The following is a 72,089-nucleotide window of genomic DNA, read 5'->3' on the forward strand; positions in this document are numbered from 1 at the left end:
ATATTATTGAATTAAATATAATTGAAAAATATCATCTTAATTAATTACAAGGGTAATTTAGTTAATTAATATAGATTTAATAAAGAAAAATTGCATTTTAAGGGATTATAGATTTTATTAATTTTAAAAATCCGATTTTACGAATTATAATTCTTTTAATTCGGACATTCTGACAGAATATTTTTTGAGTATATTTTAGACAAAATTATAAAAATGGTCCCTATGGTTTACCAAAAGTCACAAAGTTAGTCCCTCCTAATTTATTTTGATATAAATGGTCCTTGTGGTTTGCAAAAATTACACTGATGGCCCTTTTTACTAACACCGTTAGTATTCAGCCGTTAGGGACTGAATCTGTTAGGGCATTTTCGTCTTTTCAAGTATAAAGGGACTGAATCCGTGACGTTTAGTAAACCACAGGGACCATTTTTGAAATTTTTTAAAAGGACAATTATATGTTTAGATAAAATTACAAAAATGGACCCTGTGGTTTACCAAAAGTCATAAAGTTAGTCCCTCCTAATTTTTTTTGATATAAATGGTCCTTAAGGTTTGCAAAAATTACACTGATGGCCCTTTTTACTAACACCGTTAGTATTCAGCCATTAGGGACTGAATCTGTAAGGGCATTTTCGTCTTTTCAAGTATAAAGGAACTGAATTCGTAACGTTTAGTAAACCACAAGGACCATTTTTGAAATTTGTTTAAAAAAGACAATTATATGGCTGGGGAGAGTTCGAACTCATGACCTCCACCTCTTAAAACCAAAGTCTTAACCAGTTGAACTACATGTGTTCTTGGTTTATTCTTTCCCAAAACTAATTATATAATAATAGAATCGTTAAAAATAAACAATAAATAAACTACAAAAAATATTTTTTTAAATGATTTTTTTAAATAAAACAAACGTATTTTAGTTATATTATAGAAAAAATACTTTTTTTACAAACAATTTGTATGTATTTTTATGTATTTGTTTTACGTAAAATATATTTTTTTTGTTTTTAAAAAATATTGTAACATCCCGAGTTCAGGAGTGCAAGTTCAGGGTTCAAAGACAAAAAAAATATATTTTAGGTAAAATAAATACATACAAATACATACAAATTGTTTGTAAAAAAAGTATTTTTTTTATAATATAACTAAAATACGTTTGTTTTATTTAAAAAAAAATTATTTAAAAAAATGTTTTTTGTAGTTTATTTATTGTTTATTTTTAACGATTCTATTATTATATAAATTAGTTTTGGGAAACAATAAACCAAGAATGCATGCAACTCAATTGGTTAAGGCTTTGGGTTTAAGAGGTGGAGGTCATGAGTTCGAACCCTCCCCCGCCATATAATTGTCTTTTTTAAAACAAATTTCAAAAATGGTCCCTGTGGTTTACTAAACGTCACAGATTCATTCCCTTTATACTTGAAAAGACGAAAATGCCCTTACAGATTCAGTCCCTAACGGTTGAATACTAACGGTGTTAGTAAAAAGGGCCATCAATGCAACTTTTTCAAACCATTTATATAAAAAAAATTAGGAGGGACTAACTTTGTGACTTTTGGCAAACCATAGGGACCATTTTTGTAATTTTGTCTTCAAAAAATAAAAACATTCTTAAACCATAAATAATAAAAATATTTTTGAACCTATTTCTTAATCATGAATTTAAAAACTTCTTTGTAGAATAACAAATTATTGAACAATCAATTGAAGAATAAAAACAAAAAAATACATTATTTCTTATAGAATGCAGGTAACAATCGTTAAGAATTATATTTATTGTTAAATAATTAAACTAAAAAAACTTTCAAAACGGGAAAGAAAACATCAAAATCTAACAACGACTAATACTTTCTAAAAGAATAATGTGGTCCGTTTCAATTTTGTGGTCCGTTCTTCAAGCATCAAATTCTGTGATTCCAACAGAATTGGGCTCCCGTTTTGCATTCCAACAGAATTGGAATTCGTGATTCCATTCTAGTAGAATTTGAATCTCATCAATATCAACCATTGAATCATCTACAAAAAACAAACTTGATACCTTTTCAGAATTCAACCTTGTCAAGATCATGCACTGTCCACATAAATGAAGTGTTAAATCAGAAAGAATGAATACCTTTTAATCTGCTTTGGATTGACCAACACGAGAAGAAAGAATGATGCCAACAATGAGACCACATAGGGCAAGAGCTTCAACAAAAATAAGGATGAGGATCATCCCAACAAATAGTTTTGGTTGTTGTGCATTGGCTCTGAAGAAACAAATTCAAGTTACCAAGATTTCAAGAAACTAGAGATGAATGAAGGGTTGTAGTCTTGTTGCAGTTGCAATGTATGAAAACAAGAACTTGAGATAATCAAAATCTTGGAACTTCAACTGTATGTATGGTAAAGCTTTCAACTTATGAGAAATTGAATTAATCTTAATGGATTCATGATAAAACGTTCATGTTATCTTACAGATTATAATGTGGATATTGATCTGAGATGTGGAAAATATAAGTTTGAAGTATTTAAAATAAAACAGTACCAAAGACGTATAAAATGAGATATTGAAGGAAATTACCTAACACCAGCATCACCGATGATTCCGATAGCCATACCAGCAGAAAAAGACCAGCAAGGCCACAAGCAATACCGGAGGAAAGATTAGCATATCCATCGAAAAGGTAATAGGATTTAGCCTTAGTGTTAATTACAGTACTGATAATCATAACGATAATCAAACCATAAATACCCAACACTCCATCCATAACAATAGCCTACCTAGAAGACACAGGGTGAGAGAAATTGCGTCATTTGCCCATTGCTGCCACATTGCAGGAGTTAGCGGGAAAAGCCCACTTATAGCCTCCCTTGCTAGTTGCAGTATGTAAATAAACAAAATCAGATTCGCTGATTTGTAACCTAATTCTACATCGTGTAGGGGTTCTTAGGTGGGGTTGTTTGTGGTCGGAATGGGTGTAGTCGCGCGATATCGACATGGTGTAGGGGCTTCTTAGGGTTGCTTTTTCGTCAAGATAGGAGGGCCGGTGAGGCTTGATCGGAGGCAGCAGCAGGTCGGCAGTCGGCAGACGGAGACGAGGAAGACGATCAGAGACAGTGAAGACGACCAAAGACGGTGATTCGGTGAAGACGGACAAGCAATCGAGTTTCGACGGACGATGAATGTCACGAAGCTGATGAGTGATGTGTTGATGTCGAGAAATCGGGATTTTGATCTTGGCTATGGGTAGAAGTCAATTGGAAAATTGAAACCCTAAAATTGTCATCTATAAATATATGTGATTAATATCAAATTACCATAATTATAAGATATTATTTGTGGAAACTAATTATCAAATTATCTATTTACCCTTATTTATTAATTTAATTATTTATTTTTATTTTAAATTTTGATTGACCAACATTTATACATACAATAATACAATAATTATTTTAAATATCTAAACATATATATATATATATATATATATATATATATATATATATATATATATATATATATATATATATATATATGGAAACCTTACATAAAAACAAAACAATACATCGATAATATTTCATTGCACAAAAATATAAATATAAATTAGATAAAAACAGAACAATAGAAATATAATATTTTACTAAATAAAAATAAAAATAAAACACAAATGATAAGTCAAGCAGCCCATAAAATTTTGCTTCTCCGTTGCCTTGATTGCCATTGATGCATACCTGAATCCTGAATTCCTAATAGTGATAGCAGGAAAATTGATGATCGCACATATACTTCAACTACGGTGTTTTAGAATATTAGGTTCTCGTTTGTTTGTTTGTGTTCGGACTGTTCGTAAATCAATCAATGGTTTCCCGAAAAGAAAAGGCAACCGTATATTTTCTATAATCATCTAAACGCATTTAGACTGAGTATTCGATGATTTTGCTATCTTCGTTGGAAATTCAGAAACTTGATGCCGTAGGCAAAGACGACACAAAAGAGGACGGCCCAACAAACATGAACCAAAGCAACGTATCCGAGAAAATCGTACTCAAACCCTAGAAATTCTTTAATGAATTCCTTCACTGTGACGGAATTCTGGTCTAGAACCTCTACAAGGCTTTCGTTTTGACCAAGCTGAGATGTGATCAGGCCGTATAAAGTCCACGCTACCGGTGATCCCCAGTAATACCACCTCCACCAGATCGGTATTTGCTGTAATGTTCAGGTTAGTTTAAATCTGTTAGATTTTATTAACGTAATTCATTCTAATCAGTGACTTTTAGATTAGTGATTTAGGTTGTCATACCGTTCTAGGGATCAGGAAACCGGAGAACAAGTTCCAGAAATTGAGGAAGAAGGTCATAGAAATGGCTGCAATCTGATAATTGGGTGTGAGGGCCACAAGCATCATTCCGTATAATGTGAAATAGACAAAGGACATGAACATGTAGAAGTAGAACCATAAGAACCTGTCTGCGGACCACTGGAATCCAATCATGGAGTAAATCAGAAGACTGTATATGATCGTTTGGATGCCTACATAAACCACCTCAATGGCCACCTGCAGATAAAAATAATCATCTCCTTTGAGTTTTCTAGAAATGCCATTAGAAACAGAAAAGCTAACAGCTTTCTCATACCTGAGCAAATGCATAAGGGATTGGTGAATACATCCCTGCTGCTTTCTCACGATAGAAAACTGTTCGTTCTATAGACACCACAGACTGCACAGTTGAAGTGTTGGTTCCACCAAGAAACAATACAGCAGCATACATAGCTCCCATCAGATTCATTACATCTTGTTGTTTTTCACTGTCAAAGCGACACAAATTCATTTAGAATTACATTCTGAATGTGAAAACGATATGATGCTTTTGATTTCTTACGTCTTTTGGCCTTTGTCCCAGAAAATCACTCCAAATAGAATGCCAATTATTGTTGTCATGAAGAACCGAACAACATTATACTGTGGATGCCTCCAGTATGACCAGTGTTGTTTCCAAAAACAAGCCATGCATTGTGTCCAAAAGGATTGAGAGTACTTTGTAGGGAAGTAAAGGTCCTTGGACCCTGGTACTGGTGTACTTACTACCTCAATGAGCTCCTGGCTCTGCCTGTTAGAAAGAACCCATTAGCAAGAAGCTTAGTAGAATCTAAAAGACAGGTTCAAAGATTCATACTTGTAAAGATCAGAATTGGCATAAATCTCTGCAAAATCAACACCAAGTTGAGTTTCGACTGCTGAAGAAGTAACTTCAAGCATCCATGTGGCGGGATTTTGACCTTGTTTGATTTTGTTAACTCCTGGAATAGACTGAAAAGTTTGATCGAGTTATTAGATTTTTTTTTGTTGTATGTATGGGAGCATGAAAAGTAAGTATGCACTCACTTCAAAATATTCTATTAGCTTGTTAGAATGGTGCCCGAGAGGTCCGGTGTAAGTGACCTGCCCACCTCTTTTCATCAACAATAACTGCAAGAAAATGAGAAGTAAGGTTTAAAGAACATTGAATCCAAGAAATGGAAACCGAGCACTTCAACTTTAGATGACTTACCTCGTCAAAAGCCTCAAAAATATCGATACTCGGTTGGTGGATCGTGCAGACGACTGTACGACCGGTGTCGACCGTGTTTCTAACAGTACGCATGACAATGGCAGCAGCTCTTGCATCAAGGCCTGATGTGGGCTCATCCATGAAGATGATTGATGGATTTGCAACCAATTCTACTGCTATTGTCAGCCTCTTTCTTTGTTCTGTTGAAAGACCATCTACTCCTGGAAGCCCAACTATTGCATTCCTTAATGGGTTCAGTTCCACCAAATCCATGATTTCTTCCACAAACATCTAAACCATAAGAAATAAATGTAGTTGTTGGTATCTGGAGCAGTAATCAAAGTTTCTTCAAAATGGTTATATATGCTTTCAGTTCCAACAACCCTTGAGTTGCCCCACACAGACCATTCCACATTGGAATTGAAACTCTCACACTGCTGCTGATGAGACTTGAACTTTCGTGTGTATTTGCAAAGATAAACCCCGTACCAGGGGCAAAATTGTCAAAGTAGTGAAAACTAGAAAAAAAAAAAAAATTACCTGACGTGTTTCTGTGGTTATGTCTGGAGAAAGACGTAACCAAGCAGAGTAGACAAGGGACTCATAAATGGTGACATGGGGAGAGTGGATGTCGTTTTGTTCACAGTATCCACTAACACGAGTAAATGTTTCTTGGTTTTTAGGGTAACCAGAGATGCTGATACTTCCTCCAACATACCCACTGGTCTTTCTTCCAGCTAACACGTCCATCAGGGTCGTTTTTCCGGCCCCGCTTATGCCAACTAATGCTGTCAGGATGCCCGGCCGGAATGTCCCACTGACATCTTGTAGTAGTTGTAGACGATTCTCTTCTATTCCTTGTGTTTTTTTCATTTCCTGATAAAATTCTCAAATTTCTATGTCATCCTTTCACTGAAAAATCCAGATTATTGAATCTTATTGTAACTTGGACTTACAGCAGGCATGTCTACATAGTAGTTGACATGATCAAATGCCAGTGACAGTGGCTGAAACGGGAGCACCATTCCTTTCATTCTTGCTGCCATTTCTGTGTCTGTTTTTTGGTGCTTCTTATTCTGCTCATCTTCTGTCGGAACAACAGTTTTTGAATCTCTGAGAGCTGAATTTTGGATGAAAATGGTATATAAGAAACAATAACGTGTGCAGATAATGAATTACAAAAATAACTGAAAAAATCTTACGATTCAAGTATGTGAGAGCTAACACAAAGAGGAGGTTGAAGAGAAGAGAAAAACCAAAGAGTGCAATGACACAAACCCAATACATATAATCAGTTGTGAACATCCCCTTCGACTTCAGAAGAACCTTCCCTACAGTCGTTTCATTGATTCTTGGATCAGGATTTGGCTGTAAGGCAACGGAAAGCTATTTAGTTCATAGACAAGCAAAAAATATGTAAATTTTGAGTAACAAAGCTTACGGTGCTCCATCTATCATCTAAAAACTCATTGATCGCAATGGCATTTTGTCCATACATCATGGGGGAAATATAATAACCCCATATCATCCAAGGTTCAATGTCATCTGCAAGATACAAATACTATGTATAAAAAAAAGGGTAAACCATATGTGTGAGGGCAAAATTGACCATGTATAGTTTAACAGAAGAGTTGAATGAGGTGGAATGCCTAGTTTGACATTCAATGGATTAAACTCAATAGTGGGATGTCACTTTGGAGTTCAGTGGCCATTGGACTCTTCAATGGGAAAAAGAAAAACTTTTAATCCTTAAATAGATATCATAAACTAGGTTTTGTAATAAATGATCTTTTTAATATGTTCCATTGAATTATGTAGGATCTAATGCATTATAGAAAAAGGATGATAGAGTTGTATGTAAAGTAGAATGATGATGTGACAATCCATTAAACTTCATAAAGTGCAATGCATTGTGGATACCCTGACCGTAAATAGAGTGTGCCCGGGTTTTGAACCCATGACCTCAATTATAGAATTTCACTCCAGGTAGTTTTTAGTAAACATACCTTTTGCAATGATGAATCCACCAAGTATAAAAACCACTAGCAACATAAAGGTACCAAGAGCATTTGCTATGACCTGCGTTCTTCCAATGGCAGCCATTAAACGGTAAAGAGCCGAAGCCATTTGATGTAGGACTATATAAGCCAAAAGCTGCTTGAAAAACCTGATAAATATTCAAACATGTTAGATTCGTTCAAGTTTCTACCTAATTTAGTTTCACAGAAGTGTTGATACTTGCCTACTAGCCGAAGGAGCAAAACCGATAGTGTAATATGTCAGAACAACCCAAATTAGTGACTCCGTGAACGATATGGGAATCCTCATGATCCATATGGGTATTGCAAAAGCCCATGAAGGGTAAAACAGTGAATCCCTCTGTTTAAAGAACACAGGCAGCCTCTTAACCGTTAATGCCAGCTCAACAGCCCCATTAAACATCACATTCAAAAGACTGAAGAACAAAGCACCAAAAAACTTGCCACCATCTTCAAGTCGACCACTCTTCATTTCAGTTCTAAAGAACACCGTGAAAGTAATAATCGACATGATAGTAATCTGAAACGTCTTGAATATGTACAAGAAAGCATTCCGTTTCATCAATAACCATTCTCTTGCTAAGTTTGCTTTAAGGAGATCCATGTTTGAAATACCATACTTTTTGGTCCCCAAAGCAGCAGGTTGCATTTGGGTTTTGTCGTAAGGAAGGGAAAGATCGTCATAAAGACACTCACTGGTTTCAAATTGGCTAAAAAGCTGACTGAATTCAGATACAGAGATGTAAAGGTATGGTTCGTTTGTTCTGAACCAGTATTGTTGTTGGTCTTTTCTTGAAGTAACTTCTTGCAAAAAGTCTGCAACTCCTTTCCTTTCTGGGCATTTGAACCCTACACTCTCAAAGAAAGCAAGAATATCTTCACGTGGGCCTTGGTAGACTATTTGACCTTCGGAGAGGAGTATAATGTCGTCAAATAGTTCAAACGTTTCTGGTGCGGGTTGAAGAAGGGAAATGATCATTGTTACATCCATTATATGAACCAATTGTGTCATGTATTTGACAATTTGAAAAGTGGTCGAACTGTCTAAACCGGTCGAGATTCCATCCATGAAGAACATTTTTGCAGGCCCAACCAACATTTCTCCTGAAATTTGGAAAAATATTATACAATTGTCTCATGTTATCAACTTGATTGAAACATGCGAAAAACATGAACGCACTACTCCTCATCACGAAAATAACCTAAAAGCTTATGTCTGGTCCAGCTCTTTATAAAAAAGTACAATGGAACCTTTTTTTTAAAGACATCTTGATTGGTTATGTGTTATTGTCAATCCTCCAATTCTTGTTAGTATTAGCCATATATTTTATATTAGTCGTATATTTTGTATAATGCTGAAATTATTTTGTAAATATTTTCCTAACTTAGATTAGGTCAACTATTCTTGTATTATAAATACCATTGAGATCGGGGAATAAGGCACGGAAGATTTTATCAACTATCATGGTATCAGAGCAGACCTACATCCAACCCTAGTCGCAGCCCTCTTTTTTTCTATCTTCTTCAAACCTGCGATTTATATTTCTTTTCTGTCTTTCTCCTCTATATTCTCCTTCAACCAGTGACTTACATGGCGGGAAAACTTCACCCTGCTCTCTTGATCACCAACATTCGGAACTTTATTTCGATCACTCTCGAGATGGAGAATGGCTAATACACCCCCAACCATGTAGTCCGGTGGTCAAGCCAGCGACCATCAGAACCGTGCTTACCATTGCTCTCTCTCAATCTTGGCGAATTCACCAATTAGATGTCAAAAACGCGTTTCTTCACGGGCATTTGGATGAAACAGTTTATATGCATCAACCAATGGGATTTCGCGACACACAATTTCCCAACCATGTATGTCTCTTAAAGAAGTCCCTATAAGGCCTAAAACAAGCCCCGAGAGCATGTTATCTAAGGTTCGCTGAATACGCCTTCCAAATTGGGTTCCAACATAGTCGCTTTGATCATTCACTATTCATCTACCGACATGGAGGTGATACCGCCTACCTATTGTTATACGTGGATGATATTCTTCTTGTGACATCCTTCGATTCTCTACGAAATAAATTAATGGGTCTCCTTGCCAAGGAGTTTGCAACGAAAGACCTTGGGCCCTTAAGTTTTTTTCTGGGTATTGCAATCACACGCTAATCTGCAGGTTCGATGTTCCTTTCACAACAAAAATATGTTGCGGAAATTCTAAAAAGAGCAGGCTTCGAAAATTGCAAACCTCTTCCAACACCGGTCGACTCATCAGGAAAAGTTAGCGCCAAAACCGGTGAACTTTTGGAGAATCCGACAGAATTTCGGCAGCTAGCAGGGGCCCTTCAATATCTCACTTTTACACGCCCGGACGTTAGCTATGCAGTTCAACAAATTTGCATGCACATGCATGCCCCTCGAGTTCCCCATTTCACGGCTCTAAAAAGAATACTTCAATACATTTGTGGCACAATAGATCATGGCTTAACTCTTACCGGCTCCAACACTACATCATTTTTATCCTACACCGATGCTGATTGGGCGGGCTGTCCCGACACCCGGCGTTCGACATCTGGATAATGCATCTTTATGGGAAACAATCTCCTTTCTTGGTCCTCCAAACAGCATACCACTATTTCTAGATCGAGCGCCGAAGCCGAATACCGAGGGGTTGCAAACGTTGTCTCAGAATCTTGTTGGCTACGAAATCTTTTATGTGAGTTACATCATCCCCCTCGCAAAGCAACCAATGTCTGCTGTGATAACGTGAGTGCTGTTTATTTGTCAACCAATCCGGTTCAACATCAACGCACTAAACTCATAGAAATCGAAATCCATTTCGTTCGGGAAAAAGTAGCTAGGGGTGAAGTTCAAGTCTTTCATGTGCCATCACGGTTTCAAACTGCAGACATCTTCACAAAGGGACTCCCACACATTCTGTTCGATGACTTCAAATCCAGTCTTAACATCCGGCCACCTACCGTTTCGACTGTGGGGGTGTATTAGTCATATATTTTATATTAGTCGTATATTTTGTATAATGCTGAAATTATTTTGTAAATATTTTCCTAACTTAGATTAGGTCAACTATTCTTGTATTATAAATACCATTGAGATTGGAGAATAAGACACGGAAGATTTTATCAACTATCAGTTGGCACCAAGGATCGATCACTAGTCTCCCCATCCTCGCAAACTAAGAGACCATGCCTTTATCAATTGGGTTATTCCCAATTGGCGGAACCTATTTTATTTTACTTTATTTATTTATTTTAAAAAGATCATAAATTTGTTAACGTCAACCTGGCATCCATTATAGTTTAGTTTAATCTACTGAATGTCAACAAGTCATTTCATTCAATAATTTCACTAAATTGTGCATTGGGGATGCAGTCCACTCACTAAGATTTTACTGATATTAAAAAAATATTTACGGTATTTGATTCCTTTTTTCTTGTTTTTTTAGAGTGCAGAAAGAAATGAGTTAAGGTGAAAAGTGTGGTTTCTTGGGGATTACAATAGATATTAGTCTGTATGAATGTATAAAAAAGTTGTCATGTAGTGAATTTCTCTCAACAAAATCTTGGTTTTTCTTTGGTTTTAGAGTTTTTCAATTATACTTTTTTTGTTTTGTGATTTTTGTCTAATTGACATCAATTTTAGTCTCAATATGAGTATAATACATGTGGACTTGAAATAATACCAGTAGTGACACGTTTTTTCTCTCCGCCAGATATTCCCCTTCTCATCGCATCACCGACCATGATATCTGCACAGATATCTAATCCAAGAATCTGTACGTTTACATTTAGTTTAAATCAGCTCAATTAAAATAGAGAAATTAAATATCCTCTACTTTTGTTCCTACAAATCATCCTACCCAATTAAATGATTACATGTGTCATTTTATTATACTTAAATATCATTAAATGAGCATTAAATGTGACACTTGTCATCATTTAATTAGGTAGGAGGATTTTTAGGAACAAAAAGTAGGAGTATATTTAATTTCTCATTAAAATAACTAGAAGATTTGAACAAAAAAAAAGAGAATTTGAGATAAACCTTTAAAACATAGTCTGTAGCCAAGCTAGATTCTTGACCAGACACTGCAGTCGCTTTCATGAAAGCATCGATTTCCTGGTCTGGCTTAATCCCTTCTTCTTTCTCACGTCGTGAAAGTTCTTGGAGGAGGTCGTATCTGGTTCCTACACCTAGACATCGCCCAGCAAAGTCAAATGTCTCCCTAACTGTCATCTCACCATAATGAACATCATGTTGGCTAATATATGAACAAGTCCTCTGAGGAATAAACTCCGACATCTGATGACCACAGTAAGTAACATCTCCGGTGACTCTTAGATCTGAATTCAGTACTCCGGCGAGTGCCCTCAGCAATGTGGTCTTCCCAGAAGCAGGAGGTCCAAGAAGCAATGTCATGCTGAAAAGGTCAAACTCGGTCAACTAAAATAAAAAAAATTATCCGTTAATTTCGCGCGATGTTTGAAAATGGCGCGAAACATACCGTGATGGCCTCACAATCCCACACACATCATGCAAGATTTTAACAACTCTTTTCTTCGATGGAACAAGCTTAAAGAATCGAAGAAGCCCCTATTTTGGTTAAAAATGTTAAACAGTGTTGAATTTGATGAATTTTTAGAACTAAAAATCAACAAACAAACCTCCATGGTGTTGAGTGAGGCGTTTAGTAAAGTAGGAAGAGCTCTGGACCCAACATGAACGTCTCCTTCGATCGACAAGTTCTTGTAGCATACTTGAATCTTTGGAATATCAATCCCGACCCTGTTTAACACGTATAATATTATGATTTACAAATAAATAACTTGAAAATTAGTAGAGTTCATTCACCTATCGGTTCTAGATCGAATTCTATTTAGAAACTTTTCGTTATCTTCTTCTACTACTTTGAGTATGCTCTCTATAAGCAGTTTCTTATCTTGAGGTCCAAGAGTTGTGATATCGATTTCTTGGTGAACAATTTGTCCGTTATCAAGAACTTGCTTCAAGATTCCTTTTTTTAATCTATCGTATGTAGGGAGTCTCTCCAATGCAGCCCATTTCAGCTCTTCTTCATCATCCTGCCGCTCAGTTGTGGAAAAAGCAACATCATCTCCAGGTGCTGCGGCCATCTACTCAAACTGCAGAAAATCCCAACTGAAATCTAGATTTGAAGCTGCTTAAATTGAATTTTATTATGAAAATAAGTGATTTTGATGCTTTTGGAAAATACCCATGGCCATAATCATAAGATGACAAGTTTTTTGGTGGTGTGCGTGGAAGTAAAATGTGATTCGCTATTAATGGAACCAATAACATATCATGTCTCCATCTTAGTATGTGGAACAGCTTCCGACCTTTTCAGTTTTTCTGCAATCTGACTATTATGCGTTTGTCATCACTTAAGAGGGTGGCTTTTAGACAAGACTACAGATTCCTTTATATGTCGTGGATATCAATCTCTATCATGCTACTTAGAATATATATAATATGAAATAAGGTAGTGTTCGTCGTTTCTGAATTAATGAGATTTATTGTTATGATCATTTATTGTAATAACTAAAATAATAATATTATTTTAATGGAGAAACTGAAAAAAGGCACTTTTGGTACCAAAATGTTGCGCTTGTATACCCATTTAAAAGGTATTGGCTTCTTCCCTAAATTCATCTTCAAACGACTACTGGCCCAGTTCTTCTCTCTGTATGCAATTACTTGACTACTTCACGAGCCCTTTGAAGATGAATTTAGGGAATTTCATGGTAAACTAGAAACAAATTAGGGATTCTCAGAGACCACTAGGTATTTTCTTGAAAAAATCCAGAAACAAGTCGTTCTTAAAATGTGCAGAACCAGTTGATGAAATAAAAAAAGGGGATTAAGAATCGAAGGCGTAGAAGTTTCTCTTTAGAAACAAGAATATATAATGGGTAAAATAGACATACGTTGGTGATCAGTCACTTCAATGCTTTAAAAGATCTATGAAGCAATTGTTTCCAAACTATTAGAGGGATATTAGTTCAGAAAATCATTGAATGATTTTGATTGGTTGTCTACAACTTCTGAGAAGTCCAAACTAAAAAGATCAAGAAAACTAGTTCAGACTGGAGTTTCATAACTGTTCAGAGAGCAAAAGCACTGACGTTGTCTTTGTTGTTTAGAAATTTCAGTTCCTACACACCCATAAATCATTTAAGCTTCAACATTCTAAGTGATCACACTATTCCTTACAGAGATGCAGCTACACCCTTTTTCTGTAAAAATTATAAAAAGGAGACCTTTAGATGAACTTGAGAGTAACATCTATTTTAGGGGAGTTTGATGATTAAAAGAAAATTGAAGTACTGCTCAGTTACAAACATTTAGGGGGAGATTTTTATATTTAACTGATGAGGTACATTGATCATGAGAGGCGTTGTCAAATAATCGGTTGCTTTGTCAAGATCATATTTGTAGCGTTGTTATCTTGGGAAAATGACTTACGACCCCAACGAAGTTTTCAAACCGTTCAAAAAACCCCAATCATGTTTTGTCTGTTCAAAAAAACCCAACAAACTTAACATTTTGTCTAAAAAGCTCAACTAAGTTACACTTTCCTGAAAGTCAAATAAGAAAAACAGATGACATGGCTTATTACCGTATCGATAAAATGACTTGTTAGACCAACGAAGTTTCCAAAACGTTTAAAAAACTTCAATCATGTTTTGACTGTTCAAAAAAAACCTAACGAACTTAAATAAAACAAAATTAGGATTTTTTGAAACGGTTTGTAACTTTGTTGGACTTTTTAGACAAAATGTTAAGTTCGTTGGGTTTTTTTGAACAGAGAAAACATGATTGGGTTTTTTTGAATGGTTTGGAAACTTCGTTAGGCTTTTAAGTCATTTTCCCTTGTTATCTTCACTCTAATAATGAGAGTCTAGAAAGAGAAAATAGATTCTAGAGAGGAAGAGTGAAAGTTTCAAAGTTAATGAGATTACAATGGTTGCTTGTTCAAGATCATAGTCTCTCAATATATTAAAATCATGACTAGTTGGAACTTAATAGTTTATATATATATATATATATATATATATATATATATATATATATATATATATATATATATATATATATATATATATATATATATATATAGTGTGATAAGTTTCATCTTTTTTGTTAGCATATGTCAAGGTTATATTTTGTATTTATCAATAGTTAGAGATAGTTTCTGTAATTGATCCTAAGTAGCTAGGTTAATACCAACTGTATTGTATTTCCTTTGTATGTTTTTCTCTTTAATCGAACAAAGAGGCATCGGTTGCAGTTTCTCTACATCCCCAAACTTCATCTTCTTGATCTATTGACCCATATACATGTTTACTAACATGGTATCAAAACTTTAGGTATGTTTCAAGTAAACATTGTTCTATCAATTTTGTTCTTCTAGTGAATCGGTATTTATAGATGCATTTTATCAATCCCTAAACATATCTTGAATGAAGACGGTGTCCTTATTTTACTTACTTGAATCACTTTGTTATATTAGCCATAACCCCACCCTCAAACTTACATAACACCCAATTAAATTAGCTATAATTCCATCTCAACCTATTCCATTACAAACCTTTTATGCTCAAACTGTAACGCCCGGTTCCCAGGTAAACTTCTTAAGTTTTTTTTTTAAATAGTTGATTATTGCATGAAAGGTCATTACGTTGGGCGTAATTAATAGTTATGCCAGGCGTAACTCATTAAAACGTGGTCGCGATTTCCCTAGAGTATGTTGGGCATACCTGGAGTACGTTGGGTGTACCTAAAGTACGTTGGGCGTACTCGTGGCAGAGGCAAACCCTAAATTTTAGGGTTTGGACCCTATAAAACCTCATTATCTCTCTTGTGGCCGGTCTTATCTTCGGCCTCCATCCTCTAAAGAAGTCGCCTCGAAACCCTAGCCCTATTTGTGAGTTTCTTGAGCCATTTGAGTGATTTGGTGTGCTTTTGGTGCATACTGAAGAAGAAGGAGCTCATTGGAGAAGTGTTGGTTTGCTTTGAGCTTGTAGATCCAGACCTTGTTCATCTTGATCATCCTTCTAGAGGTATAGAATCTCAACCTTTATGGTTCATTGCTTAGATCTAGTTTAACTTAAGGTTTTGGCATATTTTGGTCCCATGGGTTGATTATTATGAGTAAAAGTTACTTCAGAAGCTTAGGTTAGCATTTCTTGATGTTTCTAAGCTCCCTAATGCATAAAAATCGTATCTTGGTGGCTTTGGTTCGATCATGCTTGAGTTGTTGTTCATGATATAAAGTTAGGCGGTTAGAGTTCGGTTTTGGGCTTCTTTGAGTCATGCAAAGGCATCAAGTTGTCGACTTTATAAGTTAAGATGTTCCTTAGGATGAGTTCTCTGAGTTGGACGAAAAGAATTAAGAGCATAATAACCATTTTTGGGCAGCTAACTAGTACGATGGGCCTACCCTCTAGGTACACACAACATAACGGTTTAGCCCGTGTCCCCATTCGGTGAAGGTCCAGTATGACGAGCGTACTCACCTGAAGCCCTTTTGGGCCATTTTAGGCCTTGGGCCAGGTACGTACGACATAAGGCCTTGTTTTTATTTCATCGTCTCCATATAACTCACCATCGTTAATTTCTCCTCAGTCTCCCCCTTTCTCTGAGAATCACTAGAGAGACGACCTGAATCAACCTCACGAAAATGAAACAGTCACAAAAGAGATTGTGCTCTGATGGATTTCAAATCTATAGCAAACACCTCGTCGGAAAACAGGATTAGATGATCAGAGATGGGAGTGACATGGTGGTGGTCGTCGGAATCACTGCCCAGCTTTCAGTGTCTTATCAACGGAATCCATGACGGGAAGTTTGAAAATTGTTGAGCACCGATAAAACTTCAAGATATAAGCTTGATTACAACCTTTAAAGAGGCGGGGAAGGTTTGGGTTTGTGGGGTTGTGATTGGGAGGTTATTAGCGGCGAGGAGCAAAGAGACCATAGGTTTGTAATGGAGAATTTGGGGTTGACTTTTGTGGAAATGAAGTCCAAGACTTTGTGGTTTTCTGATGACACAAGATCGAACTCTCAATTCCAAAAACGGACGTGTAGTCTATGTAATCAAGTAAACAGCTGAAAGCCAAAACTTTGATCCCAGAAGGAGTCGTGTGAAATCGATAAGCATCTAAAATGACATATGTGCTGCCAAGAAACTTGCCAAGATCAACTTCACTGCTGAACCTACAAGCTTTTTCCATTCAAAAAGCATCAAATAAACAAAACCCATTTTCAAGATTCAATATTTTGATGATGAAGGAGGTTAAGATCTATGTACTTGCAGCTTACATCTTTTGGTTCATCTTCTTACCGGGTGTTTTTGTTTTAGATGTTAAAGACGATGGAACGATGCTTTCAAAAATATGCTTTGGTAGTTTGATTTTTTTTTTCAATGGTGGTGTGTGTTTATGTGTATGTTTGAGTCCCTGAGAGATAAAGTGAGAGTGGGAAAGAGTCAAAGTCAAGATGCCAACTAGATAGTCAAAATTCATGTGGACCCATTTTAATGAGAAAGCAGTTACCCTTCAGGTTTTTGAAAATGACCATTTAACCCAAAAAGATTTGAGTTTATACCCTTACAAAGCCAAAAAAAAAAAAAAAAAAAAGGAACGATTCTTTAAAACAAATGGGAAAAGTTTGTAGGGCTAGATTGAAATTAACCCATATATAATTCCAACAACATTTCTTGGCATTCTTAATTTCAACCTAGGTCATGTGGTTAGTTTAGTCGAATACTCCATTCTCATTCTGAAAGTCTAGTTTATGAAATTGTGTACCGCTTTCTTCATATTTGCATAATTAATGATCAATATAAAACATAATTTAAATGTTCTATCCTTTCTTACTTTCAAATTAAGTCATCATTATAACATATTACAATATCAAGCATATGAGGCGGTGCAATGAGGTTTGGACGGTAGTTTTCTAATGAAAAAAAAAAACCGCAAGCATAATGTGGTTTACCAAAATTACAATCAACACCACTATTGTTGTAAATTGCATTATACATACGGCGCGATTTATGAGGTTTGATAAAAGTATTTATATTTTCTATGATTAATTAAACACATTTACATCTTCGTTGATTTCCTTATCTTCGTTGGAAGTTCAGAAACTTGATGCCGTAGGCAAAGACAACGCAAAAGAGAACGACCCAACCCACATGAGCCAAAGCAACGTATCCGAGAAAATCATACTCAAACCCTAGAAATTCTTTAATGAATTCCTTAACTGTAATAGAATTCTGGTCTAGAACCTCTAGGAGGCTTTCGTTTTGACCAAGTTGAGATGTGATCAGACCGTATAAAGTCCACGACACCGGTGAACCCCAGTAATACCACCTCCACCAGATCGGTATTTCCTTCAAAGTTCAGGTTAGTTTTGTTAGATTTTGTAATGTAATTCATTCTAATTAAGTATCACTCTAGATTAGTTGTCATACCGTTCTGGGGATCATGAAACCAGAAAACAAGTTCCAGAAACTAAGGAAGAACGACATCGTAATGGCTGCAATCTGATAATTTGGAGTGAGGGCTACAAGCATCATCCCGTATAATGTAAAATAGACAAAGCACATGAATATGTAAAAGTAGAACCATAGAAACTTGTCTGCTGACCACTGGAACCCAATCATGGAGTAAATCAGAAGACTGTATATGATCGTCTGTATGCCTACATAAACCACCTCAATAGCAACCTTCAGCCAAAATAATGATCTAGTTTCAGTTTTCCATAAAAACTAAAAAGAAACAGAAAAAGTGAAAACAATTTTATTGTACTTGAGCAAATGCGTAAGGGATTGCTGAATACATTCCTGCCGCTTTCTCACGGTAGAAAACCGTTCTTTCTATAGACACCACAGACTGTACAGCTGAAGTGTTTGTCCCACCAAGAAAAAGTACAGCAGCATACATAGCTCCCATCAGATTCATTACATCTTGTTGTTTGTCACTGTCAAAACGACACAAAATCTTCTAGAATTATATTCTTAATTTGAAAATGATGTGTTTGATTTCAAATATCTTACGTTTTTTGGCCTTTGTCCCAGAAAATCAATCCAAAGAGAATGCCAATCACTGTCGTCATGAAGAACCGAACAACATTATATTGTGGATGCCTCCAGTAAGACCAGTGTTGTTTCCATAAACAAGCCATGCATTGTGTCCAAAAGGATTGAGAGTACTTTGTAGGGAAGTAAAGGTCATGGGACCCTGTTACTGGTGTACTGAGCACCTTAATGAGCTCTTGGTTCCTCCTATTCAACATAACCTATTAGTAAGACACTTGGTAGAATGTGAAAAGTTGATGCTTAGGGATTCTAGATTCATACTTATAAAGATCAGAGTTGACATAAATATTTGCAAAATCAACACCAAGTTGAGCTTCAACTGTTGAAGAACTAACTTCGAGCATCCATGTGGCCGGATTTTGACCTTCTTTGATTTTGTTAACTCCTGGAATAGACTGACAAGTTTGTTCGAGTTATTATATTTTTTTTTTGTTGTATGAAGGGGAGCATGAAAAGTAAGGATGCACTCACTTCAAAATATTCTATTAGCTTGTTAGAATGGTGCCCAAGAGGTCCGGTGTAAGTGACCTGCCCACCTCTTTTCATCAACAATAGCTGTAATAACATGTGAAGTAAGTTTTAAAGAACATTGAATCCAAGAAATGGAAACCAAGCACTTCAAATTTAGATGACTAACCTCGTCAAAAGCCTCGAAAATGTCGATACTCGGTTGGTGAATCGTGCAGACGACTGTACGACCGGTGTCGACCGTGTTTCTAACAGTACGCATGACAATGGCAGCAGCTCTTGCATCAAGGCCTGATGTCGGCTCATCCATGAAGATGATTGATGGATTTGCAACCAATTCTACTGCTATTGTCAGCCTCTTTCTTTGTTCTGTTGAAAGACCATCTACTCCTGGAAGCCCAACTATTGCATTCCTTAACGGGTTCAGTTCCACCAAATCCATGATTTCTTCCACAAACAACTAAAAGACATGTAGTTGTTGGTATGTTTAGAGTAATGATCAAAGGTTTCAGGGTTATTCTTCGAGCAACCTCTGAACTGCAGGGACGGTTTTAAGGGGTTCCCAGTGTGGCACCGGCAACCCCTAATTTTTCTGGCTGCAGTGTAAAAAATTTCAATTTTTCGATTTTTTAAAACTATTTTTCATGTATCCGCAACACCTATTCATCCCGGCAACACCTACTATGTATTCCTGCGTCCGTCCCTGCTGAACTGCCCTATACTGCTAGTTCCACTAGAATCCAAATCCACATTGGAATTGAACTCCCATAGTGTATTTGTTTCTATGAAGATATAAACGTGCCCGGGGGTAAAATGGTAAAAGTTGTGAAAAGTAGAAAATTTATTACCTGGCTTGTTTCCGTGGTTATGTCTGGAGCAAGGCGTAACCAGGCAGAGTACACAAGGGACTCATAAACAGTGACATGGGGAGAATGGATATCGTTTTGTTCACAGTATCCACTGACACGAGCAAATGTTTCTTGTTTTTTAGGGTAACCAGAGATGCTGATACTTCCTTCAATATACCCACTAGTCTTTCTCCCAGCTAACACATCCATCAATGTCGTCTTTCCTGCCCCACTGATTCCAACCAAAGCTGTCAGAATGCCTGGGCGGAATGTGCCACTGACATCTTGTAGCAGTTGCAGACGATCCTCTTCGATTCCTTGTGTTTTCATTTCCTGATAAATTTGTCAAATATTTATGTCATTCTTCCACAGATTATCCGAGGAAATCAAGTTTTTGAATCTTGTTATAACCGGCACTTACAGCAGGCATGGCTACATAATAATTGACATGATTAAATGCTAGTGAGAGTGGCTGAAATGGGAGCACCATTCCCTTCTTAACGATGTTTTTTCCTGCCATTTCTATTTGTGGGTGCTTCTGATTCTGCTGATCTTCTGTCAGAACAACAGTTTTTGAATCCCCAAGAGCTGGATATAGGATCGAAATTGTTTATAAGATGCAACAAGAACTCTTGCAGATAACAAAAGATTAAACAAATAAACAGAAAGGACAGTCTTACGGTTCAAATATGTCAGAGCTAACACAAAGAAGAGGTTAAATAGAAGTGAAAATCCGAAGAGTGCAATTACACAAACCCAAAACATATAATCGGTTGTGAACATTCCCCTTGACTTGAGAAGAACCTTCCCAACAGTTGGTTGACTAATTCGTGGATCAGGGTTCGGCTGTCATACAAGTGAAAGCTATTTATTTCAGAAACATGCATGGACAAAAAATATATACTTTTGAAATGAAGCTTACAGTGCTCCATCTATCATCTAAAAACTCATTGATCACAATAGCATTTTGTCCATACATCATTGGGGAAATGTAATATCCCCATATCATCCATGGGTCAATGTCATCTACAAGAAACAAGATAAATTACAAACATTCTCAATTGAGTACAGAAAAGTAAAAACAATAGCTGGGATATATATATATATATATATATATATATATATATATATATATATATATATATATATATATATACCTTTTGCAACAATGAATCCACCGAGTACAAAAACCAATAGCAATGAAAAGGTGGCAAGAGCATTTGTAACTACTTGTGTTCTTCCAAGTACAGCAATGAAACGGAAAAGAGACAAAGCCATTTGATGTAGGCCAATATAAGCCAAAAGCTGCCGGAAAAACCTGATAAATATTCAAATAGGGAAACATCAATCATGTTATATTCATTCAAGTTTCAATCTCATTTAGTTTCAGAAAATATTTAATTGCTTACCTTTTAGCAGCAGGAGCAAACCCTATAGTGTAATATGTTAGAACAATCCATATTACTGACTCCATGATTGATATAGGAATCTTCATGATCCATATGGGTATTGCAAATGCCCATGCAGGGTAAAACAATGAATCCCTCTGTTTGAAGAACACAGGCAGCCTCATAACCGTAGTCGCCAGCTCAGCAGCCCCATTAAACATTACATTCAGAAGACTGAAGAACAGAGCACCAAAAAACTTCCTACCATCTTCAAGGCTACCACTCTTCATTTCGGTTCTAAAGAACACCGTGAAAGTAATAACCGACATAATAGTAATCTGAGTCGTCTTGAATATGTACAAGAAAGCATTACGTTTCATCAGTAACCATTCTCTTGCTAAGTTTGCTTTAAGGAGCTCCATGTTTGAAATACCATACTTTTCGGTCACCAATGCAGCAGGATGCATTTGGGTTTTGTCATAAGGAAGGGCAAGATCGTCATAAAGGCGCTCACCGGTTTCAAACTGGCTGAAAAGCCGACTGAATTCAAGTACAGAGATGTAATGGTATGGTTCGTTTCTTTTGAACCAGTATTGTTCTTGGTCTTTTCTTGAAGTGACTTCTTGCAAAAAGTCTGCAACTCCTTTCCTTTCTGGGCATTTGAATCCTACACTCTCAAAGAAAGCAAGAATGTCTTCACGTGGGCCTTGGTAGACTATTTGACCTTCAGAGAGGAGTATGATGTCGTCAAATAGTTCAAATGTTTCTGGTGCGGATTGAAGAAGGGAAATGATCATGGTTACATCCATTATGTGAACCAGTTGTTTCATGTATTTGACGATTTGAAAAGTTGTTGAACTGTCTAAACCAGTTGAAATTTCGTCCATGAAGAACACCTTTGCAGGCCCAACCAACATCTCTCCTGAAATTAGAAAAAGAAAAAAAAATATTGTTTCAAGTTATCAACTCGTTTGAAAGCTTAGAGTGTAGAAATAGTTTTCTTTTTTCTTTTTTTTTTTTTCTTTTTTTTTTTTGAACTGCAAATCTAACTAATTGTAATTTCAGCTACTCCTGAACGAACTTTGAACCCTGGACACAATTGGTTTTGGTTGTAGAAAATAGCTGGACTTGAACCCTGGACACAGGTTTTGGTTGTAGAAAATAGGCGAGTTAGATTTTGGAAATTGTGTATATATGAATTATGAGTGTCCAAAGTTGTCTTATAGTTGGTCTCTTGGTGCCTAAACAATGGCCCAAGCATATAGAGACACGCGAACATGAAATAATACCGGTTGTGACACGTTTTTTCTGTCCACCGGAGATTCCTCTTCTCATCTCATCACCTACCATGGTATCAGCACAAATATCTAATCCAAGAATCTGTATGCATTTTGTTCAAATTAACTAATGTTGCCATTAAACTAAATAGAATTTTGAACAAAAAAACAAAGAGTTTGAGATAAACCTTTAAAACATAATCTGTGGCCAAACTAGATTCTTGACCAGATATTGCAGTCGCTTTCATGAAAGCGTCGATTTCCGGGTCTGGTTTAATCCCTTCATCTTTCTCACGTCGTGAAAGTTCTTCCAGGAGGTCGTACCTGGTTCCTACACCAAGACACCGCCCAGCAAAATCAAACGTCTCCCTAACTGTCATCTCACCATGATGGACGTCATGTTGGCTAATATACGCACAAGTCCTCTGAGGAATAAACTCAGACATCCGGTGGCCACAGTAAGTAACTTCTCCGGCGACTCTGAGATCTGAATCCAGTACTCCGGCAAGTGCCCTCAGCAATGTCGTCTTTCCAGAACCAGGAGGTCCAAGAAGTAACGTCATCCTAAAATGAAAATTCAGTAAAATTAAAATAAAAAATTAATCGCTTCCCGATTTTTAAAATTGGCGCCAAATCGTACCTTGATGGCCTCACAATCCCACTCACATCACATAAGATTTTGATCACTTTTTTCTTGGATGGAACAAGCTTAAAGAATCGAAGAAGTCCCTATCCGTAACAAATAAAAGTTTAGAAAGTATCGATTTTTATGAAGTACTAAAAATCAGCATACTAACCTCCATGGTATTGATGGTGGCGTTTAGTAAAGTAGGAAGAGCTCTGGACCCGACATGAATGTCTCCTTCTATCGACAAGTTCTTGTAGCGTACTTGGATCTTTGGAATATCAATCCCGACCCTGTTTAAAACATAGTAATATTACTATTTATTAATTAAATTTAAAATTTAATACAACTCACTTATACAGGTTTTAATTTCACCTATCGGTTCTAGCTCGAACTCTATTTAGAAACTTTTCATTATCTTCTTCTACTACTTTGAGTATGCTCTCCATAAGTAGTTTCTTATCTTGAGGTCCAAGAGTTGTGATATCGATTTCTTGATGAACAATTTGTCCATTATCAAGAACTTGCTTCAAGATTCCTTTCTTTAATCTGTCGTATGTAGGGAGCCTCTCGATTGCAGCCCATTTGAGGAGTTCTTCATCGTCGTGTTCGTGGCGTCCACTTGTGGCAAAAGCATGATCAACGCCTCCTGGTGCCGCCGAGAAAGCCTCCCTGATACTAGCGGTAGCCCAGCTCCTCCTACCGGAAGATGAAAAACTCATTGACCTCGCCAGATCATCTCCGGCGAGCGCTGCCGCCTGCATCTTCACCAATCAAACTGCAGAAATTGAGTTTTATTATTATGAGATTAAGTGATTTACATGGTTTTGGAAATATCTATAATCTAGTGGTGGGTGTGGAAGAGAGATCTGATTTACTATTCATGGAATGCAATGACGAAAAGGGTCAGAATTTAATGTTTATAAAAGCTGGGTTTGACTTCGGCGACAATCATGGATATCTGGATAATAGCTTGCGTCTTTTTGTGATTTTCTCAATTTGCTTTTCATGACTACGGATACCTTTCTTTACATCATAGGCGTCGTCATAAATATTTAAGTGTATCATGCTAAAATATGAATAAATTGAAATATAGTACATATCCTACGTAGTACATAGTGAGGTTTATTATTATGATTATTACAATGCAATAACTAAAAAAAGACATGTTCCATATGTGGTACCATTTTACAGTGTGATACTACACGGTTCCCACGTCCCACCCCCACCCCATTAAATCACCAACGACTTCCTCTCATCTGTCAACCTCCATGGGGTCCGCAATCCAACGTAACACCAATAATCATCCTTTCAACCCATCTCAAAACCAAATATTGCAAGGAAAAAACCCATCTCAAAACCAAATATTGTACGGAAAATACTGTCAATAGACAAAAAAAAATGGTGCCAATTTAAAAATTTAGCCATAAAAAATGACTTTTCCGGCTATAGACACGCATTCTGCGGAGGACCCTCTGCGGATCGATTTTTCCTTCGCGGATTCAGAAAAGGTGACATTTTTTATTGTTTAAAAAATTGTTCCGTGGGGTCCCCTGCGGAGACATTAACCCTTCCGCATAGTGAGTTGTTGGCAAGACTTTTAATCCCTCCGTAGAGGGGATGACGAGGAGCTCCGCGGAGAGATTAATGTCTCCACAGAATGAGTGGTTGACACGTTTTTGGATGGATTTTTTGATACAAATGTTGTTTTCTCATTTTTTTTATCTCGATTTGTATTCAAATTTTTTTAGTGTTAAAAAGAAATATGAGTTTTGTTATTTTATATACTAGGGGTTTTTGGCAAATAAGTAATGGGGTTAACACCTACGTTAGACCTAAGTTTAACAACTTAGGTATACTGCTTCCACCAAATTTTGATCGTCGAATATTGTTTGATTTGGTCAAAAGTAAGGCTAATTTGTTCAATAGTAATATATCATTGTCATTTCAACACCCGGTTCATGGGTATGTTATGAATATTATAGACGAAGCAGATGTTCATCATCTCAGAAATGTAATTTCTGAAACGAAGGAGATTGTGCATTTGTATTTGGAGGTGTTTGAGGGATGGGTCTAACCGACAGAAGCCGTTGAGAAGATTGTACCATACAATGTTGAAAACATTGTATCTGATAATGTTGAAAACATTGTATCTGATAATGTTGAAGAGTGTCCAAAACAAGAAACTGTTGCAGTGGATACAGTGGAAGAAGAGAATTTATATGAGTTTGGAAGACTGGCTGACAAAACTTTGTTAGATGGTGAAGAATCAAATGAAGGCTGGTCAGAAGATGAGTTCATACACGAGAAAAAAAGCTTTAAACATATTTTACGGTATGCCTCCCATACCTGATTGTCCTGATCCTATTGTTGATCCCAGACCATTTCACAGTTTAGGTCCAAATGATGAAATGTTTGTTCGTCAAATGTATGATAACAAACAACAACTAATATTTGCTTTGAGTCTTAAAGCTACCAGAGAAAAGTTTCAGTTTAAGACCAAACATTCTAACAAAGATCGTTATGAGGTATATTGTGAAATTGAGAACTGTAGTTGGCGTTTATATGCAAAACGCATTGTTCCCACTGATCAATTTGAAATCAGGACTTTCAACAACGTGCACACATGTTTTTCATTACAGATACACCCTAATCATAAGCATGCTAATAAAAAAGTCATGGGTACTATATTGCATGAGATTATGGGAAAAAGTCGTTCCAAGGTTTGGAGGCCTAATGAAGTATCAAGGGATTTGAATGCTTTGCTGGAAATCAATGTAAATTACAAACAAGCTTGGCTTGCAAAACAATATGCTATGGAATTGCTGTTGGGATCCTCTGAAGAATTTTTTTCCAAACTTCCTATTTATTTTCACAATTTGAAGAGGCATAATCCTGGTACAGTGGCCTATATACAAACAGATTCTGAAGATTGTTTCGATTGTTGTTTTTATGCCATTGGGAGCACGGTAAATACAAAAACTTATTGTTATTTAATATATAATTATTTGTAAAAAATTGTAAAGTGTTTATATGTTCCATTTTAATATATTGCAGATACGAGCGTTCAAACATTTTTGTCGTAAAGTTATAATTATGGATGGTGCGCATTTGAAGGGTGATTTTAAGGGAACCATATTGTATGTAGTAGCTATGGATGGGAACAACCAGATAGTGCCCCTTGCACACGGAATATGCAAAAAAAAAAAAAAAGAATGGTCTTACTTGGACATGGTTTCTTGAAAAATTGTATGAATGTGTTGGTGACTGTCAAGAATTGACTTTTGTAACTGATCTGACCGATGCAATTCGGGTTACTATTGAAAATGTTTTCCCTCAAGCTCATCATGGAGTGTGTGCTTTTCATCTACTAGGAAACATAGTACACAGGTTTGGGAAAAATGATAAAACAAAAGTGTTGTTTTGGAGGCTTGTGAAAGCTTACAAAAGAAATGTTTTTGAAGAATCGTGGTCTAGATTTAGTTCTACTAGGCCGCAAGTAGCAGCGTATCTAAGTGAAATTCCACGTGCTAAATGGACATATTCCCTGTCGAAACGGTACGATTACATGGCCTCGAAAAGTGCATAGTCCATGTACGCTTTATCTGTAGATGCAAGGAAAATGCCTATACTACCCCTTCTTGAGTTCTTCCGTCGTCTTTCTCAGGAATGGTGTAACAAGCGTCGCATCGATGGAGATATGAATCTAATTTAGATTTTAATTATTTCGAATATTAAGTTAATTATATATATATATATATATATATATATATATATATATATATATATTCTTTAAAGGGAAACGTTCAACGGTGCTAACGGAGTGGGTTGAAAAAGTAGTTAGTAAAAATGAAGAGCATATGACAGGATGGTCTGTTTTCTGGTGTTTCAGATGAAATATATCAAGTGCATGAATTCAAACATGGTGGTATAGCTGATCTGAGGCAAGAGACTTGTATATGCAAATATTGGGAAGGAACTGGGTTGCCTTGTGGTCATGTCATAATGGTGTTAAAAAACTTAAAAAAACTAACTTCAGACATCCGACTATATATGCTTACAAAATGGAAACGTACCGGAGTACGTATGAGGAGCCGGTTTACCCCCTTCCAGAACCGTGTGATTGGGAGATTCCTTATGAGATGATGGTTGTTAAACCTCCCATAATGGATACACGTCAAGCTGGTAGACCAAGAAACAGAAATCGTATCCCGTCACAAGGTGAGGAACCTATAGTAAGAAGGTGTAGTAGATGTGATAGTACAACACATAATGCAGCGACTTGTCCGGCATTGGTCCCAATGCCACCAAAAAAGGCTAAAAAAATAGTGTGCCATCAGGTAGTAACACAAAAGGGAAAGGGAAAGGGACACAAGGGACTCAGGAGACGGTAGAGATGCACGGGACACAAGAGACGCGTTGGACGAGTGGGACGCAGAGAGAAGACTATTGTTCAACGTTTGATTTGAATGATTGATGTTGTATTTATTATTAATTATGTTTTGTTTTAGAGGACATTAATTTGTTTATTTTAAAGATGATTGGTAATATTATGATTATATTATTGCATCATTACTAGTAGAATACTAACTAAAAATCAAAGATAATACATTCAACAAACCAGAAACATATAACAAACGTACAACAATAGTAATTAACTTAAGGTAACTGCATACATACAACAACAGTAATTAACTTAAGGGAATTGCAAAGGATACTTTTCTTTCTCCATTGTTATGTAGTCGTCCCTAATTCTTATTTTATCTTCCATACGGTCCTTTTGGATACCAAGTTCTATCATTTATGCATCCTTGTCATCAAGCCATTTTTTAGACAGTTTGATATTCTTCTTAGCTTTTTTATCCATTCCTCATGATCTTTGATTTTTTTTAGTAATCGTCATCCTTTCCTCATCCTCTTTACACTCCGCCGCAATGAGGTCACGACGTTCAGTGAGAGCTCGAGATGAGTCTTTATCTTTTTTTTGTTGTTCTTCGGCCCATTGTAGTTGTTGCAAAGTATCCTCCGACATATACGACTCTCTTAAATTTGGTGATAGGGCAAGAAAAGGGTCGATCGGATCACAATAGAAACAATCAAGTTCGTTGCACGAGCAAATATACAAAGTTAAAGATGAACTCATTTTAAATTTAAAAATAAATTTATAACTCTATACCAAAAATCCAACGGCCATCCATGACTATATATAGTCCCTTCCACTCCGTAGAGAGTTGTTGTCAGTCCGCATAGGTTTTTGTCAGTCCGCAATAATGTTTGTCAGTCCGCAGATCTGTTTGTCTAGTCGTTGTCATCCATACATTACAATTATGGGAATACAATTATTTATTTAAAGGTAAACATTTTTTATTAAAAAGTAAAGAACACCAATAGACCATTACAACTACGGTTAATATAGAACTGAATACAAACTAACATTCATTGTGATCCATACAATACAGTTCAATTGAATTGTCGTGGAGGTAAGACCACAACACTTTCAACTGGTATTTCTCAACGCCTAAGGGTTGGAATAGGATTGACCGTCTCATTTTGATAAGCATTTCGATACACCGTTGTACTTAACTTTAAATTTACCATTTGATGGATTTCTGCAATTTCGAGTATTTGTAGTGAAGCTAGAGCATGCTCACAAGGTATACCACATTTTTACCATTTACCGCAACTACAAATACCACGGTCTAATTGGACAGATTCGGTTGTTGAATACTTAGTCACTTCATATCTGTCGCCAACAATATGCGTAATCCTATAACCATCCGAGTGGATAAATCTTTAATGAATCACCTTAAGTGCATAAGGGGTTAGAAGACCATGAAAATCGCCTGTGAAATGAACTGAATCAAAAAACATAAATTATGATGTCATAACGTATAATAACATATCAATTCATCATTTGAGTGATGTTATAACTTATAATTACCTCCAAACGCAGCACGTTGAAGATACACTGCTTGCATCGAGTCATGGACCATTTCAATGACTATTGTTATTGGAAACTCATGCTTGTTTGTTGTAAACCAATTGACAACAACGGGAATGTCAATGAATTTAACATTGAAACGTAATCTTGGAAACAAGCCTATACCCATTTTGCAATGGGAATATTGTCAAGCCAATGAAGATCATTCCCATTAACCTCATTTTTTATGTTGTTCAAACATGCATAAAAATGAGATACATTATACGCTTTACAAGTCTTCCAGAACAACTGTTGTACGACTGTATTGCTTCCGATGGAAGCGCGTATTTTCTCGGCTATATTTTTACAACAATAGCCATGATATGAATCAGGGTAGACTCTTTGAACTGCAAAGTCTATGGAATCAGACATATGGCTTATGAAACCAACTTATGTATTGTCACCTAAACATTCCTTAAGCCTCCTCATGAACCATAACCATGACTCGTCACAGTTTATGGTTCCTAAAGCAAACGTTATAAGAAGGGGTTCATGATTTCCATCTAAAGCAACCACAATGTACATGGATGTTACGTACGTCCCAATTAGAGGTACATGATCAACAAATATGATTGGTATTATAGACATGAGAAACGTACGAACCTGCAAGTGAAGATAACAATATTAGGTATATAACAACTTAAGGTAATTAAATAATTTACTATAAGGGATTACATACCACACATCATGCCACAAAACAAATTTTGAAACGATTGTACTGATCTTTCGTAATGTACGTGAAGGTGTTTGGATTGGTTCTTTGCAGATTATGGAAAAAACTTGGTAGGTTGGAGAAACTATTTCTTAATACGTGATTGACTGAACTGATTTTGACAACTTTTGACACCTTGTAAAAACACCACGTTCCATATTTGTTTATATACACTAAACGTTGTCAATCCGTGTTAGTGACTAGTAAGTCCGCGTTACTTACTTGTCAGTCCGTGTTACTGACTTGTCAGTCCGCGTTACGTATATTCTTAAATATAGTAAACGTTCTCAGTCCGCGTTACTGACTTGTCAGTCCGTGTTACTGACTTGTCAGTCCGTGTTACTAACTTGTCAGTTCGCGTTATGTATCTTCTAAATATATTAAACGTTGTCAGTCCGCGTTAATGACTTGTCAGTCCGTGTTACTGACTTGTCAGTCCGCGTTACTATAACGACCCAAAAAAATCACGACTAAAAATTTATTTTAAACATTACTAAAACCATATTTATAAAACCGTATCATAAGTCATAACATAATTTTCGAGTATTAATTCAAAACATAATCTCATTATCAGAGTAAAACATTCCCAAGCTAATTGACTATGGTGTGTGCACTGCAACCTCTCCGAGCTCCTCTTTTGGAAACTGAGTACCTAAAACCAAAACTGAAAACCGTAAGCACGAAGCTTAGTAAGCTCCCCCAAACTACCACATACCATATAATAACATATAAAGCATATACCGGGCCTTGCCCACTGCATCAGACCAAGTACAGACTAACTGGGGCCTTGCCCCCTGCATCGGACCGAAGTCTGGAAACTGACTGGGACCTTGTCCCCTGCATCGGACCGAAGTCCGGACTATCTGGGGCCTTGCCCCCTGCATCGGACCGAAGTCCGGAAACTGACTGGGACCTTGTCTCCTGCATCGGACCGAAGTCCGGACTATCTGGGGCCTTGCCCCCTACATCGGACCGAAGTCCGGACTAACTGCATTGGACTGAAATCCGGATCTAACTGAACATAGCATAACATAAACATATCAACTAGCATGAACACATATACTGCATACTGCATCGGGCCGTAGCCCGGAACACATAACACATAAATCTTGTCTGGGCTACGAAGGCATCAAACATACTAACTACTGCATCGGACCGAAGTACAGAAACTACTACTAGCTAAACGGGCTGGCATTATGGCCTTAGACCCGTTCCTACTGGAAGGAAACTCACCTGGCACTGCTGAACTTGTTGATAACCCTTTGGCTGCTAACCGACAACCTTTTGAGCCGCTGCTCCTCTAGCTCTCTGAGCTACCAATATCAAAATGATACTTAGTCTGACAGTCCTTCAAAAGTCAACTAAGTCAACTCTAGTCAAAGTCAAAGTCCTGGTCACAGTCAACCTTCCAGGTTGACCCTACTCGCTGAGTCAGCCTATTGACTCGCTGAGTTCATAAGCTCTGAAATCCCTTTCATTCGCGACTCGACTCGCCGAGTCAGACCATGACTCGCCGAGTCTACTAATTTCCGAGTCCTGCCCTGCCCACTCACTGGGTCCCCACTCAACTCACTAATCCGAGTCTACTATTTCACAACCCACTTACTGCTTACCACTAGCTATGCACTGGACACTTTTCGATACTTAGCATTGAGTACCCATCAATCAACTAGTCGAATTCTACCATAGTCTGCTTTCCATTACTGCAACTGACTGAAAATTTATATTGTCCCTTATCCGCCTACCGGATGAACCAAGACCACCCTGGTCCTTACTGATGTCTCCATATCTGGGTTACCGGACTCCTACCGGTTACTACACCCCATCGCAATCTCCTAGTCGCTTTCAGCGACTTCTGAAGATACCTCGACTATCTATAACTGTTCTATCCACTCTGCTACTCATACTAAATCGATGTTGTTGGAACCAGCCTGCTTATCTCTCATCTGACTACTCAACTTCCAATAACTCGAGCCTTCCATCCAGAAAGAAAGGCTACCTGCCTAATTATCCTTGCAGATCACTTATACTTGGCAGAAAACTCAATTGATCCTGCTGAGAGGGACTTGCCATTTCACATCGACCAACTATACCGTCAGCACTTGCATTCCAACACAAATACTAATACTGGCCATTACATTGAAACTATCTGAAACACTGAACTGCCTGCAATACTGAACTGCTTGAAACACTGAACTACCTGAAACACTGAACTGGTTGAAGCACTGAACTGGCTGAAACACTAAACTGACTGAAACACTGAACTGGCTGAAGCACTGAACTGGCTGAAACACTGAACTGACTGAAACACTGAACTGATTGAAACACTGAACTGAATGAAACACTGAACTGGCTGAAGCACTGAACTGGCTATATGGCTGCTTCCCACAACATCTCAAGACCTTCCTGGTCTCCAATCATTCATCGGTTATCTACAACACTGAGTTCCAACTCAACTGTGAAGCCCAAGGACCCCTTACTTAGTCGCTCCCACAACTTCTGAATGAAATCTTTCTCTGGAACTAGTTTCCACTAGTCATCCTGACACTGTGACTCTAACAACCTCCCGATCCAACCGACCGGGTCCATACGTCGAATCCTGACATCATCAAATCCAAGGCTAAAAATGGTGGCTCCCAGACTAACAGTAGCCCTTAACATACATGAACCCAAGCGGTCCACTGCTTCCCTGATCTCATAACTGAGGTGACGATCTACTAACAAATTGCCGACTTAACCATAACTGAACCATTTGGGAAATATGAAATCTAACCTGTGGATTCCCATATCCTCACTGCTGCACCCGAACTGGTGGGTACTACTGCTTCCCCCGCGTCCAACAATGCACTCATGCTGCCTACCAACTTGATAAAGGCCACGGCTACACCCGCAGACTTACAACTCTCTAATACTATCTGGTTGCTAGTGAATGCTACGGCTACCCCCGCAGACTTACAACGGTCTACTACTATCTGACTGCTAGTGAATGCTACGGCTACCCCCGCAAACTTACAACACTCTACTACTAACTGACTGCTAGTGAATGCTATGGCTACCCCGCAGACTTACAACAGTCTACTACTATTCCGAGGACATCCTGAATATCCCTAGTCCTGCTAGTGATTCCTCATCCTGATTTCTCAAAACCAGCCCTCAGACATCGAATGTTGCATCAACCTCGACATCTTATATCCTTGATACACTCCGCGGTCCGTCGAGGAATTCTTCGGCTTGGTTCCCAAACCAACCGTCTACTAATCCGGATACATGAAACTATCGTTCAGAAGTTTCTAAAAACCCCCAACTCCTGAATCCACACAACCCTGCATGTCGTCTCTGCCACTGACTACTAACATGAAAGCATCTCTTGCTAACCGTTCTCAAGATCCTCATTCCGACTCATTAGATTCCTACAGGCGGTCCTCCAACCCTGAATTCCCAACCAACTACTAACTATCTCGATCACATGAACTCATTTTTGGGAAGTTCCTCAAACTCCCAACTTTGAACTCCTCAATCCATCAATCGCTGCACTACTATCTTTTCTTCTTATAGGTCATGTACTCATTCTGGAACTGCGTGCTCTTTCCCTTGTATACTCGGAGGGTTCTCCCCCCACTTGGATCCGGCTAACTCCTTACTGCTAACTGGCCGAAAGGATTCCCCAACCTTCCTTCCATTAAAAGGGCGATGTGCTGTCCGCCAACGTTTACCTCTGTCGGCGCTCCAAACAACTTTTACCAGATCTGAACCATTCTTGCTATCTAACTGAGCACCCTTCAATCCTTAACTATATTTGCTTTAGGGACTGCATCCTGAGAACCTGCGTTTAGGGTGCACATCCCCAACCCACTTCCTTACTGTCCGTTGGCTACCTCACTAGAAGCTCTAAATTGTCACTACTAAGGATTTAACTGATCAATCCCGAATGATACCTTTCGAAAGTAATGAGGCATTACTGACTCTTACATATACATGCTACAGTCACTGCATCTGAAGTAACCTGATCTAGAGGGGACAAGCAGGTAATATAATACCCCAACACTTATGTTTATTGATAACAATGTAGCAACATAACAATAATATCATGAATAATAATTGACAGGAAGGTAAAAGATACGTACCCCCATCATTTAGTGCTGCTCAAATACTTGTTGAAATCAACCGGAAAACTCGGCTCCGAGCCGTGGGCGCCCTTGCCCGACCCTGATGTCTGCTGGTGGTTCTCGAAGTCCCAGGGGTAGGAGCTGGCACCTACCCTGCTGTATACAAACTCGGACAATGGGCCTTCTTGTGGCCCCTCTGACTACAACGGAAACATATCAGATCAAACCCCTGAGCGATGGTAACAATACAATATCTGCTAAAATGGCCAATCCAGCCGTACTTGAAACATCCAGCATCACCACCACTTCTACGCCTGCACGCACCCTCGTGCGTCCTACAACACTTCCCGCATCGACTGCGGCTCTGATAGTCCCTCGATCTCGAATTTGACCCCTTAGGCCTCTTGCCCGAACCTGTGGCTAACTGAGTCTCATCTGTTTTCCTCTTCCTTTCCGACTCTCTGCCCGACTCACGCTCATGCGTTACCTCGTCAACCCCATCCATCATCTGAACAACTGCTGTCTGATCCTGGAGCTTCGCGGTCAACCTACCAGTGACCCGTCCAACGATGTTGGGCAGCTCCTCACGAATGGCTCGCGCAACCTCCTTGACTATCCAATCATGCAGAGGTCTCTCCTGGAGACAGGGTGCCCCGCTCACTCCCGTCCCATGATGGAAAGAGCTAAAAATGGGATCTCCCTCCCTGATGGATCCCTGAACTCCATAAGAATCGGGCTCTAGACGAGCCCCAAACTTCCCTGAAACTATCCCGGCCCTAAAGGCCTCAAGACGACTGTCCAAAAGCTCCATAATGGCCTCCCTAATTGAACCAAATATCACGGGAGTCTGATCAATGATGTTGCGCATAATGTCTGCAGAAATAACATCTCTCATCTGATCATCAAACTGTCCGGCTCTAGAGCCTGAGCCAGATCCTTTCCCGGCACCTGAACTGCCAACTGATATCTCACGCAACGTCACCATGCTGGAAACACATCACAAATCTGATCAATATACATACCGCTGCTGAGGGATCTTTCGCACACTTTACTAGTGCCCTGGTTTTGCCTCGGCCCCTCTTAAATCGAGTATGGATCCTCTGCTTTCAGTAGTACGGGCCCATACTACCTTCCACATCTATCCGTACTTTCCTCAAGAGTTACCTCAACTCCACCAAGTCCCTTTTCTCTACTGCTAATCTTTGCTACTCTCATCCTAGGCTTGCCCTAGGGAACCTCTGACTCCACCCAAACCAGTCCTCAACTGCTGAAGGCCTCCTTGCAACGCCAATTAGCCACCACCCTGAATACCATCACATGCAATGAGGCTCGGATAATCCTTCGAGTACAAGACTCATCCTTACAACGGTTAGACTTAACGAGAGCTGCGCAATAGGGTCAAATCCGGCACTCTGAGTTTATCCAATCCTGACCACATGTGATGTGATGTATTTCCCTAATGGCTAACTCCCATCACTCAGAGTCCCACTAAGCACAAAGCAAACAACATTCGGATAAAGGAAACATACTCATGCAAACTATTCTCAAGAAACTGTACTAGCATACAATGTTTAACTCATACTATCAGGAATAACCTAAACAAGCTATCCTACTACTGTCTACTCAATACTAGCATGCAATTCTCATAAGGCTGAAACACATAAGCAGGCACATAAGGCATCCTCCTAGATCCTTAGTCCTATACTAGCATGCTGTTCTACTGAAACTAAAACTGAGACTGAAACTAGAACTAAAACTGATAATCATAAACTTGTATGGGTAATTTGGGAGTACTTACTTGAGCTCGGCTGATTGCATGCACCGCACCCTTTTTCTCTTTTCAAGTTATTTTCTTTCTAAATATTCTTTTCGCTTTTTCTAAAACTCTTTTCTTTTCTCAAACTCCTTTGTACCAAAAATTCCTTTCGAAAATGTTTTTCTTTTGAAAACCTTTTACCATTTCCTTAGTTTGAGTCCAGACACACTCTCAAGTATGTCCGAATCCCTCAAACCAAGGCTCTGATACCAACTTGTAACGACCAAAAACAAATCACGACTAAAAATTTATTTTAAACTTTACTAAAACCATATTTATAAAACCGTATCATAAGTCATAACATAATTTTCGAGTATTAATTCAAAACATAATCTCATTATCAAAGTAAAACATTCCCATGCTAACTGACTATGGTGTGTGCACTGCAACCTCTCCGAGCTCCTCTTTTGGAAACTGAGTACCTGAAAACAAAACTAAAAACCGTAAGCATGAAGCTTAGCGAGCTCCCCCAAACTACCACATACCATACAATAACATATAAAGCACATACTGGGCCTTGCCCACTGCATCGGACCAAGTCCGGACTAACTGGGGCCTTGCCCCCTACATCGGACCGAAGTTCGGAAACTAACTGGGACCTTGTCCTCTGCATCGGACCGAAGTCCGGACTATTTGGGGCCTTGCCCCCTGCATCAGACCGAAGTCCAAAAACTGACTGGGACCTTGTCCCCTGCATCGGACCGAAGTCCGGACTAACTGCATCGGACCGAAATCCGGATCTAACTGAACATAGCATAGCATAAACATATCAACTAGCATGAACACATATACTGCATATTGCATCGGGCCGTAGCCCGGAACACATAACACATAAATCCTGTCTGGGCCACGAAGGCATCAAACATACTAACTACTGCATCGGACCGAAGTCCGGAAACTACTACTAGCTAAACAGGCCGGCATTGTGGCCTTAGACTCATTCCTACTAGAAGGAAACTCATCTGGCACTGCTGAACTTGTTGATAACCCTCTGGCTGCTAACCGACAACCTTCTGAGCTGCTGCTCCTCTAGCTCTAGGGCTAGGGTTTGCAACAAAGGGGCTTCATCAACAACTTATTGGCCTAAACTTTATGACTTTCTGGGTTATTACCAACCTAGATCTGAGGTAGCAACCTCAGATCTACTCTAAACTCGAAATAGATCTCATCCATACTCAAAATGCCCAAAACTCAAACAGAAGATAGATCTAGATGCACATAAGCCCAAACAACAGACTATTACCTAAAATGAAGCTCCAACTGATGTAAATTTCGGATCTACACCACTCCTTTGCAGCAAAGCCCTTGATCTTCAAGCCCCTTTCCAAAATTCTCTCCTCCAAGGCTCTATTCTCTCAAATAATGAAGGCTCACTCAATTCTAGCGTTTCTGGAACTCAAAAGGGGAGCAAAGAGGCTGAGGGTGGGTTATAATGTGCTTTATATAGGGCACAACCTCTGGGATTAGGGTTTTTCTCGCCCAGACCAGACTCGCCGAGTCCACTCGCTGACTCGCCGAGTCGGTCACTTACTCAATGATCCGGATCCCGCTCTGACTCGTCGAGTTCCTCCCTGTACTCGACGAGTTGACTCTTGATTTAGAGCTTAACCTTTCTTTCCTTGGTCTTCCTGATTCTGGGTGTTTCAATTACGTATTTTTTATATATAGTAAACATAGTCAGTCCGTGTTACTAACTTGTCAGTCCGTGTTACTGACTTGTCAGTCCGCATTACCTATCTTTTTATATATATTAAACATAGTATCTATTCGAAATTGAAATCGTTAATTGGTAGTAGAGATCAATTTACAAAATGGCGTCCAATGTACCAAGTTCTTCGAATGCAGCAAATCCATCTAATGCAGCCTCTCCAACAAATGGTACATCTCCATGGACGACAACAGAGTTGTTGGTCCTAACACAATGCTGGATTCCCGTTTACAAGGGTCTACCAGTAGTGGCTCCCCTTAATTGCCTTGTAGGTGATGAATGTTCCCACTTTATAGCTTTATTCAACTATCAGGTCGGAAAAGGACAAGAACGACTAAAACCTGATACTGTTAGTAAATGGGTGGATTTAAAGTTTAAAGTCACATGGTTCAATCGATGCTACAATCATGAGAAATGCGACGCTCTCAAGCGGATGATAAATAACTTCTTGAAGACGTGAATGGATATTACATGTGCGAGTTTGATGGAACTGATTTCGAGTATACGGAAGTTTGGAATCTGGTAAAAGATGAACCTTTTTTCATGTAGACGACTCTTTTATTTCCAATGTTTTATGTAATGTTTGTTATTTGTAAGAAACCTTTTTTCATGTAGACGACTCTTTTGTAATGTTTTTTTGTTATTTGTAATGTTTTTTTGTTATTTGTAATGTTTATTTTGTTTGAATGTATGGTTTCGTAACATTTGTTGCTGAATTATGTTTAAAAAAAGATAATTACCAAATTACATATTAATAATAAAGCAATACTACCAGAAGTGACTAGATTACATACTAAAAACAAGCATTTAATATTAACATATATACAAAGTTCCTAATATCAACTTATATAATATCCCAAATAACATTTATCATCTCATTTCTGTAGAGAAATCCCGCATCTCTACGTGCCGTAGAAATTTTCACTGGTACCCCCGAAACAATCATTTCCATAAACATGCATACAAATACTCCACAATCCCCTCTGTCAAAACTATATTCTTGTTGTGGCGCGTCTACAACATCAACAAACTCCAACTTTGCTTTGTGTTTGTGTCCAACGGGGAAATGGTTCCAGTACTCAATGGCATCTAACTCTGAGATAATACTATCTCCAAAACTTGTGAATTCTCCACCAGTTAAGTACTTTGAGAAGTAACCCGTAATTCGTGCCGAATCATAAATTTCTACTTTCCATGTATCTAAATGTAGCACCGCCATAAACCAATGGGCACTAATAACATTTATTACGAAGAGAACCTGCAAAAAAAAAAATTAAATACTCGTAATTTCAGTAATATTATATATATACTAGGCGAATGCCCGCGCGTTGCACAGAAACATTTATATAACCGAAATATTTACATGTTTTTTTAAAAACATAACAATAATGTTATTGTTAGATTTTATATAATAATTGGTATACTAAGGAGATATAATATATTGATTATTTTGAAAAGTAAATTACACGAATGGTCCCTATGGTTTGGGGTGATTTGCGCGCTTGGCCCGTAACTTATTTTTTTAACTCGGAAGGTCCCTACTATTTGTTTTTGTTACGCGCTTTGTCCCTACTGTTTGCTTTTGTTACACATTTGGTCTCTGTCTTACCTAAAAAGACTATTATTAAATAGGAAAAAATTATGGGGTAGGTAAGGTAAGGTGAATGAGTGGGGTAGGGAGTGTGTTTATTTAAATAAATTAGAAAATCAAGGGGAAAAATAGTCTTTTTAGATAATACAGGGACCAAGTGCGTAACAAAAACAAATAGTAGGGACCTTCAGAGTAAAAAAAATAAGTCAGGGACCAAACACGCAAACTACTCTAAACCATAGGGACCATTCATGTAATTTACTCTATTTTGAATTATATGATAATATATACACCTATTAAAACTACATAATCTTAATCTTTTGAATGATCTCTACCCGCGGGGTACTCATGAATAAAATAAAATATAATATATAGTTGAATGTTATTTATAGTTGTAGTTATTATTAATTAATTTTTTAAAATTTATTTGTTTAACGTTTTAATTTCTATCGTTATAATTATTTAAAACATCAAACAATTTTTTTAAAAGGCAACAATATAATCATTTATATAGAGTTATTTTTAACTATTGTTATTGTAAGTTATTTTAAGCTAGTTATTTGAAAATTTTTAACGATTATAAAAATATCTTTCGGAAATATTTTAGTTAAATTGATATTACAATTTAGTTTTTGCATTTAGCACTACAATTTATCGTTTTTAACTATTCACAAAATATTTTTTGAGTTTTTTAAATGGAACTGAAATTTATATTGAAATTGACCCTGTAATGTTATATTTAAATTAACAATTCAATTATTTTGTCAAAACTGTTCAAAAGTTGTAGCTTTAAATTGATAATGGTTACATACAACAACATATTAAATCTAATAAATTAAGTATAATATGCTAAAAGTTAAAGACATAACTTTATAAGTAGAAGTAAAAATATTATTTTAATATTGAAATTTAGTTTATTTATGATTATATTTTAGGTTTGATACATATTTAACCTTATTAACCAACTTATAATCATTATTTGAAAGTAACTACAATTTATCACTTTTAACTATTTATAAAATATTTTTTAGGTTGTTTAAGTTGAACTAAAATTTATATTTAAGTTGATCCTGTAAGGTTATATTTAAATTAATAATTTAAGTATTTTATACAAATTGTTCAAAAGTTGTAGCTTTAAAATGATAATGGTTTACATACAACAACATATTAGACCTAATAAATTAAGTATAATATGTTAAAAGTTAAAAAACATAACTTTATAAGTAGAAGAAAATATAGTCTTTTAATATTGAAATTTAGTTTATATATGATTACATTTTATGTTTTATATTTATTTAACCTTATTAACCAACATATAATCATTATTAGAAAGAAATTGAAAAGTCATGGGAGTTTCAAATAAATGTGGTGAAAGGAAAAATGAATGGGAGTTTCAAATGAATGTGGTGAAAGAAAAAATGTTAGCTTTATAAGTATACTAGGCAAACGCCCGCGCGTTGCGCAGAAACATTTATATAACTGAAATCTTTACATGTTTTTTTTAAAATATAACAATAATGTTATTGTTAAATTTGATATAAAAATTCGTATACTAAGGGGATAAAATATATTGATTATTTTGAAGAGTAAATTACACGAATGGTCCCTGTGGTTTGGGGTGATTTGCGTACTTAGTCCCTAACTTATTTTTTAACTCGGAAGGTCCCTACTATTTGTTTTTGTTACACGCTTTGTCCCTACTGTTTGTTTTTGTTACGCGTTTGGTCTCTGTCTTACCTAAAGGACTACTATTTAAATAGGGAAAAATTATAGGGTATATAAGGTATGGTGAATGGGTGGGGTTGGGGGTGTGTTTATTTAAATAAATTAGAAAATCAAGGGAAAAATAGTCTTTTTAGGTAATACAGGGACCAAGTGCGTAACAAAAACAAATAGTAGGGACATTCCGAGTTAAAAAAATAAGTCAGACCAAACACGCAAATTACTCTAAACCATAGGGATCATTCATGTAATTTACTCTATTTTGAATTATATGATTGACCTCTACCCGCAGGTTACTCATAAATAAAATAAAATATAATATATATAATAATGTTATTTATAGCTGTAGTTATTATTAATTAGTTTTTTAAAATTTATTTTGTTTCACGTTTTAATTTCTATCATTGTAATTATTTAAAATATCAAACATTTTTTTTTATTTTAAAGGTAACAACATAATCATTTATATAGAGTTATTTTTAACTATTGTTATTATAAGTTATTTTAAGCTAATTATTTGAAAACTTGTAACGATTATAAAAATATCTTTAGGAAATATTTTAGTTAAATTGATATTACAATTTTGTTTTTGCATTTAGCACTATAATTTATCATTTTTAACTATTCACAAAATATTATTTAGGTTTTTTAAGTAGACCTGAAATTTATATTGAAGTTGACCTTCTAATATTATATTTAAATTAACAATTTAAGTATTTTGTCCAAACTGTTCAAAAGCTGTAGCTTTAAATTGATAATGGTTTACATACAACAACATATTATATCTAATAAATTAAGTATAATATGTTAAAAGTTAAAGACATAACTTTATAAGTAGAAGTAAAAATATTATTTTAATATTGAAATTTAGTTTATTTATGATTACACTTTAGGTTTGATACTTCTTTAACCTTATTAACCAACTTATAATCATTATTAGAAAGACACAACAATTTATCACTTTTAACTATTTACAAAATATTCTTTAGGTTGTTTAAGTTGAACTAAAATTTATATTTAAGTTGATCCTATAAGGTTATATTTAAATTAACAATTTAAGTATTTTATACAAATTGTTCAAAAGTTGTAGCTTTAAAATGATAATGATTTACATACAACAACATATTAGACCTAATAAATTAAATATAATATGTTAAAAGTTAAAAACATAACTTTATAAGTAGAATAAAATATATTCTTTTAATATTGAAATTTAGTTTATATATGATTACACTTTAGGTTTTATATTTATTTAACCTTATTAACCAACTTATAATCATTATTAAAAAGAAATTGAAAAGTCATGAGAGTTTCAAATGAATGTGGTGAAAGGAAAAAATGAATGGGAGTTTCAAATGAATGTGGTGAAAGGAAAAATGATAGCTTTATAAATATATAATGATAATGATAAAATAATAATTATTAAACTTAACTAACCATATCCACATCCTTCCATTTAGGACAACCCCCATAACCATTTGCTACATTCCTAAAAAATGATTTTTCGGGTTCCAAATTGATTTCTTGAGGAAATATCATCCAACTAGCGTTCGTCGGTCGCCTTTCCATCAGCAAGGAACTCCATATCGCAATATGATGTACATTTTAAGATAAAAATGTTAGAATTTTTTATATAAATTCTAGTCTAAAAAACAGTTAAAATTTTAATTAAAGGAATGTACCGAAGAAAGTAATCACCCTTTGTCAGTAACAGAAAGTAACCTCGACCAAAAATCAATATCTAGTGGGTGAATATGCAGCCTATGTTTAATGATGAGTTTGGAAGAGATCACACTCCATTCTTTCCAAAAACTCATCGGACTATCAGTATAAATACTGTCCAACAAGGGATGGTTTGAAACGTCACTACTCTCTGCATTAACAATGTCCTCATACGTTTCTTTAGGACTCTCCTCTATTTTTTTCTTCCTTGTCTTGCTGATTTTCTTCAACTTTGTTGTCGATTGCATCTAAAAAATCAACATGTTTAATCATTATCAATAATGTAATATTTTATAAATATACCAAATTTAAAATATGAATTTTTTACCACTGTGAACGGAGTCCGAAATACCATGCAACTACCCTCTTTCGTTGCGGCCTACCAATAGGAGTCACTATTTTTGTGTCATGTTCACCCACGTCTGGTGACGGCTCACCATGCGTAGGTGTAGGCGCAACTTTCTCCTCCAAATCACCGTAGTCGAACTGTGTATCATGGTAATATGCTTCTTCATCCTCTTCATTTATCATCTCCTCCTCCTCCTCCTCTACAAACCGTTTGTTTGGCTCATCTTTTTCTTGTAATACACGGTCTACTTTAGATGATAACTCAGCCACAACGCCTAGTAGACGCTTCACTAATGCCTTTGTGCTACTCTTCTTGTTCTTTACGGCCCTCGTTGATGTGTCGCTTGACGTATAAGTTGTTTCTATTTCAGGCTATTGCGAGGAAGAAGCATTTGTGGCAGATTCAGTCGAACATGTATCCAACTTGTACATACTTCTTCGAGGAGGCAAGGCAACAACAGGTGGACTATTTCGGACCGGACTATGTTGCGGTGGAGGAGACTCTTCATGGTTAAGAGTCCAATTGATGTAGCGAACATAAAACGACAACATCAGCTCTGTCTCGTTTGCAACGACTGGAGTAGGTTCGTTGTTAGGCTGAAAAAATTAAAATCAAATTGTTAGTTTAAAATGAAAATATGTTGGAATTTGTAATTAAAAATAATCCTTAATATAAAAAGTATACTACAAACACGTTGATTATTCTACGACAGTCATCCCAAGATAACAGTGTTTTACTTCTCCACGACCTCATCCGCGGCAATTATGTCGGGATGTGTACATAAAAATTGGTTGCCTCGGGGAACGTCTCCAAAATCCAGATCTATAGAAAGAAAATTTAAGTATCATGCTATTATAGTGTAAAAATCATAATATGACGGTATTTTATACTACAAACCGAAGTTCAATGTTTTTATCGTATAAAAACAAAACAATGATAAGTATTTAAATGTATTAGAAACTAACCTTAAATGGCAGCATAAACCAGAAACGGTATACTTGTGTATTTTCTTGGATTCGGGATTGGCCTCCTTGAATTGTCTAAATTCTACTATTTTCTTAAACATTCCACGCATCATCCCCCATGCAAACCTGCAGTTTTCATATTGTATATTATACTTATTATTATTGTATTGTATTTATACACAATATTTTATATATTTAAATGTAATACCTGTTCCAATCATCTCTATTATCAACAAGCTTGTATTTTGCAGCGGGAATGCACGTTTTAACGTCCCGTCCGTGGAGTCCCTTCAACACAAAAACAAGCTGGATAAGCATCACAACATCTTCATCTGGAACTACCAAATATTTTGGAGACATAATGAAGTCTTCCAAATCTTTAAACCACATACGTGCATCAGAAATGTCTGGGAACAACCGAGCACGAAGACTTGAATTTGACCGGCCTTTTTCGTCGTGGAGTAAATCCACATAAGGACCAACTTTTAAACCACAAATGAGAATATATTCCGTTTCACCAAAATCCAAATACAACCCTTGTATATCAAAAAGAAACCTCCCCATTTCAAATACTTCCTGAGACTTTACTGTTGGATTAGTGTCTAAGGCTGTAACTATATTTGGTAAGTACTTGACCCGGTTGTGCATGATCCTTTTGGGTTGCCTTCACCATAGCAACTTGACATGATGAATTGTTAAGAGAGAAGAGATATTATTGTTAATATATTATGAGAATAATATATTAAAGGAATAATAATGTTATTTGATTAATATAATTCATATATTAATTGAGAATTAATTTGGTGACTTAAAGAGATTAATTGAATAAAGGGGCATAAACTATCAAATGTGTGATAGTGGTGTTTAGGGATTTGAATCCTTATGGATATGGGAAGGGACGATTTTAAGGATATGGATATCTGAAAAATCGTCCAAGGCCTTATCTAGAAGGATCTTTGGATTGCTTTGAGGCTAAGTTATCCAATTAGGGTTTAAGGTGAAACCCTAGGAGCTCATAGTATAAATAGACCCTTAGGGTTGGAGAAATCGGCCAATCAATCTTTGAGGAAAACCTAGAGCCGATTTCTCACCTCTCTCATTCTCTCAAATCATCTTCTTGCTAGTTGGTGTTTGTAAGCCATTAGAGAAGTGACAATTGTAACTCTAAGCTCCAAGAAGAAGAAGTATCAAGCAAGTAATCCAAGGAATTGTTCTAGATCCCAATTCATATGATTAGATTCAATTGTTTACATTAGATCTAGTGTTGTAAGTCTTGGATTCAATGCATGTTCAATTAGAGAAACCTAGATCCAAGCAATTAGGGTTTGCATGTGCACATAGGAAAGTTCTTATGGCTCAAACCCATCACTTACTTCGTGCAAAATCATCAAATGCACAAGTAACGGATCACCATGTGGGATATGCATTCCTAAGAATAGTCCAAACAGTGAAACTTCAAATAATTGTCGTTGTGATTGTGTTAGGCGCGGAAAATAGTCATTAATGATAGTACCCACCACACCTTATAAAGTTAAATCTGCTTTTTGATTGAGATCTTCATGCTGCAAAACATAACATTTAATTTCATATAAAAGGACATAAAAAAAATTAGGAAGTCAGGTTTAAGGTCATTCTGCGGAGGCTATAGGTCATTCCGCGGAGAAGCCTCTGCGGATAGACCAACACCTACGCGGAGTCTCACTTTTATTCATTTAAATATTCCGTGGAGATAAATACTTCAGTCCGCGGAGGCTCCTCTGCGGACTGATATAACCCTCCGCGGAGTGACATACACCTCCGCGGAATGGATCATCCCCATTCCGGAACCCACCTGTCAAACCCCATTTTTTGCTAAATTTTTATATTTTTCCTATTTATTCCGTGTAATCTAATCAGTTTTCAACAACAAATTTCATACATATACTACATTAATCCAAAGAAACGAATGTGAGAAATACCCGGTAGCCTAATCCGTCGTCCAAAATATTGGGGAAATTGCCCTCCATAACTGCCGGAATGACAGTTCGTAATCGAAGTCGTGGTCGCTGGATTTGCACTTCGGAAAATGACGTCGTTTGCTGACGTGGTCACCGGATTTGTTGTCAGTGTCGCCGAAATCTTCAGTGGTAAATCGATGCGGAGAACCGTCTTTGTCAAAGACGAATCGGGGGACCAGTGGGGGGACCAAAGACGAGGGTTCGATTTTGTCAAAAAGAAGATGGTCAAATGACAAAAATACCCCTCTCCGCGGAGGAAAAATCGATCCGCGAAGGTCCGCAGAGGGTCCTCCGCGGAATGTGTGTCTATAGCTGGAAAAGTCTTTTTTTATGACTAAAATTTTAAATTGGCCCCCTTTTTCTGTCTATTGGCGGTATATTGTATCATCAACCATCGACTTTGCTATCGTCGTCCACCAATACACCGTAATGACATTCCTTGTGCTTGTTTAATCCCCATCCCAATGCAACCAAAAACCATGTAGAGAAATTCCACTACCACTACTAGAAAACATGGGGTTTTCCTACGAAAAATAGCTACGGAAAATTTTCGTAGCTAATTAGCTACGGAATCGCTACGGATCAGCTACAGAATGGGATGCCCTAGTTTAGTAACAGAATAACTACCTATGTTAATCCGTAGCTATCCCCTAGCTAATTAGCTACGGAATGGCTATGGAATACCTACGGATACTAATTCCCTACGGATTAGCTACGGAGTATGCTTTTCGTTAAAATTCTATAGCTAATCCGTAGCTAAGTAGCTACAGATTTTTCTTATTTTTGATTTTTCGGGCACCAAACGTCGTTTTTTTCGCTTCGTTTTTTCACACCTATACTATACATGATTATCTATATATTCACCAACTTGTAGCTATTAATATCGTTCATAAAGTCGTATGCCCCTTCGGGATCAAGTACTCGTTTCACAGTTTAACATTGTAATGCCTATATTTTTCACCAACTTGTGATGGATTATGTTTTTATATGTATATTTATATACATGAAGGAGTTGTGGTATATGTGTACGTGTATATGTGTATATATACGTGTTTGTGAGATGTATGTGAACGTATTGATAAGCATTATAGTGTTAAACCACTAAATGAGTAATGGATCTCGTATGTGCACACGGCTTTATGAATGAAATTAATAGCTATAAATTGGTGAAATATAGATAATCATGTATAGTAGAGGTGTGAAAAAACGAAGCAAAAAAAAAGACGTTTGGTGCCCGAAAAATCAAAAATAAGAAAAATTCTTAGCTAATCCGTAGCTAATTCAATCCGTAGCTAATTAGCTACGGATTTTTCTTATTTTCGATTTTTCGGGCACCAAACGTCGTTTTTTAGCTTCGTTTTTTTCACACCTCTACTATACATGATTATCTATATTTTCACCAACTTGTAGCTATTAATATCGTTCATAAAGTCGTGTGCCTCTTAGGGGTCAAGTACTCGTTTCAAAGTTTAACATTGTAAAGCCTATACTTTTCACCAACTTGTGATGGATTATGTTTGTATATGATATTTATATACATGAATGAGTTGTGGTATATGTGTACGTGTATATGTGTATGTATACGTGTTTATGAGATGTATGTGAACGTATTCATAAGCTATATAGTGTTAAACCACTAAACGAGTAATGGATCTCGTATGTGCACACAACTTTATGAATGATATTAATAGAAATAAGTTTGTGAAAATATATATAACCATGTATAATAGAGGTGTGAAAAAAACGAAGTTTGATAACCGAAAAATCAAAAATAAGAAAATTCCGTAGCTAATCCGTAGCTAATTAGCTACAAATTTTTCTTATTTTCAATTTTTAGGGCACCAAACCTCGTTTTTTTCACTTCATTTTTTTCACAAATCTACTATACATGATTATTTATATTTTCACCAACTTATAGATACTAATATCGTTCATAAATTTGTGTGCCCCTTCGGGATCAAGTACTCGTTTCACATTTTAACATTGTAATGCCTATACTTTTCACCAATTTGTGATGGATTATGTTTGTATATGTATATTTATATACATTAATGAGTTTTGGTATATGTGTATGTGTATATGTATACGTGTATGTGTGTATGTATACGTGTTAGTGAGATGTATGTGAACGTATTCATAAGCATTATAGTGTTAAACCACTAAACGAGCAATGGATCCCGTATGTGCACACGACTTTCTAAATGATATTAATAGCTATAAATTGGTGAAAATATAGATAATCATGTATAATAGAGGTATGAAAAAACCGGAGCAAAAAACGACGTTTGGTGTCCAAAAAATCAAAAATAAGAAAAATCTGTAGCTTTCTTTTACTCTGTCTCAAACAACGATCAACTATAATATTCTGTCTCAAAAAGCGATCAACTATCAACATGAGAAATGGCTTATCATCAAAACATTGGAACATGAATGAGAAGGTATAATAAACATGGATCATGATTTGTGTGTATTTTTCTTTGATTCTTGTTCGAAATATTACCTCCACTGCTTCCTCTCCTCAAAACCTAAATAGATTTATTCCTTGATTTTAACCACAATATGTTTCCATTGAGAAAATGAAGCTTGAGATCAAATAGTCGGCCATCTATATATTTTGAAAGCAGGTGCAACAAACAATGAGAAGTTGAAGAGTTTTGTATTAAGAAAAAAAAACATACTCTTGGAAATATAAATACATTGATATGTATAATTAAAGTCATTCAAGAATCAAAGAGTCAAAAGTAACTTAGTTTGGAGTTGGAAATGCGAATATGGGATTTCTAATATATATATATATATATATATATATATATATATATATATATATATATATATATATATATATATATATATATATAATCGGGTCTTAACGGGGCGGATAGTGTCATATCCGTCCCCACTGTGGGTATGAAATTTAAGCCCTGTCCCCGCCCCGTCCCAACTGATATTAAATTATTGATGATGTAGAATGACAATAATCTATGAATAATTAATAAACAAATGAATAAAAGTAGGTTGCTATTTTTGGCAGGTGCTTCCTTTAGCCGTGAGTCTTTGCAACTGCTTCTTTGTGTTAAACTAATGTTCTTTTATTTTCAAGGTGAGTATACAATGGTTCATTATTTTTTACAATAGTTTATTATTTTTTACAATCTACCAAGCTATTTTATTATATATTTATTGCAGGTGTATATTATCATATATTAAAGCATGCAACAAGCATTCTACGAATCAAAGACTAGGTATATCTTAACATTCTCTAAAATAAATTAAAATTTTCAAGTACTAATATTATTGGATTGTATAACATGCACATATATAATATGCACGTATGAGATGCTTTGCATGTTTCCATTGGTTGTATATATGATTATGTCATTTAATCTTTTAATTATATGTCCAAGTTGTATAATAATAGTGTTTATTATTTGACATATTATACTATGACAATTCATATATGTTTCAATCATAAAACATCATAGTAACATCTATTGTAGATTATACTTTTTCATTTATTGGTATATATTGATACCTTTTGAAATGCTTCGCGGAGAATCACGAAGGGAATGCACTCTCTCAACAGATGAGTTGATGTAAGCAAATTCCAAAGTTGTCAAAGATTAAACGGGAACTGTTAAGACTAAGTACCTCAGCAACATCCTTCACTGAGAGAAGAGTTAAGTAGAATAACAACCCATTTTAGAACATTATATTAATTATAACTTACTCCCTACAGTCTTACATTGGGGAGGAAGTTCAACTAACTCCTAGACTTGGTTTTCTCTCATGGATTGCATCTCTTCGTTCATGGCTCCATGACATTTTCCAGATTCGGGATCTGCCATTGCATTGCGGTAATTGATGGGCTCGTCGGCATTCATCATCATGAAGCATTCGTCAATGAGAAATCCATATCTCTCAGGTTCTTGATGAATTCTACCGGATATGCGAACGACTTATGTTTCAACAACTTGAAGAGTAAAGATCTCTTCATCTTCAACAACCTCTTATTCAACACTAGTGCCAACTTGAGTTGCAACGAGTTGTAGTTCTTGATCTTCTTCAATTTCCACACGTCTCCTACTTGCTTCATCCATTGGAAATTTGATTTCCAAGAATTTAGCTTTTTGTGAAATAAAGATCTTATTCTCACTAGGAATGTAGAAGTAATATCCAAAACAATCTTTAAGATATCCTACAAAGATGCACTTGGTAGACCTAGGATCGAGTTTGTTGGAAGCTTCTTGTCTAACATAGGCTTCACAGACCCAAACTTTCATATAAGATAAGGATAGAGCTTTTCCATACCACATCGCATAAGGTGTCTTGTCTACCTTCTTAGTTGGTGCCATATTCAAGATACGAGTTGCGGTGAGTAAGGCATAATTCCAAAAAGATAAAGGGAGAGTACTCATGCTCATCATGGATGGAACCATATCAAGTAAGGTCCGATTTCTCCTCTCAGACACACCATTAAGTTGTGGTGTTCTGGATGGAGTAAGTTGTGAGATAATCCCACAACTCCTAAGATGATCTTGGAACTCTTGGCTCAAGTACTCACCACCTCTATCCAAACGAAGTATTTTGATTGTTTTATCGATTTAATTTTCAACTTCACTTTGAAACTATTTAAACTTTTCAAATGCTTCATGTTTATGTTTCATATAATACACATATCCAAAACGAATGAAGTCACCAGTGAAGGTGATGTAATAACTCTCACCATATCCAGACATTGTTTTAAAAGACCCACATACATCGTTGTGTATGACGCCTAATAAAACATTTAAATGTTCACTAGATCCAGAGAAAGGGGATTTTTTTTCATATTGCCACATAAGTAAGACTCACATATTTCAAATGACTCAGTTTCATTTTCCCTCAAAAGTCCACTCTTTTGGAGTTGGGATATGCGCTTCTTGTTTATGTATCCAAGGCGACAATGTCATAGATATGTTTGGTTCAAACCTTGCTTGATTCTTTTGGTGTTAACATGATAAAGGGACTTGTTGTTTGAAGTGTCATCTAAGCTCAATTCATAACAAGAAGACCGAAACCACACAAGACAAATACACAGGATACTCTCTAAACACTAAAACAACCAATTTTTCCAAATCGACATAATGTTGGTTACAATAGGAAACTTCGAGGTGACCACCGGCATGTTTGGTTAAGTCTTCAACATACCAATATCAGGTGTTACAAAAAGGCCGTTCAATTCAACTTACCAAATAGCGACAAACCATGAAATCGATGACGACAAACCCAACACAAATCTCTGAACCATCTCTCGCTTCAAGGCTTAGAGATACCCCCACGAGAGGCACCTCAACTTTCTAACCCACGTTGTGGATGGGAAACAAGAAAAGAAAAACATCAAGGATGTTCCAGAAACCCGTAAGCTTCCCGATGTATTCCCAAAAGTCTTTCCAGGAATACCACCCGTATGACAAGTCAAGATTTAATTCGACTTAAATACAGTAGATATAGAAAAAGTAGTTGTAAATAATATCTCACCCAAAATAATCACTTCGTTCACATAGAAACTAAGAACCCATACTGACAACCTATGATTTCTAAAGAGTATACACTAGAGTTATATATATATATATATATATATATATATATATATATATATATATATATATATAGTTAAGACTCTACAGGCTTAGGAAATATGATCCCGCTTTAACTCCTGTTCCAAATGTGGTTGTGGGATTAGAGAAGCATCGTTTATTCGGCCGTCCTTCAAGCTTGATTTCATACGAATTTTATGCATAAAATGATTATGGAAGAGCTAGGGTGGACACGCTACCACTAGAGCGATAGTAGACAAATATACCAAACCCACACACTTCCCACCAACCAAAGCCAAAGAGAGAATAGAAAGTGTTGGTAGGAACATATCACAAGGAGATTGAGAGATTGCACAATGTGCCACTATCTATCATCTTGGATAGGGGACAATCGAGTTGCCTCATATCTCTAACAATCGTTACGGAAGTCGCTAGAAACCCAACTTGCCTTAAGAAAAGCTTACCATCCCTAACCAAACAGTCAGAATGAGCGAAACATTTAAACGTTAGAAGGCATGTTTAGTGCCTACATGATAAACTTTGGCAAAACATGGAATGCCCACCTACCACTAGTTGAATTCCCTTATAATAATAACCACACCGCCAACATCAAAGCCACTTAGTTTGAAGCACTATACAGACGTAAGTGCAGATCACCCCTGTACTGGGCTGAAGTGAGTGACATACAACTAGCAAGGGGACAAGTTCCTTACAACACTCTACAACAGAGGAAATCGTCCAATTCGGGAATGACTAAAGGCATCTAGGGACCAATTAAAGAGTTATGTAGACAAACGACGAAAGCCCTTGGAGTTTCAGGTTGCTGACTGCGTCCTGTTACAGGTCTCACCCGGGAAAGGAATGATACGTTTGGGAAAACGTGGAAAACTAAATCCAAGGTATATCGGTCCATTCGAGATTCTTACTAGAATTGGACCGATGGCTTACAAACTCAAACTACCGTAGGAACTCAGTAACATACATCCCACTTTTCACATATCCAATCTAAAGAAGTGTCAGTCCGACGAGATTCCTGTAATTCCACTCGATGAAATCGAGATAAACGAGAGTCTACACTTCGTAGAGGAACCTATCGAAATCATGGACAGGGAAATCAAGAGAGCGAAACAAAACAGTATACCAATAATGAAGGTTCGCTGGAATGTCAAGCGGGGACCTGAATTCACTTGGGAACGGGCAGATCAGATGAAACAAAAGTACCCGCATCTCTTCCCTAGTTCATGATTACCACTTTAGAAATAATTTCGGGATGGAATTCCCTCTAACGGGGGGATAATGTAACAACTGGTTATTTTAAATCAGTAAAAGTCAAAGAAAGTCAAAGCAAGTAAATAAAAGTCAGTGGTTATAACAAAAATAAAAAAGGTTATGATTTAATAATAAATTATACTCCAAAATATAGTAAATTATATCCCACTTTTGTGTTTTCGGTTTTTGGAATCAAAAACCACTTAGGCCGAAATCACTTTTGTGAAAGAAATAGGACCAAAATCCAACCCCACCGAGAACCTTCGGACCGCAAACCCCCACCGAAAACCATGCGAGACCGAAATCATCATGCGAGGTCCCACTTTTTTGCACTGAAAACTCCTTTGACCACAAACCTCCTAGACCGAGAATCCTTAGTTCTCGGTTGTACATTTTGACCGAATTCATGGATTTCATTTTGGAGGATAAGCCGAAATCTCTAATCTTAGGATGTGGAACACATTCCAATTAGCTAATTACACATCCCTATGCACATGTCAAATCAATTTTATCCTAATATATATGTGCTAAACCGAAAACAACTCCCCACAATTCACATTTCCATCTTCAAATCTCATTATTTCTCTCTCAACAGTCATACACCCTCATCCTTCAAATCTTCAAATCTTCATAATATTCCCAAGAACATATTCAAATACTCATAACTCTTGCCTAGAACATCATAAGAGAAAATCTCCAGGAAACCAATCTTCAAGCTAATTCCTAGAGTTATTGTAAGTATTCCTTACATAAACAAATCTTATTTAACACTTTAAATTATTAGTTATCTAATTTGCACATGTATTACATGTTTAAAACAAATTAGGATACGACTATATTCACGTGTTCTAACGCGAAGAACATCGCCACTCACACCGTTACCCAGCCAAGAACACACCCGATGTGAGTTCATACCCCCTTCGTTTTCTATGATTTTTATATGTTTTAGGGGGGAGGGGGTAATACAAGTGAAACGCAAGTTAAATTGTATCAATATACAAACCGTTACATTTATATTTTTATTAAATATAAATATACGTATGAATACAAATTTGATACAATTAAACTTTAACCCTTTTGTAACATGCCGAGCAAAAATGGTATAATTATATAAACGAACATATATAACTATTTCATTTATTTTTATTATCGTGACAATTTGATAATAATACACAAAGGGTACAGTCTCTTCGAACCCATCCCGCCTAACCAACTCAAACTACTAATCCTAGCTCTTTCTTACTGCCTTAGTCTTGAGTTCCCACCCGGCTCTCTCAGGTTTCACAGCTCTAGCTAGTAGACGGTGCTGCTAATCCTTAACAACTAACGGTTAAGCAGGTAAGCGAAAACGAAGGAAGCTTGTTCCCGGTTCGTCGTTCCAAGCTTAGATTTGAGATAACTGTTTCACTATTTCAACGATACATTTTTATAAGCTATAATAGGTATAGTTTAGGGAACATTCATACCATTTTACCCTTTGGGACAAAGGTATAACTATTTTGAAAGTATAAATATTTTATACCATGTAAACGGACGATACATACACTTACTAGAAAATGAATTTTCATCATACTACACGTAAAATGGTCAATATGGTTTTGTGAGACACGTCTTCAAATACTTATCTAAGTACCAACAAAAGTCCTGAAATTATAACCAGAGTCTCCCGTAAGAGAACGAGACAATTGTGTATAGATCTATACGAGACTGACAATCCTACACCTAAATTGTTAGCTACAGTTGGACCGGCAGGTCTGGGGTGACAAATGGTGTTATAGTTCCGACGCCTAAATAACGTCGTTCAGGCCATCTAGTCGCATTAGTATGGTTGTAATAACCCACAAGAGATATTAACATTACGTTTGGTTTACGAATACATACACGTCTTCAAATGGTTTTATTTATTTAAAACTACATTACATTAATTTCCAGTATAATACAGTTACATTTCTGGAAACATACAAAGGGTTTTACACAGATACGATTTCAGTACATTATTTTCCAGTACAATACAGTTTATTAATTCTGGAAACATGCATTCAAATAGTTTTATAAAGATATAAAACTATACTACACTACTACAAAGTACAACAATACTTATACATTTTAGTCTTGGAACATTTAACACTACATTACATAAACAAAGAAAATATTGGATTTTATGGAAGAACATACTATCATTTTCAAGGAACAAAGATATATATTTCTCATACAAAATACTTATGAAATCACCAACTTAATTGTTGACACTCTCTTTTCAAAATCACTTGTATTCTCATGGAATCAGTAGACAGGTATCCACACATGTTTTGGTGAAGACGGATCTTATTATTGTTACGTCTTATATTTTGTTGTATGCTTTTGGAGTCAGACAGTGATTCAAATACAATGTAAATAGTAAATTATCAATACAATGTTTGTAATGTTTTTATCTCTATTATACAATTGTTGTGATATTGTACATGACATCATCCGCCCCCAGATGTTTCCATCATTTACTCGATTCGGGGGTGTGACATATACCACTTAATCAGTTTTAACAAGGTAAAAGACTTTTATTAACTACACCACTAGTAATTCCTAGATGTATGAGACCCTTAACAATCTATTTGTTAATTTGACATGTTTGGTCTCATCTATGCCTTAGAACACTCTTGTTTAGGTGACCTTTAACACAAGAGGTTTCTAATCAAGTCATCCAAGTAAAGAAACTTGTATAATTGGCTTATAACTTGGTTATAGAAATCACAAAAATACTTGGGCCACCAAAAGATAACACAAATGGTTAGGTATCAAATATCCCATAAGCATTATACAAATAGTGTGCAAATGTTTCAAAAGTTGGATGACATAGGCTTGCTGTAACACCCCATTTTGAAAGTACTCGGTTGTGGTCTCGGAAGCCAAAGGGTAGTGGCGATTTGGTCTTTTATGGGTCTTGGGTTTTATCTGGAAAGTTTTAGGCTTGGGGTGTGGCTAGGAGCGTAGGGCTTCCCTCCACCTTTTAATGGATATCAAGTTCGTCGGAAATGGACTTCGAATGAAGGAGTTATGGAACTTTGAAGTTATTGTCAATTTTAGCCCCTAATGGAGTTTTGTGACAAGGAAGCCCGTGCATGCAAGGAATGCATGCTTGTGTTTATCTGGGTACGCCCAACGTAAGCTGGTTTACGCCCAACATATAAAGTCATATGGTCGCAGGTGCAGAGAGTCGTACGCCCAACGTACGCTCAGAGTCCCTAAACTTTAATTTTTAGGGTATGTCACTATATAAAGAACATTATACCCTCAAGGACCAGCCTCCTTCTCATCTTTAGATAACCATCACGAAACCCTAATCCTCCCTTGAGTGTTCTTGGAGCTTTGGAGGCCATTAGAGAGCGTTTTGGTGTTGTGAAGCCATTTTTCAAGCAAGTGAAGAATATAGCAAGGTGGGGGGTCAAAGGAGAAGAAGTAGATCCAAATTTGTGGTTCCATTTCAGATCATCTTGAGGTATAAAGTCTAAAACTTTCCTCAAGTATGCTTAGATCTATGTTAATGGAGTTTTTGGACCTTTTAGGTCCCAAGAATGGACCTTTATGACTCAAATCGTTTTCTAAGTCTAGGGTTGACACCCTTAGTGTCACATGAGTCCCATAAGTAGTAAAGTTTCAATCTTTAGGGTTCATTTGTGACCATGCATGAGATCTAGCCCTTTCCATGGAAGTTTGTTGTCACATTTCAAGTTTGGGCTCATTTGGTGGCTTGCAAGCCACCAAGTAATCAACTTTATGGATTAAGACGTTGAAGAGAACTTGGATCTGTAATTGTAGCTTCTGGAATGGAGTATTAAGCACTTAATGGGAAAAGTAGCTTAACAGAGGAGTACGCTGGGCGTACATGCAGGTACACGTAGCGTACACCACCTTCAGCTAGTATGCTTAGCGTACAGAAGAGTACGCCTCACGTACTCACCAGTTATAGGCTCGGTGTGTTTTGAGCCTCAGGTTGGGCCTAGTAGTGGACTTTGGGTCTTTGGGCCTTAGTGGGCCATCAGAAGTCAAATGTGTTGGGCTTAGAATATGTTTGGGCTTAAGGTAAGCCCCCTTAGAGGGATTGGGGCCAATTTAGCAAATTGGGCCATTAGTGGGGCACTAGTGGGCTTGGAAAGCCTACATAGTGTTGGGCCTTTTTGTATTATGGCTTTGGGCCTTAGATATGGGCCAAGTTAGACTAGGGGTAAAATGGTCATTTTACTCTAAGGAAGATTATTTATTTGGACTAATTGTCATTTTGGGTAATGGTAGCTTGGGGAGTCAAGAGACCAGCAGTTTAGGGATCCGCCAGCTAGCAGCGAGAGGTTTATTCGTGGGGTTCTGCAGTCAGCTTGTGAGGTGAGTCTCCTCACTGTTTGTATGGGTCTAAGGCACTAATGCCCACCCATTTAGTTTATGTAGGATAGGAAGACCCGGGGATTAGCCCTAGACATTATGCATGAAAGACCAGGAGGCGGGTCCTGAAACACAGTATGTTATTATGTATGGTAGGAAGACCCGGGGGTTAGCCCTAGGCAATATGTATGAAAGACCAGGAGGTGGATCCTAGCACACTATATGATGATTAGCTAAGTAGAGTAGTATGTATGCTAATTGTCTTTGTGATGCTTGCATGGAAGACCAGGAGGTGGCTCTTGCCACTTGTCTGTAAGACCAAGGGGTGGCCCTAGTCTTGGCAAGAAAGACCACGTGCGGCCCATGGAATAGTGGCAAGACCGTGTTTGGCACATAGCACCTTACTTGATTATGGATATGTTTGATATGTATGGGTCATAGTATGTATGCCATGTATAGCCTAGTTGATATGAATGATATGTGGTATCTGGGGAACTCACTAAGCTTCATGCTTACAGTTTACAGTTTTTTTTCAGGTATCTTCAGTTTTCAATAAAAAGGAGCTCGGGACAATCGCAGCTCATTCACCCCTGTTATTCTGCATTATGTTATCTTTGTGATTATACTTTGATATTTGTTTTAATTGAAAAGTTTTCAATGTTCGGGACAAAGTTATATTTAGGGTACACTTGCCTTTTGAAAAGCAGATTTGTATGTTTTATTATTTTATTTTAAAACATGTGATATCATGATAATTTTACGCATCCAATTATTCATGGTATCAATTTTCAAAAAATCACATTTAAGGTTCAAATACAAAACTCGGTTTTTCTATTTTGACCGATTCAATTTTAACGATAATATACATTATTGAGTTTGAGTTTGAGCCATGTGGAACCTTCTAATATTGTTTAATAAAACTTCATTTCATTAAAAAATATTTGGAGTTTGTATAAGATTCAAAATCATAATTTTTTTAGGCTTATATTTTGCTATTTCAAAATGTGTTCGTAATTAACTTTTTTTTAATAAAATTGGTTCTTATTTTAAAGCATTAACTTATTACATCTTATGTTCAGCTTTTAAATTTTGAAAACCAAATTCCATGTGATGTTTACTTTGACCAAAAAATAGTTTAAGTTTGTGAAAAGCTAAATTATCAACCACACAAAATATTTACTTGAATAATAAAAAATAAAAACACAAGCATGGATTTAACATAAACAAACCTTGATCTAATTAACACTTTTGTGAGCCAACACAAAAGTGTTAAAGTCCTTCCTAAGGGACAAAGGGACCAAATAATAAAAGTTGTTCTTCATATGATCTTCAAGCTCCCACTTGCAATAACAATCAACTTTGTTGAAATTTTATAATATTTTTATAAAGGTTATGAACTTTTATAAAAACCTTACAAAATCGTGGCCTCCACTTGTAGTCTTTAAAAATGACCTCCATCTTCATCTTGTTACATTTTTCATAAAATAAATCTAGTTTAAAACCTCTTGTGAATAAAAGAATATTACAAACCAATTTCAAACAAATCACACAAACAACAACACAAATGGTCCAATGCTTGTTTATGCACTCTAAAATACATATAAACATAAAATAACCTTTGTTTTTCTAAGACAACTTTAAGTGACAAAAAATCCATGTAAGTTTTTGTCACAACAACAATAACAATTAAAAATTTGTCAAAGAAAATATGTATGAACTTGTTTTTATACAAAAACAAGTTATCCATATTCTAAAAAAACTATGATTTCCATAAATCAAAAAATCTAACCAAAATTGCAAGATGGATCTTGATATCAATTGTTGGGTTTTAGTTCAAAATTAGTTTCATAAACCTCATAAATATGGCAAATGGAAATCATTAAATTTCGAACTTAATAAGCTTGTTACAACCCACCAAAGATCGTCTTGCAAGTTACAGAAAGATTAAAACACAACCATAGAAGAAAGAAGATGATAATAGCCTTTGTTGTCCCTTGAGTCCTCTTGGGAGGCTTGAGTTTTGATGAAGATGTAACGCCCTGTTCCGAATCAATTCCTAATTCGAGGCCATGGCTTGAAGAGCGGTCATCATAAGGATTAGGGCCTTTGAAAAGGTAAGATTTAGGCCCATTTGGATGTGGGTAATGTAGATATGTGACCCAATAGTTTGGTTTGCACTTTGGAGTCAAAGAGTAAAATGGGAATGTAGTGTTTCAGACTTATTTATGAATTATGGATTTTAGTTCAGTTTGTTTTAAGTCAAAAGTAATTAGATAGGGTTGTAGAGCTCCTCAATACCGTTTTGTGGATATAAAGAACGTCGAAAACAGAGTTGGAACGAAGAAGTTATGACCGTTTGAAGTTTGGGTGGTTTTGGGCCAAGCTGAGTACGATGGGCGTACAAAAAGGTGTATGTTGGGCGTACTAATAGAATCCTGAGTATGCTGGGCATACGCAATTAGTTCCCGAACCCTATTTTTGTGGTTTAAGCCCTATTTAAGCTCCTTAACTCCCCCAAACCCACTCCATTCTCAACCTCCACCCCTCCAGCACCCCTTTCATGAAACCCTAACCTTAGATGAGCCTTGTGAGCTAAAAGAAGGTGATTTTGAGTGCTTTGTAGTATGCATGGTGCACCTTAGAGAAGAAGGAACTTCTTGTAGAAGTGTTGGTTGCATTGGAGCTTATAGATCTGGACTTTGTTCACCTTGATCTATCTTCTAGAGGTATAAAGTTTGAATCTTGATGATGCATTTGTTAGATCTAGCTAGTTTTGGATGTTATGAGCTTTTGGTCATTTTAGTGCATAAAGTTTAGATCTTGAAAGTTTGTGACCTTCTTATGGATAAAGTTGGAAACTTTATCCATCTAAACATCATTGTGATTTAGATCCGAAAGTTGGAGACTTGGACTTAATGGATTAAGTTGAAAAAGATGCACTTTTGGTCCCATATGATGCTTAAAGGCTAGATCTTGGTGGTTTGGACCATTCTAATGGATAAAGTTGGAAACTTTATCCATTATGGAGCTTTTAGGATCCATAAAAATGTAATCTTGATCCTTTTATACCTTCCATGAGAGTATCATGATGTCTTAATGGATTAATAAGTTAAGGTTCTAGCTTTTGGACCTTTTCTAGACATGGAAAGTCATAAAAGTGGAAACTTTATGACATATAATGATGTTGTGGGACTAGATCTGAGTGTTGGACGAAAGGACTTAAGAAATTAAGCACTTAATGGAAAAGTGCCATTTGGTTAGGTACGTTGGGCATACCTTCGAGTACGTTGCACGTACTCGTATGGTCCCGATTCTGGTTGGTAAGTACGCCATGTGTACGAGCTGAGTACGCCGGGCGTACTCAGCCTGAAGTTTGATTTGTTGAATTTGACTTTCGTTGACCATTGAATTTTGACCAAGTTTGACCTTAGGCCAAACTTGAGGGTTTTAGCCTATTAACTAAGATTTTATCTGGTTCTGGTATTGATAGCTCGGAAAGCCGGTGGGGCAGCAGCTAAGAATTTCTCCCGGGGAGCTTCTGCATTCGAGGTGAGTCTCCTCACTGTTTGTATGGGTCGAATGCACCAATGTCGGCCCATTTGGTTTGTGTATGGTAGGAAGAATCGGGGGTTAGCCCTATTCATTATGTATGAAAGACCAGGAGGCGGCTCCTGGCACACTGTATGCTATTATGTATGGTAGGAAAACCCGGGGGTTAGCCCTAGGCATTATGTATGAAAGACCAGGAGGTGGCTCATGGCACATTGTATGCTAATTATCTAATTAGAGTAGTATGTATGCTAGTTGTCTTTGTGATGCTTGCATGGAAGACCAGAAGATGGCTCCTGACACTTGTTTGTAAGACCCAGGGGGTGGCCCTCGGCTTGGCAAGAAAGACCATGTAGTGGCCCATGGCAAAATAGCAAGACTATGTATCGGCACCTAGCATCTCTATTGATTATGATATATGAATGATATGTATGACTCATGGTTATATATGACAGTATGTGATTTATGTGCTTATATGCTAGATAATATCCGGTTGAAAGAGACTGAACGAGTAGGCCGACACCTAGATATGTTAGGCAGTATGTTGATATGTATGGTATGTGGTATTTGGGGAACTCACTAAGCTTCGTGCTTACGATTTTCAATTTTGGTTTCAGGTACCTCCGGTTTTCAAATAAAGGAGCTCGGGATGATCGCAACGCATACACCTATGTTTTCTGCAATATGTGATTTCTGGGAATGAACTCTGATAAATTTTTTATTTGAAATGCTTTTCAATTTGTGAACCAAGTTACAAATGTGTTTTAGTTATATTAAAAATGAAATTTTTGGTCATGAATTTTGGGATGTTACAGAAGAATTTGGAACCAACGAGACACCAACAATGCACCAACTTGATGAGAATGGTAGTTCTATGTAAGATCTTTGATCCAAGAGAGTGTAGGAAAGTAACAAGTTCTTCAAATGTTCAAGACAATAGAATAGATGGAGAGAGTGAGAGAGAGAACTCTCGACTTTTTGCTTCAAAAAGTCAAGTGAATGAAAGCCTTTCTCCAAGTATAAAGTAGCATTAGTGTCCATAAGTCCTTAACCACTTAAGCACTTATGACACTATACCACCATGCCTCCTAAGAATGAAATCCATGCTCCATAATTTTGATTAAACAGTTTGCAAGACCATGCTCTCTCCAACCTATACTAGTTTCGGCCATTTGCAAGCAAAAGAAAGACATTGTTTATATTTTATAAACTCAAAGTTTATAAAATATAAGCTTTGTCTTTAAGTAAAAGACAAAAAGATTTAACTAGTCCAAAAGGTTGTGCATGACTTATTAATTCATACCATATGAACTAAAGTGTTGTATTTGTAAAATAATTATTTCCATGAAATAAATCTTTTTCCAGTTAATTATAAGAGTTTATGAATATTTATTAAAATCAATTTCTAATAAATAATCAATTGTATCAAGTTATTGGTAGTGTGATCCTTAGTATCATATGTTAATTTGTAATATCATTCTAATATGACTCTTGATCATACAAGATTTTTCAGCCTAAATAATGCATTCCTTAACGGTTTCAATTCAACCAAATCCATGACTTCTTCCATAAACGTCTAAAAGAAATGTAAAAGGGTTATTCTTCCAGCAATCTCCTAAGCTACCCCACACTACTAGTTCGCTGGCAATAAAAGAGATCGATCCCACTAGAAGCGTAATCTACATTAGAGGTAAACTCCCTTTCTATAGTTGTTTATGTAAAGATACCATCATGCTACCTTCACAAGGGACTCGTAAATAGTGACATGCGGAGAATGGATGTCATTTGTTCATGGTATTGATTATCATGAGCAAATGTTTCTTGGTTTTTAGGCTAACTAGAGATGTTGATACTATATTTGATATACTCACTAATATTTCTTCCAGCTAACACATCCATCAGTGTCGTCTTTCCGTTCCCATTAATTCCGACCAATATGGTCAAGACCCCAATTGAAATGTCCTACTACCATCTTGTACTAGTTGTATACGATCCTCTTCAATTTCTTGTGTTTTTATTACTGATAAATTGGTCGAATGTTTGTCATTTTTTTCACTGATTATCTAAGGAAATCATGTTTTTGAATCTTGTTATAACTAGGACTTACGACAGGCATATCAACATAGTAATTGACAACTTGCATTCTACCAAGTACAATAATGATATGGGAAAAGGCAAGGCCATTTGATGTAGGCTAATATAAGTCAAAAGTTTCCGGAAAAACCTAACAAATATTTAAACATGTTAGATTCATTCATACTTTTTGGTCACCAAAGCAGTCGGATACCATTAGGTTCATTTGTTTTGAACCAATATTGTTGTTAGTCTTTTCTTGAAGTGAATTCTTGAAAAAATTCTGCAACTCCTTTTCTTTATGGGCATTTGAACCCTACATTTGAGAAGAAATCAAGAATGTCTTCATGTGTGCCTTGGTAGACAATTTGACCTTTGGAGAGGATTATAATGTCAAATAGTTCAAAATTTTCAAGTATGGGTTGAAGAAGGGAAATGATCATAGTTACATCCATGATGTGAGCTAGTTATTTCCTGGATTTGACTATTTGAAAAGTGGTTGAACTATCTAAACCAGTTGAAATTTATTCTATGAAGAACACTTTTGTAGGTCCAACCAAGATTTCTCTTGAAGATTGAAAAAGAAAACGAACAATCATCTCATGTTATCAACTCGGTTTGTTATATATAACATGACTGGACTTCATCTTCCTAGGTTATTCTCGTGTTGTGGAGAGATCAAGTATGTGTCCTATTCTTAAAATGTTACATATATATATATATATATATATATATATATATATATATATATATATATATATTTGGGGGGGAGCAAAAAATAAATTTTTAGTTAAACAAATGTTAGTTTCTATTGAATTTCGGTGCAAATCATTGTTTAGATTTTGCTAAGATGAAATATAAATACTTTAAAGAAATTTTACCTAGTTTTAGAGTTTAGAAAGATACAAAATAAATGGATATTAGGGGGTGACTTAGTATAGAGACCAAGGTAGCTCTACTTCTAGATTCGACATTAATGATCTGAGGAAATTATGGCATGAGTGTTTAGGGTGTTGGTTCATGCTTATTTATATACAAGTAGAGAAAAGAAGGCAAAACATCACCAAAGTAGCCTTCCTTGATTATAAAGTTTTTATGAAGTGTTTCTCCAATGATTTACCAAGGAATTCACATGGTCGCATAGTTCGCCAAGGAATTCAGTCTCTCGCATTGTTTGACATGGAGTGGGAAAGGTTCTGGTAAGGGAATGACTATATGCCAAGTACTCTGGATGCAGTCTTTGTTATGGAAAGCTTTGTTTCGGGACACCTCATCAAATAGGACGTTAAATCTTAATTATTTCAGTCAATACAAGCAACGATATAGTGATAGGTTTTGAAGACTCCCTCTAGAATTAGTAGAATTAGTGGGTTAGAATAATATCTTCATAGATCTGTTTAGGTTTTTTATAGGGTTTTGGTTGCCTTTGTTTTAGTTGGTGTAACGATTTTTGTTATATTGGTATATGATTAGTTGATGGAATAGGATAGTCTAGTATAAGTGAATCTTGAGGATTGTTAAGTTAAGGGTTATGTGAAAATTGGTAGATTGTTTAGTGATTGTCGTAGGGGTTCCACATAATCTAAATAAGATAGCTTTAGAAATCTCAATCCGACTTTATTGCACAGTTTTTGTCATATATATATATATATATATATATATATATATATATATATAGAGAGAGAGAGAGAGAGAGATTTAAATGTTTCATACATCTATTGTGTGTTAGAATGCACTAATAAGAATTTTGTAAAAATAAAATTATTATTTAATCAAATAAAGATAAATATTAAATTATTTCCATAATTATATGTATATTAAATGATATCCATAATTATAATTCAGTTTTTATGGAAACTAATTAAATTCATCATTAATGTCAGCAATAATATTCTTTTAGAATGAATTCGTATCTAGAAGAATGAGATTGTATTCTAGCAGAATGAGAGTGTATTCTAATAGAATACACTCTCGTTCTTCATATTTCATGCAACTTTATTATATTTTAAGTGAGTGTATCCTAAAACAAAAATACGAATTCATACATAAAAACCTAAATACGAATTCATTCTCAAAGAATGTTATTGTTGATATTAATGACGAATTTAATTAGTTTCCATAAAATGAGAATTATAATTATGGATATCATTTAATATACATACAATTATGGAAATCATTTAATATCTATCTTTATTTAATTAAATAATTATTTAATTTACTAAATCCTATTGGTGCATTCTAGCACACATTAAATGTAAGAAACAAAATAACCGAACCATATGTATGTGTATATATATATATATATATATATATATATATATATATATATTGCCTTCAAGTATGAACAAGTGTTCGAATGTCTATCTTATTTCCTAACTATCTGTGACTATGTATTCATCTGGTGATTCGTCAGTATTAGCATAAACTTCGGGATGTTTTGTATGTTTAGACTGGTGTGTCTTTTGTGGTCCTATGGGGTTGATGGATCCTAGGGGAAATTGGTTGCATGCCTTGAGGCCCACTAGCATGATGAATGGGTTCCTTCAAGTCAGTGGGACGACGGTTGTGTACCTCCATGCCCATTAAGGTGATGGTCGTGAGTCTTTAGGCACAAAGTGGGATGATGACAAGAACGGTAAAGTGTCACAAGTTTGTAGTCCTAATAGATGGATGGTGTCACAACGTATCGTGAACCTTCATGTGTATGACTTGCTCGGTAGAACCCGACAGTTTGAATTATTGAGATTCATAGGTTTGTGTTCCATATTATATCATGGGTTTGGTTAACAATATTAGAGTATTGGTTCTAGGTTTTTAATCACTAGGTTCGTTGTAGTATCCTTGGTTGACTTTCAAGTTGATGAGTACCTGAACTAGGTGAACAAACGATTTGTGATGTAAGAATTTTGAGTCGTTAGGTTGTGTGCTTAGAAAAGTATTGTCTTGACAGAGAGTCAAGACGATATACCAAAAGCCTTTTTGGGCTTGTGTTAGGAATGTAATTCTTTTTAAAGTTGTTATAGATGGATTGTCCAAGGAAGACCTGCATTTTGATGAATCAAAAGGGTTTCTCATAGGAGGAACAGTTGGCTCTACATCAAGAAGATAATTATCATTCTTGAGTATCAGTTTCCAAAGTTTCACACCAATGTATTCCGGTTTTGGGAAAATTTCGCAAAGATTTTAGGATAGGTTTGGTATTCTTGATGGTTAATAGTTGTGGTTTAGTGAGCAAAGGTGTTTTTAATTGGTGAAGATGTAGTAGCAACTCAGCCAGGGCAAATAATGAGCTTGGAAAACTTATTAATATAGGGCGAAAGATGTATTCTAAGTGATTTGTGGAAGTGGATTTCAAGGAAGAAATCTAATTCAAGTGGGGAAGAGTTGTAACACCCACTTTTCGGTAAGAGTTGATATATTTACGATTTAAAAATTAGACTATGAATTGGGGTTTTTTTTGAAGGGTCGTGACGTGGCTACTTAATGACTGTGGTGCATGCCATGTCATTAAGTAGCGACGCGAACTTATGTTAGTCGTGATGCATTGCCATAATTTCACAAAAATCCTAGATCTCGGGATTTGGGCCCTATATAATGGTGCTAACTTTTAGGGTTATATTTCATTCTTCAGCCTCCACCTATGAAACGTATGTGTGAAACCCTAGCCTCCATATTGGAAGTGTTATTGAGTTTTTGTGCCTTGGAAATATGTGTTGAAGAAGGTGATCAATATTTTTGGTGCAGAGAATCCTCCACACGTGTAGATCCAACTTAATTTTTCTTTTGGACCCTTTGTGAATATAAATATCATTGGTTTATGTGTTTTTATGCTTAGATCTAGGTCTTAGAGGGGTATGTGGCCAATTTTATCCATTTGAAGTTGATGTTATTGGCTTTTAAGAAATCCCAGAACCTTCGAATGGATTGGAATAATCTTCTTACCATCTTGGAATAGAAAAAGGTGTCTGCATAGGTTCCCTTTGAACCATGCACAAACTCTTGACCTTTTTGAGTTTATCTTGAATTAAGGTTTGAGTTTGGGAGTGATTAAGCCTTGGATCTGGATAAAGTTGGAAAATTTATCTAGTATAAACCTTAGAAGATTTAGATATGATGATTTGATCTTTGGTCTTAAAGGATTAAGAACTTTGTAATATCCGATTTTCAAAAATATTGTTAAGTAATAAATTAGAATTATTGAGTTTTTTTAGGGGGGGGGGGGGGGTTCCCTCGGTAATAGGGCGAATGATGGAGGGATGTGGTGCGACCTATGTCGCGACGTGACCTTTAATGTAGCTCATGGCGCGGCGGACCCTATAAGCCTTGAGCTTTGGGCCTATTTAAGGGCACATATGTAGGGTTTTGTAATTTTGGCAGCCTCCATCTCCAGAGAATCCCTCTCAACCAAACCCTAGCCTCCAAAGTGTTTGACCCTTATTTCCATGATTCTTTAGACCATTGTAAGTGTTTTTGGGGAATATTGCATTTTATACACACTAGTTTTGCACAACAGAAAAAAAACCCTATGTGTACATACATCCTATGGATCTAGGTTTCACTATTATAACAACCTACTCTATGAAAACTGGGAAAATACTAACCTCTTGATCTTCTTGATTCATTGATTGAGATATCACAACCACTTTCCAAGGATGATAAGGACCCAAACTAGGAATTCTTCTAGTGGAATTACACCTAAGGCACGAACTATCAAATATGAACCCTAATGGAGAGGAGGCTTGGGATGAAAATTCCAGTAACCCTAGAAGGGTTAGACTTTTCATCCCGTGAGAGGTAAGGGAAGAGGGGGAACAAAATTTAGAAGTTAGGAGCACCTAGGGGTTGATCCCTAGCTCCCTATGTATAGGCTCCTACTGTTTAACCCTTAAGCAACTCAAAAACCTGATAAGGCTTATCCTTATCCTTCCAAAATTCGTCACCTGCCATATCATGGAGCGTTCTTGAATATTCCAATTAATTACCAATGAGTTAATTAATATCCCACCCTTTTAAAACTATTTAATTAATTCCAAAAGAAATTCTAATTAATTTATTAATTCATAATAAATTAACAACCTTATTTTTCTTCGAATTCTTTATTGCTTAATTGGGTCATGAGGGTAACCCAAAATGACCCTGTTATTATTAGAAATATTATCAATTAGCTAATTTCCTTGAGCACTCTTTACATTAAGTATGAAGTTCCAAGCTTGTTACTTCGTCTTCTAGATCTAGATTTGTGAGACTTTTGGTGTAAATTGGTCCCTTTTTGGTGTTCTTGGAGTTCGGAGAACTCCACAACCTTATGTATGTCTTGTTTTGCTCTTGGACTTATTAAGGAGTTAGAAAAATAGGAATGCATGCACTTTCTTTTGTCTCATGCCTGAGTTATGGTCCTTATGGAGTTAGATTTAGAGTTTTGAAGTGTGTGAACCTTGGGAATGAATAAAGTTTGAAACTATATCCATTAAGACCTTTGTGAGATCTAGATCTAAGCATTTAGACCCTTTGCTTAGAGGATTAAGACCTTAGATTAAAGTTGGTTGAACAATGTTAACCACGACGCGATTGTCAGGCAGTTGCGACACTAATCGTGATGGCCAGTCGTGACTATTTTGGCATTTATTGACCGGTACGCGATCAAGGAATTGAATCGCGACACAGGGGTCGTTAACCGTTGACTTTTTAACCAATTTGACTTTAAGTCAAACTTGGAGGTTTTAAAGCTATAAACTAGGGTTTAGCCCCTATTATGTTCAAGTGGTTCCTGTAGTTGATTTTTGAGCATTCGTGAGTGTAGATTGACAGTTTTTAATATTATATCACCGGAACACTCAGTTGTCGAAACACTCAATCACCGGAAGCTAAGTCGTTAGTGATTGTATTTTATTTTTTTAGAAATCAGAACGAGGGAGATGGATCTTTTATCTTTTTTTATTGGTGTAATAAAAAGAAAAGGATAAAATTAAATTAAAAGGAAAATTTGACATTTTAAATATTTTCAAAAAGTTTTGAATCAAAACCGCAACAAAATAAAATTTCTGAACCGCTAGTTAAAAAATAAAATTAGACCAAAGTCCTAACTTTTGACTAACACAATAACTATCTTATTTAATAATGAAATTTTTGTGTTAGAACGGATTCGTGATGATTTCGTAGAAAAATTAAATTACCTTCTATTTTTTATTATTATAATTATTTCTATCCATTAAAATTATTACAAATCATCATTCAATTTAATTTTATTTGATATATTTTTAATATAGCTTTAACGAATTAATTAAAAAAATATGAAATGATGATATTTTTATAATTTTATTGGTAGGAAGATTTATTAAGTAATCAGATTTACAGTATTCCATGATTTCCCTATCTTCGTTGGAAGTTCAGAAACTTGATGCCGTAGGCAAAGACGACGCAGAAGAGGATGACCCAACCAACATGAGCCAAAGCAACGTACCCAAGAAAATCGTACTCAAACCCTAGAAATTCTTTAATAAATTCTTTCACTGTGACAGAATTGTGGTCTAGAACAACTATAAGGCTTTCGTTTTGACCAAGCTGAGATGTGATCAGGCCGTATAAAGTCCACGCCACCGGTGAACCCCAGTAATACCACCTCCACCAGATCGGTATTTGCTGCAATGTTCAGGTTATTTTTAACCTGTTAGATTCTATTAACGTAATTCATTCAAACTAATAATCACTCTAGATTAGTTGTCGTACCATTCTGGGGATCATGAAACCAGAAAACAAGTTCCATAACCTAAGGAAGAACGACATAGTAATGGCTGCAATCTGATAATTGGGTGTGAGGGCTACAAGCATCATCCCGTATAATGTGAAATAGACAAAGCACATGAATATGAAGAAGTAGAACCATAGAAACTTGTCTGCCGACCACTGGAACCCAATCATGGAGTAAAGCAGAAGAGTGTATATGAGTGTCTGTATTCCTACATAAACCACCTCAATGGCCAACTTCAGCCAAAATAATGATCTAGTTTAGTTTTCCATATAAACACTTGCAAATATAAACATAAATAGTTAAACAGTTTTCTTGTACCTGGGCAAATGTGTAAGGAATTGTTGAATACATCCCTGATGCTTTCTCACGATAGAAAACCGTTCTTTCTATAGACACCACAGACTGTACAACTGCAGTGTTGGTCCCACCAAGAAACACCACAGCAGCATACATAGCTCCCATCAGATTCATTACATCTTGTTGTTGGTTCCTGTTGAAGTCACGACCCATAACCTTTCAGAAATGCACGCCATAAATGAAAACTATATGTTCGATTTCTAATTTCTTACAATTTTTGGCCTTTGTCCCAGAAAATCACTCCAAAGAGTATGCCAATCACTGTCGTCATGAAGAACCGGACAGCATTATACTGTGGATGCCTCCAGTAAGACCAGTGTTGTTTCCATAAACAAGCCATGCATTGTGTCCGAAAGGATTGAGAGTACTTTGTAGGGAAGTAAAGGTCATGGGATCCTGGTACTGGTGTACTGAGCACCTTAATGAGCTCTTGGCTCCTCCTGTAACAGAACCCTTTAGAAAGAAACTTAGTAGAATCTAAACGATGATGCTTAGGGATTTTGTATTCATACTTATAAAGATCAGAGTTGGCATAGATATCTGCAAAATCAACACCAAGTTGATCTTCAACTGCTGAAGAACTAACTTCGAGCATCCATGTGGCCGGATTTTGACCTTGTTTGATTTTGTTAACCCCTGGAATAGACTGACAAGTTTGTTCGAGCTATTAGATTCTTTGCATTGTATGAATGGAAGCATGAAAATTAGGGATGTACTCACTTCAAAATATTCTATTAGGCGGTTAGAATGGTGCCCGAGAGGTCCGGTGTAGGTGATCTTACCGCCTATTTTCATCAATAATAACTGCAATAAGGTGAGGAATTTTGAAGATAATTCACTCAAATGAATCTAGAAAATGGAAACATGGATACTTATTTTAAGATAATTAACCTCGTCAAAAGCCTCAAAAATATCGATACTCGGTTGGTGGATTGTGCAGACGACTGTACGACCGGTGTCGACCGTGTTTCTAACAGTACGCATGACAATGGCAGCAGCTCTTGCATCAAGGCCTGATGTCGGCTCATCCATGAAGATGATTGATGGATTTGCAACCAATTCTACTGCTATTGTCAGCCTCTTTCTTTGTTCTGTTGAAAGACCATCTACTCCTGGAAGCCCAACTATCGCATTCCTTAACGGGTTCAGTTCCACCAAATCCATGATTTCTTCGACAAACATCTAAAAGACATGTAGTTGTTGGTATTTTTAGAGTAATCCATTGAACTCTTATTGCACTCCCATTGTGGATGCCCTAAGAGTAATGATCAAAGTGTTTCTGCAAAAAGGTTATTCTTCCAGCAACCCATGAACTGCCCCACACTCCTAGCTAGGTGGCTGGCATAAGAGCCCAATCCACACAGGAATTTACCATCATGTGCTACGATGCTTGGGAAAAAATGGTCAAAGCTGTGAAAACTATAAAAAATTTACCTGGCGAGTTTCTGTGGTTATGTCTGGAGCAAGGCGTAACCAGGCAGAGTACACAAGGGACTCATAAACAGTGACATGGGGAGAATGGATATCGTTTTGTTCACAGTATCCACTGACACGAGCAAATGTTTCTTGTTTTTTAGGGTAACCAGAGATGCTGATACTTCCTTCAATATACCCACTAGTCTTTCTCCCAGCTAACACATCCATCAATGTCGTCTTTCCTGCCCCACTGATTCCAACCAAAGCTGTCAGAATGCCTGGGCGGAATGTGCCACTGACATCTTGTAGGAGTTGCAGACGATCCTCTTCGATTCCTTGTGTTTTCATTTCCTGATAAATTTGTCAAATATTTATGTCATTCTTTCACAGATTATCCCAGGAAATCATGTTTCTGAATCTTGGTTAGAACGGGGACTTACAGCAGGCATGGATATATAGTAATTGACATGGTCAAATGCAACTGAGAGCGGCTGAAATGGGAGCACCAATCCCTTCGTAACGATGTTTCTTGTTGCCATTTCTGTTCCTGTTTGTGGGTGTTTCTGCTTCTTCTCATCCTCTGTCAGAACAACAGTTTTTGAATCTCCCGGAGCTGGATTTTGGATCAAACTTGTGTATAAGATGCAACTATAACCCGTGAAGATAACAAAAGATTAAGCAAATAAACATAAACGAAAGTCTAGCTTACGGTTCAAATATGTCAGAGCTAACACAAAGAAGAGGTTAA

General features: G+C 36.4%; 3 protein-coding genes and 1 long non-coding RNA gene across 7 annotated transcripts in view; 1 reads left to right on the forward strand and 3 right to left on the reverse strand.

Annotated features, from left to right (window-relative positions):
* Nucleotides 1-3,538: 3,538 nt before the first annotated feature.
* On the reverse strand, nucleotides 3,539-12,735 carry LOC145088080 (pleiotropic drug resistance protein 2-like). Its single transcript, XM_079026284.1, has 18 exons — nucleotides 12,438-12,735; nucleotides 12,251-12,371; nucleotides 12,091-12,179; nucleotides 11,631-12,006; nucleotides 11,269-11,359; nucleotides 7,778-8,678; nucleotides 7,542-7,702; nucleotides 6,977-7,080; nucleotides 6,738-6,903; nucleotides 6,492-6,655; nucleotides 6,076-6,411; nucleotides 5,536-5,826; nucleotides 5,370-5,453; nucleotides 5,161-5,294; nucleotides 4,867-5,094; nucleotides 4,621-4,792; nucleotides 4,287-4,541; nucleotides 3,539-4,192 (listed from the first exon to the last, which is right to left on the reverse strand). The coding sequence occupies exons 1-18, from the start codon at nucleotides 12,716-12,718 to the stop codon at nucleotides 3,923-3,925; spliced, it is 4,224 nt and encodes a 1,407-aa protein (XP_078882410.1). The 5' UTR covers nucleotides 12,719-12,735; the 3' UTR covers nucleotides 3,539-3,922.
* Nucleotides 4,068-5,485, forward strand: LOC145088081 (uncharacterized). Its single transcript, XR_013700975.1, has 2 exons — nucleotides 4,068-4,205; nucleotides 4,277-5,485. It is a non-coding gene; the product is annotated as an uncharacterized LOC145088081 (long non-coding RNA).
* Nucleotides 12,736-17,626: 4,891 nt separating the features above from the next.
* Nucleotides 17,627-24,323, reverse strand: LOC145088083 (pleiotropic drug resistance protein 2-like). 2 transcript variants are annotated; one of them, XM_079026286.1, is made up of 18 exons: nucleotides 23,690-24,313; nucleotides 23,487-23,607; nucleotides 23,330-23,418; nucleotides 22,878-23,253; nucleotides 22,702-22,792; nucleotides 21,434-22,334; nucleotides 21,182-21,342; nucleotides 20,947-21,050; nucleotides 20,705-20,870; nucleotides 20,446-20,612; nucleotides 20,025-20,357; nucleotides 19,346-19,636; nucleotides 19,180-19,263; nucleotides 18,970-19,103; nucleotides 18,667-18,894; nucleotides 18,419-18,590; nucleotides 18,082-18,336; nucleotides 17,627-18,000 (listed from the first exon to the last, which is right to left on the reverse strand). In XM_079026286.1, exons 1-18 carry the CDS (start codon nucleotides 24,076-24,078, stop codon nucleotides 17,731-17,733), a joined length of 4,332 nt encoding a protein of 1,443 aa, XP_078882412.1. In that variant the 5' UTR covers nucleotides 24,079-24,313; the 3' UTR covers nucleotides 17,627-17,730. The 2 variants fall into 2 exon arrangements, with proteins under 2 accessions (XP_078882412.1, XP_078882413.1); XM_079026287.1 differs by lacking the exons at nucleotides 17,627-18,000; nucleotides 18,082-18,336; nucleotides 18,419-18,590 and having other exon boundaries at nucleotides 18,717-18,894; nucleotides 18,970-19,093; nucleotides 23,690-24,323.
* Nucleotides 24,324-69,100: 44,777 nt separating this feature from the next.
* The window catches only part of LOC145088084 (pleiotropic drug resistance protein 2-like), a 6,106-nt gene continuing 3,117 nt past the window's right edge, over nucleotides 69,101-72,089 (reverse strand). Inside the window, exons 9-18 of one of the 3 annotated variants that reach the window (XM_079026289.1) lie at nucleotides 72,051-72,089; nucleotides 71,782-71,954; nucleotides 71,360-71,692; nucleotides 70,817-71,107; nucleotides 70,646-70,729; nucleotides 70,438-70,571; nucleotides 70,138-70,365; nucleotides 69,887-70,058; nucleotides 69,547-69,801; nucleotides 69,101-69,459 (exon numbers count right to left, since the gene is read on the reverse strand). The exon at nucleotides 72,051-72,089 is cut by the window's right edge and continues 127 nt beyond it. In XM_079026289.1, the coding sequence (XP_078882415.1) occupies nucleotides 69,190-69,459; nucleotides 69,547-69,801; nucleotides 69,887-70,058; nucleotides 70,138-70,365; nucleotides 70,438-70,571; nucleotides 70,646-70,729; nucleotides 70,817-71,107; nucleotides 71,360-71,692; nucleotides 71,782-71,954; nucleotides 72,051-72,089 (1,979 nt within the window). In that variant the 3' untranslated portion in view covers nucleotides 69,101-69,189. Of the gene's footprint in view, nucleotides 69,460-69,546; nucleotides 69,802-69,886; nucleotides 70,059-70,137; nucleotides 70,572-70,645; nucleotides 70,730-70,816; nucleotides 71,108-71,359; nucleotides 71,693-71,781; nucleotides 71,955-72,050 lie in introns of those variants that run through there. The other 2 variants (XM_079026288.1, XM_079026291.1) reach the window with 2 other exon arrangements.

The sequence above is a fragment of the Lactuca serriola genome, chromosome 2, assembly GCF_051521515.1.
Source record: "Lactuca serriola cultivar US96UC23 chromosome 2, Lser_US96UC23_V15, whole genome shotgun sequence".
Taxonomy (NCBI): Eukaryota; Viridiplantae; Streptophyta; class Magnoliopsida; order Asterales; family Asteraceae; genus Lactuca; species Lactuca serriola.

Coding starts and splice junctions, on each gene's coding strand:
- LOC145088083 (XM_079026286.1), bottom strand. CDS start 24,078: ATGCAGGCGGCAGCGCTCGCCGGAGATGATCTGGCGAGGTCAATGAGT. Junction 22,335..22,701: donor GAAAAAACGTGTCACAACCG/GTATTATTTCAT, acceptor TTCTAATTTCAG/GAGAGATGTTGGTTGGGCCT. Junction 19,104..19,179: donor AGCTAATAGAATATTTTGAA/GTGAGTGCATCC, acceptor CAAACTTGTCAG/TCTATTCCAGGAGTTAACAA.
- LOC145088080 (XM_079026284.1), bottom strand. CDS start 12,718: ATGGCCGCAGCACCTGGAGATGATGTTGCTTTTTCCACAACTGAGCGG. Junction 7,081..7,541: donor TGGATTCATCATTGCAAAAG/GTATGTTTACTA, acceptor TGTATCTTGCAG/ATGACATTGAACCTTGGATG. Junction 4,193..4,286: donor GTTTCCTGATCCCTAGAACG/GTATGACAACCT, acceptor TGAACATTACAG/CAAATACCGATCTGGTGGAG.